Below are 72,089 nucleotides of genomic sequence, written 5' to 3'. Positions count from 1 at the left end.
GTGAACTAGGAAAATGAATATATGCTATTTACATATTTTTTAGGGACACTAATGAGAGCAACAGTTTATTTTTATTTATTCATTAATTGATGCAATTCATAAACTTCCACCATCTGCTACAAAGTTTCAATTAACTAATTGTCATATCTCAGTTTGCAAGTATAATATATTATAGAAGTGCTGAAACGGAAAGGGCGGCTGGATGTGTGAGCAAGGTTGGATTTTTTTCTTGGAAGATTCTGTCACACTTTTGCCTTGCACTTACCTTCAAGCAATTTGGAATTTTGTGACTCTTCTGTGTTATGTAAAGGGAACTGTACCCAGTGGGTGATGACAGACTTTGGTTATTGGCTTAGCTTTAGTGTGTACCATCTGGTGCCTCGGAGGAATTTTCTAGTGTCTTTGAGCCTCAGTTTCTGCATTTACAAAATAAAGTTGAATTGGGTGCTTATCTTGGTGGGAATGTTAATAATACTTTCTACTTATGCAGATTTTTACTATTTAAAAAAGTGATTTCAATTACAATATTTGATTTGATTATTGAAAAAGCCATGGAATGACTGGAAGTTTGGGGGTGGTAGATGCAAACTATGATATTTAGAATGGATAAGCAATGAGATCCTACTGTATAGCACCTATTGGAAATATATCCAATCTCTTAGAATAGAACATGATTGAAGATAATACGAAAAAAAAAACTGTATGTATATGCACAACTGGATCACTTTGCTGAATAGCAAAAATTGGGACAACACTGTGAATCAACTATATTTAATTTTTTTTTAAATATCCAAACAGCATTTTAAAAACCAAAGCTATTTGAAAGGTAGGGATTGAAGGTAGGTCTTGTAAACCCCTCGTTAACAGTATTTGAGGATTACGAGCATCAGGGCTCAGAAGCATCAAGGCACTTATGTGCATTCACAGCACTAATGGGTGATAAGCCAAGGATGGAAATTCAGGCATTCCATTTTTTTAGTTTATTTAGTTTTTTACTTTCAGACAGTATTGTTTTTCTAAATTAGAAAGCATGTTTTAAGTGCATGTTTCCAAGTAGGTGGTTTCTGAAAACTCTTTCAGCTCAAAATTTCTCTATTTCTGCTTGATTCTGTGGTCCTTTGACCATTTCTGTGGCAGAATGTTCACAAAGGCATTCTTCTTTCTATAGGTCATTGAAAAGCTTCCCTTTTCCACTCTAAACATGGCGGCATTCATTGTCAGGGAAGCAATTCAGTTGACAATGGGGGTCCATGAGAAAGACGATGTGGAAAAGGTAGACATATGCAGTGTTAACTTGCCATCAACAATGCTATAGTTGAGAAAGCCTGGCATTATGAGGACCGGAAAATGTGTTTAGCTGCTTCTAAACCTTATTATTTACAATTCATTTCTGAGGAGTTGCGTTCCAGAATTCAACCTGTAATCTGCCAATTGCACTGTATCAAGTTTCATAAAAGAAGGCAGTAAACATACAAATACCTGTTGCACAGGCCCCTAGAAACCAATCATCTGTTTGGTGCTCTATGAAATTCTGTTTTGATTAGGTTGTTACATCTGGGACATAACTGCAAATAGCGTTTGGCGGAGGAAAAATGTGGGTCTGTATAATACTGAGATTAGAGTCTGTTCAATAATACAAGCATGTCAGCCGGGACAGGTCCTGTATTTATAGAGGAAAGGCCACTGAGTGAGGATTCATCACACAGGTTCAAGGGAAGTAGTGTCAATTACTTTGGGACCTTTTGTGATAACACAGGATAGACCCCTGAAAAAGCTCCATATTTAATCTATTTCCTGCTTAAGAGGACAAAGAACTAGGAAATACAAAGGAAATCATCCCATCTGGGCAGAAGGCAGAGAGAAGGAAGATGGGCAAAAATGACCTCCTGCTGCAGATCCTCCGCTTTTCTAATTTTTAGGATCCTGTGACGTGAGTGTCTATTTAATAGGGTGACTTCTCCGAGTATTTCATGTTCCTTGCCTTACGTAACTCTTTCAGATGGCACATTATATAACTTAAACTGCCATGCAGCAGGAGAAGGTAAGAAGTGAGGGAGTAAAAGTAATGGGTCCTCGAATTAACGGGTCTGGGCACCAGCATTTTTTGTGGTATTTGTTGTGTATTTGTTATCCTATAGCAGGATGACTTCCCGATTAATTAGTTTCTCCATCAAGGACTAGGTAGCTGTGAGGGAATGAGAGAATGAGATGAAAAGCCATCACACACTAAAAGGGGAGTCACTAAATTTGGTACCTAGACAGCACGCATGAGGCTCTTTGTAACAGGTTGGATTATGTCTTGGATTTACAGATCTAATAAGCATAATTGACAGATCCTGCATATGACCACAGGTGGGAACAGCTGGTGGGTACTTGCCAAGAGCAACACATTTAACCAGCTGCCAGTGGAGCTTGCCAGAGTGGGGTCACCATGGAGCAGCTGGTCTTGTGGATATGCAGCTAAAAATCTGTCACTAGTACTTCCCGACTGTCACCTGTTAACGAATGTTCCCTACTTAGGTCCTAACTTACCAGGAGGGAGGAAGGTTGTAAAATTCACATGTAAGATCTGAGCATCTTGAGGCCCAGAGAAAGTCTTTGGCCCCCAAGAGGGCTCTGACTCTGACTGTGGCGATGCCCCTGCATGGGGATCGCCATTGGCATCAATCCGATTTTCTTAGCTGTGGCCTCTTTAAGGATACCATCCAATTCCTAAAGAAACTCCAAAGGTCATGCTCTGGTCAAGTAGGAGAAATCTGGAGACCTCGAAAGTGATAATTTGCCTTAGTGGAGGTAACTGTGGTTCTTTCAAAGAAGTTGGAGTAGCTTAAATTTCAATGAAAGAGGGCGTAAGAGGATGATCTGTGTGTGCTGCCAGGTAAAAGAAAATCACTCTATATGGCACCCCCGTTATACATTTCACATCTCATCCTCCTCACCACTTCCCCCGCTTAAGTTTTCCTCTCTTAGAATTTCGTGATATAGTTATTCCATCCAAACGGGGCCAATTTGATGATTAAAATACAACACAGAATTTTCATGACTACAATTCGCAAGAGGTCTTGCTTTCTGTTAATGACCAATACACATTTGAAGCACAATCAAAAATGCATCTCTTGGAGTTCCCTTGTGGCACAGAAGATTAAGGATCCAGCACTGTCACTGCAGTGGCTCTGGGTGCAACTGTGATGTAGGTTCAGTCCCCGGTCCAAAAAAACTCCCAAACAAAAAATGCACTCCTTTGTTTCTTTTTGCCTGAGATAATTCTTCCCTTTACCTCACAGGAATTTATGTAAATCATTCCATCTGACCTCTTTTATGACCAATTACTTTAATAGGGCATAATACAAGAGCAGGAAGTTGGCAATCTCTCTATGCCAATTTCATTTAAAACATTACCCTGGTTTGCTTTGCCCCCACTATGAAAATTTCTTAGATTCTGTAAAGCCATTGTATCAGAAGTTTATACAATACTGACCTGGCAATAATACTAATATATTGTATCCATTTTGTGTACATCGCTTTCTCACTTTTTTTTTTTTTTGCATATTCTGCCCCCTCTGCTTTAATTATCAACTGTGTTTTCATGATCTAAGAGCAGACATTACAGAAAACTTCACTTCCCTCTAATCCTCTATATTCAGGCAACAGTCACATAAGGTTCCTCAACTGCTAAAGCAGATGCTAGGACTTGTCCCTCATTATCCAAGCTTCCCTCCCATCTTGGCATAATAAAATCCCTTGAGTTTTGGCTGGCTGTCAGGGCCCTCTTAGAAACTACATTTCCCAGGCTTCCTTGTAACTTGGTGCTATTGATTTTAGCCAATGGGATGAAGGCAGAAGCGATGTTTACAACATCTAGGTCATGTGCAAAGAGGAAATGGCTCATGTTCCACCTCTGTTCTTCCTTTCCTATGGCTTGGAACCTGGCCCTCCTGTTGGCGATTGCTGGCAAATGCCAAACAAAGCAAGAAGGAATCTGAAACCCTGCTGACCTCATGGAGCAGAGCTGTCTACTGGCTCCAGACTGCCCACCTACATCTGGATAGAGAAATAAATATGTTGCTATCTTGTTCGAGTCACTCTATATTTCAGTCTCTTTATTAACACAGCTTAGCTTGATATCCTAACAAATATATGCCTTCCTTTTTCCAGTCTCCATATCTTTGTTTCCATTATTCTACCTTCCTGAAATGCCCTTAGCTATTATGACCATTGAGTAATAGATCATATAATCCTCCTTCTGACTCCCCTGTGTGAGTGCAGAGTTTTTCACAGCTTCGTTTGTATTCTTATTAAACTCCCATCCCAGTGGATTCTAGAGGGTTTGCTGTGGCATGTCTTTCCAATTAGGCCATTAAGTTTCTCCAGATGAAGGGAGATGTCTTTCTATCCTAGAACATGAGACTTCTCTGCGCAATATAACAACAATGATGAAATAAGTTTCCATAGTCATTTAAGTTGTACTTTTCATAGATTTCATATGTTGCTTCTAAATAACTTTAAAAGTCAGTGTGCTTCCCCTTCTGGGTATATGCACAAAGGAAACAAAATCAATATCCTGAAGAGATACCTGCATTTCCATGTTTGTTGCAGCATTATTCACAATAGCAAAGATATTGAAACAACCTAAGTATCCATCAACAGATAAATGGATAAAGAATTGTGAGGTATACACACACACAGTGGAATATTCTTTAACTTTAAAATAGAAGGAAATCATGTCATTTGCAATAACATGAACGAACCTGGAAAACATTTGACTAAGCAAAATAAGCCAGACATAGAAAGACAAATACCCCATGATCTCACTTATGTGTAGAATCTAAAAAATCAGACTCATAGAGAAGCAAAGAGTAGACTATTGGTTACCAGACTCTTAAGGATGGGAGAAATGTCAGTTAAAGGGTACAAAGTTTTGGGTAGGATGGATAAGTTCTGGAGATCTAATGTACAGCATTTTGACTATAATGAATATTATACTATACACTTGAAATTTGCTAAGAGAGTAGATCTTAAGTATCCTCACTAAAAAGAATGATGACTCTGTGAGGTGATGGATATGTTAATTAGCTTAATTGTGGTGATCATTTCACAAAGTTTATGTATATCAAACATTACGTTGTATATCTTAAATATATACAATTTTTATTGGTCAATTATATCTCAATAGAGCTGGAGAAAATGTTTATTGTATGAATTATCATTTAGAATACTTCAGGGAAGTTCCATAACTTTTTATGCTAATTTGTAGAATGAGGCATTTTGGTTAGATTAGGGGCTAAAGATTGTCAGCTACAGATGGATTTTTGTTTGGGGGATGGTTTGGTTATTTCTTGGTATGGATTTTGGTTTTCAGTAGAGGCTGGTGATAGGTAGAAATATACTCCCTTAGGTGTCATTTCAGAGTAGCCCAGGCTAGTGGTCCTATCTTTATGCTCCTCTCTTGCACATTGAATACTATTAACTAGGTCTTCTTGAAAGGCTTTTGGCCTTACTAGCACAGTCCACCTATATTAGTCCACTGAAATGGCAGTGGACTTAGGGTTTCAAAGAAAGAGTAAAGACAGAGAGAGAGCTGTGAAACAGAGCGTTTTGAGTAGATTACAGCCACCTGCATGGCAAGTCCACCGTGGCTGTATGCATGGACAGGTTCTTCATCCCGGGTGTTTAGAAAGGGAAATTCTCATCCAAGGCTTATGGATATGCTCATTCCTAAAACATTTTCTTCCTGGACAGGGCAGGCAGTACAGGGGTAGATATGGCTGTGAAGAATCTGAAAGTAGTTTCCAGGGGGGAATGTGACACAGAACTGGAGTTACAGGTCTGATCCTGGGGAACTTTAGAGATGCATTGGTAAATAAGCAGAATGATGGCAGTAGAAGACATGGAGTGGTGAAGCTAGGCATAAGGTGAACTGCTAATAACGAATCCCTTCCCCCATGAATGGGGTTGTGGCTGTGGGAGGGAACACATCCATAGAGAGTAATGGTGTCACAGAAGTTACAGGCAGTTATAGCAGTGATCTTTATGACTTCTAGACTAACCTGTGTTCTGGGAGTAGATGCTAAAGGTGACTGGTGAAATTCAGAGTACATGAAGAATCTGACGTACTCCTTGATACTGAATGGACTGCAGTGAGCAGCCTGGATAATTACAATGGCATGCTAGCCTCACTTGCTGGGCAATAAAGTCACTTCAGTACAATGACTATCTCCTGGGAGTTCTGGAAATTAGTCAGACATTGCTGAGAACAGGCATCTGTCAGCTGCTCATTCAAGTTCAGCTTAGTTAGCTCCAGCTATCCTGTGTTGGTATTAATATTGGGGTCACAGAAGATGGCTAAAATGGGGCAGCCTCTGCCAGTCTGTTTCAGGGCTCCCTCCCTCTGGTTATGCTGCCTAAAGTATATATAATGTCGAAGTAGGGATCATGGAAGCAGCAACATTCCAAGTGCATGCTTGCCACCCCTGGTGTAAACTTATCATCTAATTTTGACTCACCTACTCCTGGTGAAGCTTATCTTCTCAGTTGTGTTGGCTTCTGCAAAGTGGTGACTCTAAGGCTAAATTTATTTTTTTTTTAGGGCCACAGGTGTGTCACATGGAAGTTCCCAGGCTAGGGGTCAGAGGTGCAGCTGCTGGCCTATGCCACAGCCACAGCAACATTGGATCCTTAACCCACCAAGGAGAGCCAGGGATCAAACCCGTGTCCTCATGGATACTAGTCAAGTTCATTTCCACTGAGCCACAATGGGAATTCCTAAGCCTTAATTTTTGTTCATTCCAGCTTCACTTTAATTCCAACTATTTGTCAATGACAAATCTTGCCAATGATTTTGGATAGAAACCAGTTCTTAGGGAAAGAAGTACAAGGCTGAGGTGCCCTGTCAAATTTCCTAGTGAAATAATAGTTCATAGCGGTGTTGGAGATGGAGGAGTTGGAGGAGTTGAAGGAGTTGGAGGAGGTCTGGGGTAGATCTAGGCCTTCAAGGGCAAGGATGGCTCCACCATAGCTTCAGATTGGACACAGCCTTGAGAGATTAGTAATTGGAGCAGAGAAACAGAAGTCTGATGGACTTCAAGTATTCCTGGGTAGCTTCAATCATACGCAGGGATTTCCATTCCAGGAATTCCTTGCCTGTACCTGGAAGCTCTGTAGATGTACAAGTCTTCAAAATTCCCCTCTAAGGTTTCAATCTCATCTTTTTGTTTGACCCATCCCATCAAGGGCTTTCTGAATGATGGATTAAGTCAAAGCCTGAGCCGTTGATAAACTCGGAAGTCACAAAATTGGAGGCCTGCTTCAGATTAGAGGTCCCCTTTGACCATGTTTATTAGCATTGGAAGCCAACAGGGAATTTCCTGGCCCAAATAACAATTTTGCATTGCCCAAGATACATCTAGAATACAGGTTTCCATCTGTCTTCCCTTTAAAAAAATCAGAAGTAGCTTGTATTTAGCCTGATTGCTAAGCTTCATGGGAAAAGGGGGCTCTGTGAAGTTTGTCCAGCAGCCTGGGATTTATCAGTAGTGAGAAGTCATCCTGGATAGCTTGTGCATGGGGGTCCAGGGACAGTTTCCTGTTCTAGAGGAAGAGTGCAGAGGCCCCCGCAATGGAGCCAGAGAGCCTCAAGATCTCTTGGAAAATGTTTTCTCAAGCCAAAAGGCCTTGGCTTGGGACTCAGACAGCCACTTTCCTGCTTGGCAAGAAAAGAAGAAGCCCCAGAAATCAGGCCTGTGGTTATCTGGAAAATAATTGCTAACTTTTTCCATTCACCAGCCAGTAGTCTATGTGCTTTATATTTGTTAGTTCATAAAATCCACCCCCATCTTATGAAGTGGGTGCTATTGTTATTATTTTTTAAATCCCCTTTTATAGCTAAGAAAACTGAAACACGGGGAGGTTAAAAAAAGTGCGGAAGTACAAACATGGAAATAGAGGTAGAATTTAAATGCGAGAAGTTTATGTAGACTCTAAAAAGTACAACAAACTAGTGAACTGTTATTACAACAAACAAACAAAAAAGCAAACTCACAGATATAGAGAACAAACTAGTGATTACCAGTAGGGAGAGGGAAGAGGGAAGGGGTAATATAGGGTAGGGTATGAAGAAGTACAAACTACTAGATATACAATAAACTACAATATTTATGGAGAATACAGTTATGATATTTCATCACAACTGTAAATGCAATATAAGCTTTACAACTTGTGACTCCACCTGTAAGTTATACAATATCGTACATCAACTATACTTCAGTTAAAAGAAATGCAAGAAATGTGACCCCAAAACATGAGCTTTTAACCTCTTAACACGGCAGCTGCCTGAGTTCCTTTTCCTCTGGCATCCAGATTGGGTTTGTTGGAACAATGAGGAGTTACACTGGGAGGTAAGCAGTGTGCCGAGGTATGCTTCAAGGATGGTACCCAACTTTATAATTTCCTAGGACGTTGGTGGTCTGGTCTTGGAAGTGGTGAAGGAAGGGCATGAAGGCACACAGACTGTGGGGCTCTCTGTGAATCCTTCCTATAACTGTCCTCTGAGTTTATTTTGTTACTTTCTCTTCCATTGCCTTCTACCTCATTTCCTGGGTGTGATGAAGTGGACCAAACCCATAGGAGCATCACTTTTTCAACTAGACTCCCTCACTCTTCCCTCCCCACCCACTCCCATCCCTATGTGATCTCTGCCACCACCATCTGATTAGATCATCCTACTCCTTAAGACATCCATGGATGTCAAGCCTTTATATTGTATTTCAAACTCTTTGATTTGGCACACCACACCCTCTATGATTAGAACCCACAGACCTGTTTATGTTCAAGTACCATGAGTCCCCTCTTCCTCTCCCACCCCACACCCACCTCCATCTCTGTATCACCAAAGCACTGTCAGTATAACCTGATGGTCCACACCTCTATGAGGCAGCTCATGTTCCTCCCTTTGCTTGCAACTTGCATATCCATCCTCCTCCAACCCCACTCCTGCATCTTTCCTGAAGCTATTACTGATATTTAATATCAAATCCCATATTATTCCTTCTCTTGCTTTAATGCCTTCAGGACTAACAGGTGCCTTCACCCATCCCCCCAAATCCCACATTATCCTATGAAGAGCACAAACTCTGGGATTGGACCGTGAGGTTTCACACCCTAATTAGAGGTCACACCATGAACTCGGAGCCCAAAGTTAGATGACTTAGGTATTGATTTCCATCTGCAGCTTGGGCCTACTAAGATTTTGCACATTCAGTTGTAGGGAAGAGTAAACATTGTAGAACACGAAAAGCACTTGGCTCAATGCCAAGTACAGAGTAAACACCAGAGAAGGGATGGCTGTGATCAGTGTTCTGGTCATCATCCTCTTCATCTCACTCGGGTAACTGTCAACTCCTGCATAATTCTCCCTTTCTAGATGTATACTTCTTGAGGATACTGTCTGTATAATTGGATTTTATATCCCAGCACCTGGCACAGAGCCTGCCATGTAACAGGTGCTCAATAAACACTTATTGGATGAATTATAACTCAATTATCTGCCATCTGCTTTGTCCGAAGCCACATATTATCAGGAACTAGCCTACTGCTTCCCCATTCTATCATTCCATCTGCCTTTACATTTAGGGAAAGGGAAGTTTATCTTGCATCTCCTCATAGAGTTAGTTCACACAGGTCCTGCTGCCCTATTCTCACTGCCTCCTGATGGTTCCTGCCAGGTTACCTTGGGTTTCAGAGAATCTGATTCTGGGAACCCTCTGGAAATGCAGGATTACTGCTTTCCCTAAAAGTGATGCTGTTGGCACCTTGCTAACCTCAAAGCAGGTATGATGTGTGGAAGCCACAATTCTCTTTCCTGTCCCACCCCGGTAGTAAGCACTCCATACACACTAACGTCCCCCACACCCCAGTGTCACTACAAGGTCCACTGTAAGAAACACATTTTCAAGAAAGGGATGAGGGTAACAAGGGGAACATGTTTCATGGCACATAGGACAACAGTAGACATTACTGTTCCTAAAGTTAACCTACTCTTTCCCCATGGCTGGCCATTTCTCTTAGGGACCAGCTGGGTGACACACTACAAAGGTGAGGCTGCTTACCTTTCTTTCCCATCTCTTTACTCTTCCCCAAGACCAAGGTGCCCCACTCAGGTTATCTTGTGGTCCTTAGCATTCTCCAATTCCTATTACTGTGCAGTCTTTCCTAACAGCAGGACGATTAATATGCTTTCCTAAATGAAAGAGCAGTCTTTGCTCAAAATCCTACATTAGTAACACTATCAAGTTATACTTTAGGATTACATTTTTTCCTTAATGATTTTGAATATCTTAGAACAAAGGCTCAATAATCTCTTTGAATGGAAAGGGAAGCAAAAAAAAATGCATCGTATCTTTATGCAGAGCAAACTCTGGGATCAAATTGTTCTTTTTTTCTTTTCTTTTCCTTCCCTTCCCTTTTCTTCCTCATGTCTTCTAAGCCATAGAATCTATAGGAAGCAGGATAGAGATGAATGAATGAAAATGGGTCCACTTTAACTGACCGTTCTGCTCCTCCATGTATGTGGGTGAGATCTATAAGTTTCCAGAAAGCCCCAGGTAGCCAGAATTGCTGATATCAGCAGGGAATAATTCCCTTTGTTTTAGACCATCCCTGCTCACCTGCCATCCTCTGGCTCCCCGGCTCCTCCTAGAGTTTTTTTTTTTTTTTTTTTTTTTTTTTTTTTTTTTTTTCCTTTCTCCCCGTCTTTTTTCCCCCAGGGTCTCTTCTTATCCTAGGTTTCAGGCATTCCATTTCATTTGGTGTTATTCAAACCCAAAGCCAGAGTATTCACAGGACCATCAGACATTTTATCCTAACAAATGATTTTCTGCTGGAAGAGTGTCTGCAGAGCCAACATAATCCTCCACCTACGAGCTGATCAAACTCCCTATTCTGCTACCCTGAGTCGGGTATATGCTCTGGAAGTGGAGAGGTACATGGTAGCAATAAATCAAATCCTGGACTTCCTCAGGAGGAACCCAGAGCACTTCTTTCGAATCTCCCTTCCATCTTCTCTTGCTAGACCTCAGTCAGGTCAAGTGTCTGGATTGTACTCCAGGCATTTTACCCAATGGGATACAAAGGCTTTGATAGGGAAATTGGAAGACCAACTTTCCTGCTGTTTCCATTCCTAGGGCTTCTGTTGAAAGATGGTGACCATGTGGTCCCAACCTAAAGATCAGCCAGGAGGGATTTGTTTTTGGCTATTGTATAATTTAACATGTTTCAAATAATAATAATAATAATAGCTCAAGGAATTGCTTTGATGAAAAGTGATTTAAAAAATCCAAAACTGGAGTTCCCATTGTGGTGCAGCAGAAACGAATCCGACTAGAATCTATGAGGATGCAGGTTCAATCCCTGGCCTCACTCAGTGGGTTAAGGATCCAGTGCTACTGTAAGCTGTGGTGTAGGTAACAGATGCCACTTGGATCAGGTTGTTGTGACTGTGGAATAGGTTGGCAGCTGTAGCTCCAATTTGACCCCTAGCCTGGGAAATTTCATATGCCATGTGTGAAACCCTAAAAAGAAAAAATTAAAGGAAAAAAAAAAGAAAAAAATCCAAGACTTTCCAAGGGATACTGCTGAGCTGGAGAGTGGAGTATGACTGAGCTGAATCTTGCGAGAGGTACCTAGTACCAAAGCAAACGCTCTGGAGGGCTGTTCTCTCTGTGGTGGGTTAAATACACTGCAAAGTTGGTAATCTGAACATCCTTTATTTCAATGTCCCATTATTCAAATGACTCCCTAAACCCAACTTCCTTTACCTTTTATGGCCTGACATGCTGAAATTAAAATTTTCTCTCATTATTCCTTTTTTTTTTTTTTAATCTTCGAACTGTATTAGTCAAACTCACCACATGCCTGAACACTCTTGAGCTCTGATTTGTTTGGATAATTGAGCTCCCAATATTGTTTTGAATCTAATACTTGATGGTAGCCCTGCTTAGAGTTTCCTCACTAGATGGAAAATAGACAGGAACTGGGACATGGGCAGCAAGCAGATCTGCATGAAAAAAGTGAGTTTCTACCCCTGGAATCTCATGCATGATTATGGTCAATCAGTAAGTCCTCTATTTATAGAGCTCACTCAGATAAGCAACTGCTATGTGAAGGAGTAATGTCTAGAGGTTAGCATCCATGTGCTTTTAAGCCCTAGCTGTCTCCCCTACTGTGTGACCTTAAGTAAATTATTTAATATCCTAAAGCTTCAGATTCCCCATTGGTAAATAAAAAATGATCATAACCTGAGCCTGTATCATTTGTGTAGCTTGTGATTCCACAGACGCAAAGACAGTCTTTCTGATTGGCTAGGCCTGCGTCACAAATGTCCCACCTTGAGTTGAAGTTCTAGGTCCATTCCTACTCAAACCAAATGAGCATTGAGCAAGGTTCTCTTTTTTTCCTTTTTTTTAGAGTGGGTGCAGATGTGGAGGGTGAAAGGGGGGTAAATATGATTTCCCAATGAAACAGACAAACTCTATATGTCCACACCACCTCTTAGCACACATACGTTTTTTTTCAGCCTTTATGATGAAATAGCTACATGAGAAACTTCCAGGTATTCAGGCACCAAGAAGAAGGCTTATATGAATGAAAATTATTTAAGACAGAGGTTCATGACCCAGTGAACCAAGGTGGCAGAAACTTCCCAAACTGGCATTTTGATAAGAATCTCAGCAAAAGGACCAGCTACAATTTTGAGCCTGGATTTGATTCTCTTCTTTCCTAATTTCAGTGTGTCTACATCTTTGGGATCATGGCCCCAGAATTTTCCCACAGACTTAGCAATAACAGATTGCTAAGATTCCTTATTATGAAGATCCAGATCTCTTAAGACAGCTATAGATGAAAGTTTTCTGTCCCGAAGCCACTTTGAAGTTCACTAGCCTAGGTCAGACCATAGGAACCAACTGGGGTGGTGTTGGAAGTAAGAGCCCTACAGAAAAGGAAATCTTTTTTTTGTTTGTTTTTGTTTTCATTTAGCTCACTATGGTCTTCAGAGGTTCTAGAAACTCCAGACACACCTCCCCATCCCCTCTGTGGGAGTTAGCGAGCAGAAGCAGAAACTGTCTGCCATGTAAATTGATGAGAGCAGGGGTGAATCTCCCATAGACAAATACATCGAATGATGTTAAACTGAGAGGTAAGGAGGGAGGAGGAATGATCATTTGTAAAGAGAACGGTGTTGAAGGGCTCTTTTGCCTGGCAAACATAAATACCCCGAAGAATAGAAAACTGTGGGTGGATGTGGGGCCCACTTAATGTGAATCCTACATCAGGCGTTTGTAGGTGATATAAAACTCTGATGTGCTGTAAAATTTATATCGCTCCCCCAAATGATCTACTGGTAGGACATATAAATTTTGCAGAAACTGTTAAAGTTGTCATAAAACCTCATTGCTCCAGATACAGTAGGTGTTTCAGAAATGCACACCAAAGCAGAGATGTGTAATCATTTCAGTGTGGTTCATAAAAAGAAGCACATTGTGTTTCAACATCTGAGAAACTACAAAGGTCCCCTTCTTCCCAAGGTCTGTTTTATCTTATTTTGCATACTTAAAGAAGAGACCAGCAGAGACAAATAAACAGTCTAAATATTTAAATGGCAGCATTTTCTTATATGCCCTGGTTGTTGGAGAGGTGAGAACCAATGACTATTTCTTTCCCAAGTTCACATAGAGTTGTCGACTCTGTTTAATAATGGTAGATCGTGTTCAGGCTGAACAAACTGGTCCCTGTGGGGCCGGAGGGGGGTGGGGGGAGGGGGAGACAGCAATAAATCAATACCCTAGATGTAATCTTAGTGTCTAGAATGCAGAGGGAGATTTGGGTGCATAATGGTGCTGGTTTGTCTATTGTCATTCAGACATGAGCTGCATCAGAAAGGGGCTTGTGGGAACCTGATAAGAAGTGGTCAAATGTGGACCATAAATCATGGAGAGGCAGGATTCTGCTGATTTTATACACACGCACTTGCTGGGGTGAAAAATAAAGGGGTAGACCTGCAATTTACTGCTTATCACAGCTGCTAGAAGTTTCATAATACAAAAGCCTGACCTCCAGTGAATAAACACCCTGGTTGACTACCCATTCCTGTCAAGGAAATATGGCACCCAGCCACCACCAAGAGTTCGAAGCCCTTTGATGACCTATTTAACAAGTCGGTCTTTGATTGTGAGCCACGCAGGACTGAGTTTTACTCATGAGCATCTCAGACAAGGAGCTGTTGGTACTTATCGAAAGAAACTGGATATTTAACTCTAGGGGAGCAAATGGACCGAAGGATCATATGGATTCCACACTTGTTCAACACTTGTTAACTGTCTGCAGCTCACTGGACCACAACATCTTCTCTAAGAATGAAGGAGGAGGAAGAGACAAGAGGAGCATTGGGGCCAGGAAGGCAGGGAGTTCCTGCAGCCTAGAGAAGGCAATGCAAACTTCCTGGACAAAGAAAGAACCACTGGAGAAACACAGCAAAAATTAGTGCAAGTTTTGAGTCCACCAGGATTTAACCTAAGAGCTGGGATATTTTTGTCTCATATGTCTTCCTGGGAAAATCTGAAAGCATTGACTATTTTTAAAAAATTACAGCACTTTCAGAATTAATTTATGTGTGATCCTCATCTCAATATTGGATGGTTTACCTCAAGTTAAAAGTGTCTTCGTAATTTTAACGTATATAAAGTCAGTCAGTTCTCCAAATGTCTTCACCTTCTCTCCTGGCTCCCTGTTGAATAAATCTACATTTTCCTTAGTATACTCTTCCCTGAGTTAAATATGTCTTGAGTGGCTCCAAGTTTTAAAAGAAGTAAATTCGTGTTTAAACATTGTTTGTTGGCAAAAAGAAGACACGAGAGAAAGTCTTTTCAAGCTGGGATTTGTAATTTCAAACTGAGTTTATAAAATATCTCAATTGTTTTATGCTGTGCAAATGAAAAATCCATTCATTCTTTTAACAAATATGACTATTTAGCTACTATGTAGCTGATCTGCTTAGATGTCAGCAATTAGAGATGAACTGGATAAAGCAACCCCTGCCTTCCTGGAGCCTACATTTTAGTGGAAGGATATAAACAATAAAACAATATAAACAATAACAACTAAGTAACGACAATATATAGTATGTCAGGACAATAAATGCTATGGAGAAAATAAGCACAGTCTTTTTTATTTATTTATTTATTTGTTTTGGTCTTTTTAGGGCTGAACCTGTGGCATATGGAGGTTCCCAGGCTAGGGGTGGAATCGGATTTGTAGCTTCTTGCCTACGCCACAGCCATAGCAATACAGGATCCGAGCCACATCTGCAACCTACCCCACAGCTCATGGCAATGCCGGATCTTTAACCCACTGAGCAAGGACAGGACTGAACCTGCGTCCTCATAAGTGCTAGTCAGATTCATTTCTGTTGAGCCATGATGGGAACTCCAGCACAGTCCTGAGAGTGCTGGGATGCGTGTGGGAGATGGGAGAGGTGTATATATTATTTAAATTTGAAATACTTCCCAGGGGCCAACAGTTTTAAATTTCTCCCTTACATCTATTAGCCATGATAACAACTAGAGGTGAAAGTGCCCCATTTGATACTTATCTCTTTGCTGTGCTCTTTTCTAACTGTGTGGACAGGACTTCGGAATGGCCAGCAGACCAAGAAAACCAAGATGATGTTGGGTGATCAAGTCAACCTGTTTCTCTACCCATCATACCTCTTAAAGATGAAATTGGCAGGTGGTATAGATGAAATCAATAGGTGGGTAGAGGTGTACATCAGTTACTAAGCATCTAAAAGGACATAGGATATCCCTATTCTTTTTTTCTGTACATAGTTCTTTTTTTTCTTCTCCTGGCTTCTTGGCAAAAGTAGCAAGATTTAAGTTCTTTTCTTAATTTGATCAATCTGGGCTTTGTTACTGTCATCCTTTATCTGAGGAAGCGTTAGATAATGCTTCTTGGTGTAGAAAATGTTGAAAGATTATGAAAGACTACTTGGTCGGTTCCTGATGACCACATCTATTTTTTTTATTCAGTTCTCTGGAAGGAACTTTAACAGGTGGTATCAATTGTGATGCTTTGGCTAACATAACAAAAAACAGCTCCCAGTGGCTTACACAATGACTCTCAAGGACTCACAGAACTGCGAGTCCAAAGATGGATTGCGTATCAAGTGATGTGCCTAGCAGCTTCATTTCTCTCCCACTCTTTCAGCTCTATCCTGGTCTCTGTGTTGCTAGTTTTGTCTTGGGGTCTCAAGATGACTGCAGTCACCAAGGGCTAAGATAGCAAAAAGGAGTGGAGGGTGGAGGAGAGAGAGACAGTGACAGGAGAGAGAGAGTGAGAGAGAGAGAGGGAGGGAGGGAGGGGCAGAAAATAAAACAGAAGCTTGGATTTCTCCTAAGAGCCTAGGATTTTCTCCCTCAAAACTTTTGGAAGACTGTTTCCTTTGTTTTCCTGGCCAATATTGCCTTAAGTCAACCCATCCCTAAGTCAATTCTAAGCAAAAACATTGCACAATGGGCTTAGACCCAACAGAGCCCATCTCTTGAGGGCAGGGACCTATCTTAAGCATATTTTGCAGGCATCTCAGACCAGAACACTATGATTTGTCATGGTGGATACCCAGTTATTTATTTAAAATGTATATCAAGCACCTATACTTCTCCAGATCTCAACACTAGGGATTTATCAGTGAAAAAAATTTATCAATGGAAAAAAAATGTTCCTGTCCTCAAAGAGCTTACATCCTAGTGGGAGAGATGATACACAATAAAAAAGTCAACTAAGTGATTGTGTTTCGCCAAATCTAATGTCAGTTCACAAGACCTATTGATCACTGGCAAATTCATGAATGTCCTTCTAAACCAGAGGTGATCTGAACACCTCTCTTGTCCTACAGACATAGCTGATATATAAATGCCCATAGTACAGAATTTTGTTCAAATCATCTCTCTTCTAATTTCTCATTCCTACTTACTTAGACCCTCACTTACTCTTGAGGGTTTGGAGTCTTTATTTTGTCTCTTATGCACCTACCTTAATAATTTGCTGCTTTTAAAGCCTTTCCTTGTCTATGAGGATGCCTCACCACTGCTGACCTAAATCACTGATAACTGTGAGCTGTTTTCTTGTTTTCTCAGGACTGGTGTTAGGATTATAGGAAGTGATTTACTCCTTCATCTGACATACATGTTTGCAGGAAGCATCATAATTGTCATGCAGATGGGCAAACTGAGCCCCTATGGGTCAAATTATTTGTTCAGTCTTATACAGCTAGAAGGTACCAGGAACATGATTCAAATCCTCACTCCTCTTGAGCAAATCTAATATGAAATTCTATCCCTGTCTGCCAAAGTTTCTTATCATGGTAAGTGTGTCCCTCCTAAGACTGAAACCATGTCACACATCTCATCTTTCTTCCCCACACTTCTGGTACCCAACACTGTCCTGAAGTGAAGTAAAATCTGCTAAGTGATAAACGATTGATGGCATAAGGCCTCTCACCTCCCACCAGAGTGAAAACTGCCCAATGGCAAACTTGGAATCATAATTTTCAAAAAGAAAAGTAAATAATTATTTTTGAACAGGTGGTAGCTAAGATAGTCAAATAATAAAGGTATTTACTCTGATGCTTATGCAGATAGATATTAATGTGCCCTCCAAGCGTTTCCATCAGTTACATGAGCATGCTCTAACAAAGATGTTATAGAAGCATAAAGGCCTTTAAAAATAGTGATTAAGGAACCATATGGATCATCACCTTAACCCATGAATATCATGCTTTAAAGTACAATTGTTACCAACAATCATAACAACTCAAGTTTATGGCCATAGAGCAAGTGCACTGAGCAGTTGCTGTGCTGCCTGACACTTACACGGGATCCAGAGGTCATCAATCTGCCTCTGCCATTCAAATAATGACACACTCGCTGTAAATACCTCTTGGAATTTATGCCATGAATAGTCATTCATTTGGATGACCAGCACCCTGCTCAACCAAAATTAAAAAACAAAATATTTAATATACTTCCTTATGATTTAGTATGTATAAACACGGTGATCATAAATCAAGAGGATTTTCCTAATAGGAAAAGCATAAATTTTCCAAATCCATTTTAGAAATCTACACATTTGTGGGATTATAAAACTGTGGTGTCACAGGAATCTGGAAAAGTGTGTGCACCCATCCCTCTCCCCTTGGCAAGACCTCCTCTCGACATGTCCAGACACAGGAAAGAAAAGTGAGAGACCCCCAGAAAAGGGACTTTTGGCAGTTTATTTGTTTTCGGTTATAAAATGTAATTATCTATTACCCAAATTATCTCCTGTGAAGTTGTGTTTAATGACTAGTAGGGAAGCAGATGCTGAAGCAAATAGAAACTGAGATGTAAATGACTGAAATACACGAGAAGATTCTTTCTTGCTCTTGTAGCAGACGAAACAGGTGTTCTTTGTTCATGGTGGTGATGTTCCTTCATCCTCAGAACCACTTGGCAGTTCAATCATCCAGGCTGATTGAGGCTCTCGCATTTTCATTTTGTTTTGTTTGCTTTTTAGGGCCGCACCCACAGCATGTGGAGGTTCCCAGGCTAAGAGGCTCTAGTATTTTCAATACAAGGTCTCCAAAGCTCCTGTGATCTTTTCCATCCGAATCATCCAGAAGAGCTTCGTGAGGCATGTGTAGAAGTTTCAACAAACTCTGTCTGAAAGTGGGTTCCATCACTTCTGCTGGCATGGCATTGCCTAGAACTCTGTCCCATGGTGAACCTAGCTGCGAGGGAGGTGGGAGAGCAAGACTGTGGCTATGTGAATAGAAAGAAGGGAAGAATGTGCATTTTGGTGAACAGTGGCCCTCCCTGTCTCAGTGATAAATACTCTTTGCTCTACAGATACCCTTTTTTATCCTACCTCTTGCTTTTCAGGGCCTCCCAGTTCCCACCTAGTGCTGTTCTGGATTCAGTATTCCTTTTGGCACAAAGAAAGACTCAGAAGAAGGTAGTCAAAAGGTGCAAAATTTCAGTTATAAGATAATTAGGTCCTAGGATGTAAAGTAGAACCTGATGGGTACAGTTAACCTTGCTGTATAATATATATGACTGTTCTTTGAGAGTAAATCCTAAGGGTTCTAATCACAAGGGAAAATTTTTTTTCTTTTTCTATTCTTTTGTATCCAGATGAGATGATGGATGATAACTAAAATAACTGTGGTAATCGTGTCACATTCTTAAAAACCAAATCATTATGCTGTACACCTTGAACGTGTACAGTGCTGTATGTCAATTGTGTCTCAATAAAACCGAGGGAAGAGATTAAGAAGAAAGGAAAAGACAGAGAAGGAACTGATTGACACACTTCTCTACTGATACCTAAAACTGTGCTCCAGACTTTATTAACACGATACTGAGGACAGCTTTAATTGAACTGAAACGAAAAAACAGTATCTTCATGATGACCACCCCTCATTTACAGGAAACTATTAAATTGTTCTTCAGTCTTCTCATCTCCTCACTAGCTCTTTTCTCATAAATGTCTCATGTGCAAACCAATCACGGTCTCCACAGTTTACCTCTGAATTCCCCACACCCAGTCTAAAAGGTGCTAACAAATTGAAGTTCCTACTATGGTGCAGTGGGTTAAGAATCCTACTACAGAGGCTCAGGTTGCTGCAGAGGCACAGGTTCAACCCCCGGCCAAGCACAGTTAAAGGATCCAGCATTGCTACAGCTGTGGCTTAGATTGAGTCCCTGTCCTGGGAACTTCCATATGCTACGGGTGCAGCCATAAAATGAAATGAAATAAAATAAATAAAATAAAATAAAATAAAATAAAATAAAATAAAATAAAATAAAATGCTAATAAATTTGTTCTTCCTCAGCAATGTTCATCCTCATGATAGAGATGAGTGAGCAACAGTTCTGGAAACTCACTCCTGTAGTTTGCTGAATACTATGTAATATTTAATACATAAATGTGTCAAATTACCATGTTGTACGCCTTAAATATATTCAATATTATATGCCAAATACATTTCATAAAGGTTTTTAAAATATATATGTATCTTTAAAGTGTTGATGTCAGCACACCATAAAACTATGGAATACTCTGTTGATTCCCAGTGACCGCAGAGACCACTGTAAGTGTGGCGTATTGACTCACTGAAGATCCTCCCTTATGTACTTTTGTGCCTATGTTACTTATCTTAGGGAAGAAATTAACCCCATCCAGGACTCTGAAATTTATTGAAGAAAGACGAAATTGTATTCCTGATATTTTTGAGGGCTTTGTTTCATTTCCTTATTTCTAAGTGCATAGCAAATATTTTCTTAGTTTCCCTACCCTATTTCTCACTTATACCACTTCCTTCTCTTTCCCTCTGTCTGCTGAATTTCTTTATTTTCTCTCTTCCAATGTATGGGGGCTAGACTTGCCTAGTGTGAGAAAAAAGGAGCAGGAGAGCCCCTTGAATTGCTTCATTCCCACACCCACCTCACCTGCATTCTGAGATTTGCTCCAAGGAGATTTTAGGCTGGCCACCTCCATCCCATCTTCCCTGTCCTCTCCAAATTTCTACAGACAGGAGCAACATGATGGATCCCATGACAGTAAAGTTCATCCCGTAAAACTAAGGTCAAGAGGATGGGCAATTGTCAGTAGGCATGTTTTCCACAGGTTACTAACTGCTGGAAGTTGATTTTCAATACTGCAGCTCTTCTTCTCCTCTATAGAACAGTTGCCTCCCAGAGTTCTAAACTTAAGGATTTCTTGAATGAAAACACATCTTCATGCTGGGAAGAGCATACAGTAATGGTTACAAAATTTAGGAATCCCATTTCATCATTATAATTGGATGATCTCCTTCTGCTAAACATTCTTAAGTGACAGGGTATGGTGGTGGAAATTGCATGAGGTTTTACATCAAAGAACCTCAAGTTTCACTCTAGACTCTGTCACTTAATACGAGCATAACGGTGGGCAAATTAATACCCCTTCTGAACCTCAGTTTACGTGTTTCTAAAATGGGAATAATAATTCCTAAATTTTCAGGAGTGGCAATTAAATGGCAGAGTGTACATCCCGGGCTCACCGTCTTAGAGATCTTTCCTAGCACCATGGGCATCTTTAGGGCGGTGACTTTGTATCTGATCTTACATTAAAGAATACATCAATGAACAGATGAATAAATCTATCTAGTTGGTGTTCAAAATTTCTCTAAACTCGAAAAAATGCCACTTGCTATGCTAACAGCCCCAGATGAGTAAAACACTATCAGTTAAATGAAGCAACGTGGACGTGAGTCCAAAACAATCACCAAAAGTACACACAGCCATTGCCGTAGCAAAGCCACAAAGCGATTTGCTAAAATACCTATTTATGCAAACACAAAAACAGACCTCCCCAGTGAAAACAAGAAATGCACACTTTGGAAACGGTACTTTACACTGTCTCCTCTTTGTTTGCCTAGTATAAGGATACAGATAAAGATATCTGGAGAGATGGACATAGAAGCCTAGCAAAAGTGTCCTCCACCTCACTGCCACCACCCGCCCCCCTGTAAAAAAATAAAATAAAATAAAAATTAAAAAATTTTAAAAATTCCTAGTTACCTAGAATATAAAGTCGGAAATTTTAAGGTAATTGAAGCATATCAAAACAAAATAAAACAAATGTTTTTATCACTGGGAATTGTTTTCTTCACATTAGTTGAAATGTAGAAGTCAAATTGAGGCAGATGAGAAAGCTTCCAGAATTTCTCATCCCCATATATTTATTTCTTATGTTATTATTTGAGTGCAGGATACTTTTAAACCTATCTTGAATTATAATATTTTTCAACAGATATGATTTGTTCCTTTACATAAGTGTTTGGGGGACATTTTCCACATTCTGACTGATGATTTCATTCTATTCGGGGCCAGCTGCTTTCCCATAGACTGAAGCTCTGACATTTATAATGGAATTGAACAGCATAATAGGATTCACTTAACAAAAATGCTGCTGTGACATGAACTTTATGGGACCTTCCATTGAACAAGGGAGGCCTGTTTTAACATTGTCTTGATGCTATTTCATGACAGGGATGGAAGCAACAAAAACACAATAGCTGGATCTCTGCATGAATGGAGCCACTCCATTTTTCTATAGTGGAGACAGTTATAAAATGGTGGTGAAATTAAAACAACACTTTACCTTTTATTCTTTGGTAGGATTCTCCACATACTTACCAAAGAGAATATCTTAATATTCTGCCAAAACATATAACATCCAGTTGCATGCTCATTAAACCCTCTCAAGGTTGTCCAGGATACTGGAATCAGTGGCGTTCTGCTACTGGTTCCAAGTAGCTAATGCGCTGTTATTTTACAACACTCTGCCAGAGTTGCTTTCCTTCAAACAAGAATCTTACTAGCTTTACTGTTTGGCAGCCTGTAGCACGTTAAAAAAAATCTATAAACCAGATGGTGGAAATACAGAGTAATCTGTTTGGGAAACCCAGGTTATAAATATGTGCATGTTGGGAAAAGGGCAAAGAGTTGAGGTAAAGCAGCTGATGCAGCTTTCAGGCGAGGCTCTCATCATGACATTTTTAGATGGGTGCCCTGAGAGCTGTTCTATATGCTTATTTTCTATTGCACTTTTCCTCCCATGCTCAGGAAGAACCCACAAGAGTTCACTCATTTTCCAGCACTGGAAACCAAATTGAATTCTATCTTGCAAGGTTTAGTTAAGGTTTTATCTGTAAGAAATTCTGTTGGGGTGAGAGAGGGTAGGGGTGAGGTGTTAGGACTGGGGCACAAAATCATGTGACCTAACTTCCTCCTTCCTTGACCCTTCTCCATATACGTGAGAATTTCTCCTTACCCTAGTGTAAACTTCTGTGTGAATTAAGTCTGACGTGAAAGTTACAGTTAACCTTGAAAGAACCAAGGTGATTTACATTCACAGTGTGTACGCATGTTGGCTGGGATTGAGTTGGTAGGGGAGAGATGCGGTTGGAAAAAGAAGTGGACAGGGGTTCCCTGGTAGCCTAGTAGTTGAGGATTTGGTGTTGTCACTACTGTGGCTCGGGTTTGATCACTGGCCAGGGAACTTCTGCATGTCCTGGGTGTGGCCAACAAAAAGAGAAGGGAATAGTTTTACACATGTGTATGTGTTTATGTATATGTACAGGGAGTGACTTACATAAGATCATTGCGTTCATATGAATAGCAAGATCTTTTCATAATTCAGCTGCTAAACCACACCCTTCTCTCCTCCTGTGGCCTTCAAGAGTCACAGCCAAGTCACTACTGATTAGCTTGGGCCACCCAAGGGTTATCTCCACTAATCTTCCTGCTGTGTCCAGGTAGTGGACTTTTTGGGCGCTGTGAATGGATCATTAAACAGACGTAGCCTGCCTCCTTGAGACTTATGCTCTTCAATAGCAATGGCGTTGCAGCCAGATTCTCAAAGACACACAAGCAACTGCATTTCCCACATCCCTGCTCTCATCACCTTAAGGCAGTTGAAACCTCTGCACCATATTGGCAGTAGTTGCAGGTGTATAGCCCACTGTATATGTATATATATATGTATACTTGTGTGTGTGAACATAAATTCCTTTTCTTATATTATCTTCCATCATGGTCTATCCCAAGAGACTGGATATAGTTCCTGTGCTATACAACAGGACCTCATTGCTTATCCATTCTAAATGTAATAATTTGCATTTACTAACCCTAAACTCCATGTCCATCCCACTTCCTCCCCCTCCCGTTGGCAACCACAAGTCTCTATGTGGTTCAACCACAAGTTCTCTATGTCCATGAGACTGTTTCTGTTTGGTAGATGGGGTCATTTGTGTCATATTTTAGATTAGACATAGAAGTAATATCATACGATACTAGTCCTCCTCTTTCTGACTTACTTTACTTAGTATAAGAATCTCTAGTTGCATCCATATTGCTGTGAATGGCATCACTGTGGCTGTATTTGGAGATAGGATTTTGGGGAGGTAAGTAAATTAAATGAGATCATAGGGTGGAGCCCTGATCTAATGGGATTAGTATCCTTCTAAGAAGAGACACCAAAGAGCTCGCTTTCCCTCTATCACTCTTCTTTACACGTGCCTCAGAAGAAAAGCCATGTGAGGACATAGCTAGAAGTCAGCTGTCTTTAAGCCAAGAAAAGCATTCTCACCAGAAACCACCTTGGCTTGATTATGGACTTCTAGCCCCTAGAACTGTGAGAAAATTAATGTAAATTAATTTCTGATATTAAACCATCTAGTCTAGGGTATTTTGTTATAGCCGCCCAAGCAAAAGAATATAAGCCCACCAAAATGGATCCCTTATCTAAATGGATCTGGTATTCAACTAAGCCTCAGTTTCCTCCATTAGAGGAGAAGAACCAAAAAAGTCAAGTTCCAAGTTCCAATCTGTTTTTACCAAGAGCAGAGCAGAGATGACCTAAAGGCACAAGATTGGTAGTCGAGGTGAAGAAAGCTATAAAAGACATTTAATGTAATGCTCTACTCAGAGGTTACATGCAAAACTAGAGAAAGCCAGATATCTTGGAGCAGAAAAAAAAAAGTTAATTTATCAAACATGAATTTTAATTTTAGAGCCAATTGCAAGGTTTTTTTTTTTTTTGGACTGACTGGTTTCTTGTTGTTTACAAAATGCAAGTCTGGCCCCATCTTACAGTTCATTTATAGCCACGGACCCTGGATCTGTAGGAGGACATTCCAGCCAGAGTTTTTCCACTTTCCTTGCAAAAATTTCCATCCTGGTTTGAAAGAAGACAGAAGATTTCAGGCCTTTATCTGTATAAGGACAGAAGTATCTCTTTCATGAGGAACTGGATTCTTTAATTTCTGTACAAGATCTTCTTCACTGGCTCCCTTACCATCATATTTCATGCCTGGATTTTCTAGCCTTTCTGCTGTCATCTCTTCTGTTTTAGCTCTAAGGGTTTTCCTGGGTAGAGAGCCCTCTGTACTATTTTAGTCATATAACTTTATCTTTCTATGTGTATATAAGTCACAAATCTATATTTTCATCTCTTTGTCATAAGTTCAAGATGCATAAATCCAAGTGCCTTCTCTTAGATATTTCTAAGAGAATGTGATACATCAGTTATCTCATACCTCCCCTTATCCAAATGGAATTCATTGTATTTCCCCCCAAAGCCATTCTACCTCACCTATTCAAGACTCAGTATATGCCTCATCTATCCCCATCTCACAACTAGATAGAAGCCTCAAAGATATGTTTCAACTTGTCTCGCTCCTCGGCCCCCTCTAGCCTCACACCCTGCAGTCTTGTCACTTATCAAAACCTTTTGTTCCTATCTTATATATAAATCTCACAACTTGACAATCCATGCTCTCCCACTGTCACTGCCATGGCTTCAATGCAGATTTTCTTAAGGTAGTGCATGTATTCCCATAGTGTCTTGGTTCATTTCCCAGCCTCAACGCAACTAGAGCTAGGGTTTCCCTAATCCAGACTCATAGGCTCATAGCCTTCCCAAAGGCTTTTATCCTGAGCCTTCTCCTAAGACCATTTTTACCAAAGTTGACAATTATGCCTTAGATGTAAAATCTGATGGATCTTTCTCAGTCTTCATTATCTCGGCCTCTCTTTAGCATCTGATGCTGATGACTACTCTTTTCATTAAAGTCTCTGCTCCCAGGTTTTGGGCTCAATTTCCCAGGTTAGATTCCTTCCTTGTTATTTCTGCCCATCTCCATTGTTGACCTTCTTCCTCTGCTCACCCTTGAAACTTTGGTGTTCTAGAGAGCTCTGGTCTTCCTCTTTATTCTGTGTTTCCCCTGATGTTCTCACCTTTTCCAATAGCATCAGCTACCACTGATACTTATCTTGATCCATGCTTTTCCCCTGAGCTACAAATAGTATTTTCTTTTTTGTTTCATTGGGCTTTTTTTTACTTCATTCATTTTTATTAAATTATAGTTGGTATACAATATTATATTAGATTCAGGCATATAATGTAGTGATTCAATATTTTTATAGCTTATACTTTTTAAATTATTTTTATATATTGGCTATATTCCCTGTGCTGTACTATACATCCTTATAGCTTATTTATTTTATACACAGTAGTTTGAATGTCCTCAGCAGATAAATGGATAAAGGAAATATTGTACACACATATACACCCTCATACATTCACAATGGAATATTACTCAGCCATTCAAAAGAATAAAAATTTTGCCATTCGTAACAACACAGATAGACTCAGAGGTTATTATGTTTATTGAAATAAGCCAGAGAGAGAAAGGTAAATACTATATGTTATCACTTACAGGTGGAATCTAAAATAATGAAACAAATTAATCTAACGAAACAGAAGTAGACTTACAGTAAAACATGTGACCACCAGTGGGAAGAGAAAAGGGGGAGGGGAAAAATAGGGGTAGTGAATTAAGTGGTGCCAACAGTATTTTCAGCTTCCAAATGAATATCACAGTTTGATGATGTCTCACAGAAATCTTGTCACGATATTCCAAAAACTGAACTTATCTATTTCCCTAATTTCTTATTCCTTATTTCTTACCAACTATCCCTGTTATCTACCCAATTATACAAGCAGACCTTCACTCCCCTAAATGTTTTAATAGAATCTATGGCCAATGAAAGGAAAGTTAGAGTTCTTTAGTTTGAGTGTATCAGGCACCTTTGATGTCCAGCATCACATTCCCTCAGCCCAACTCTGATTTTGGCTGCAACTGCAGTGGATGGCTCCATGTGAGCTGATTTATTTGGAATTGGCAACATCCTTTCCCAGAATACACCACTGATATTTCTGCCTCTGTGTTTTCTGAATTTGGTTGCATGCTTGTCCAAATCAAAAGCACAGGCGAACAATGGGGTTACAGTTTATATTCCCAGGGAAAAGCCTGAACCAATGGAAGATGGACACCAGTAGACAAATTATCCAGCCTCTCACCCCTCCAATTCTGGACAATTCTGGAGCATTCTCAGTGTTTCCCAGAAGTCCGGGTCTGAATCACGTTCCTATTGCTCACAGATGTCGCCTTAATAATACAAATTTTTCTGTCTCATGCTCCTTACTCTTCCATGCCAAATCTTTATCCCTGGCTCTGTTTGGGGGAAACCCTAAAAAAAAGAGTTGATTCAGAAGTAGTGGTGTATAAAGTATCCCTCAAGTTGGTTTCGGGGACTCAGTGTTGACAGAGAATCAAGAATCGTATTAATAACTGCAAACTCCTGGAGTGCTGTTAAGCCACAATTGTGAGAACTCTTACTTGTCAGTGGCCTGGAATGCAATAGGGGTGGAGGAATAGATCTGGCACTATTTCTACCACTTGGGCAGTATAAACATTGGTAATTACAAGGATGATATATGAAGCTAGTTTGTGCAAGCTACTTTGAAAGTCTTGAGACAAGAATATTGTTAAGTAACCTATAGGCTGCTCACTCCATAAATAATAGGCATATTTTAAATTATTTTTTGTAAATTTTTAAATTGATATCAATAAAGGCTTTTATATAATATTCAGTCATCAAAAAGCATAATAGAGGTATGCATCCTCACTAGATTGAACACTGGAGAAAATACCTGTGCTTAGGAGAATAGTGTTGAAAAACAATTAAATGCTGACTGTGGCTACCTCAGGATGGCAGAATCAAGAGTGATTTTTTTTTTTAGTTTTATCTGTCTATCTTTATGGTGGCCATATTACTAGGTAGATAGGTAGATCGAATGAAAATAATTTTTTTGTTTTATTTTTTTCATTTTTTTTTATTACTCAAATGAATTTATCACATCTGTAGTTGTATAATGATCATCACAATCTGATTTCACAGGATTTCCGTCCCACAGCCCAAGCCATCCCCCCCGCCAAACTGTCTCCTCCGGAGACCATAAGTTTTTCAATATCTATGAATCAGCATCTGTTCTGCAAAGAAGTTCAGTCTGTCCTTTTTTTCAGATTCCACATGTCAGTGAAAGCATTTGATGTAGGTGTCTCATTGTATGGCTGACTTCACTTAACATGATAGTTTCTAGGTCCATCCATGTTGCTAAAAATGCTGGTATTTCGTTCTTTTTGATGGCTGAGTAATATTCCATTGTGTATATGTACCACATCTGGATCCACTCCTCTGTCTATGGACATTTAGGTTGTTTCCATGTCTTGGCTATTATAAATAGTGCTGCAATGAACATCGGAGTACATGTGTCTTTGCGAGTCGTGGTTTTCTCTGGATATATGCCCAGGAGTGGGATTGCTGGATCAAATGGTAGTCCTATCTTTAGTTTTCTGAGGAATCTCCATCCTGCTTTGCACGTGGTTGCACCAATGTACAATCCCACCAACAGTGTACTAGGGTTCCTTTTTCTCCACACCCTCTCTAGCACTTATTGTTTGTAGACTTTTTGATGATGGCCATTCTGGCTGGTGTAAGGTGGTACCTCACCATGGTTTTGATTTGCATTTCTCTAATAATGAGTGAAGCTGAACATCTTTTCATGTGTTTCTCGGCCATCTGTATGTCTTCTTTGGAGAATTGTCTGTTTAGATCTTCTGCCCATTTTTGGATGGGGTTGTTTGTTTTTTTGATATGGAGCTGCAGAAGTTGTTTATAAATTTTGGAGATTAATCTTAAAATACTTTTTAAAAAGCAATGAATTTTTAAAAACTGGCCTTAGATATGTAAGTAAAATCTCTGGGATTTTTCTTTCTTTAGTAAAATATAATACTCTTTGAAAGTTCTTTTCATGCACTAATATTTGTTTATTTTTTTCGCCTTGCCCTTGGAAGTTCCAGAGCCAGAAATCAAACCCACATTTGAGCCACAGCAGTGACAATGCCAGTTCCTTCACCCACTATGTCACCAGGGAACTCTGGCACTGATATTTCTGTATTTGTATCTGCTGATGGAAAAAGTCATTGCAGAATTCTTCAGCCAGGAAATTGAGTAGGTAGTCATCACTAGGACAACCGTTTGATGTGCAATCAACTAGATCCTAAAGTTTCTGAGCTGACTAGCCTTGTCCACTAATGCAGTTATTTTAAAAAGAGTGTCTCATTCCATAAATGTTTTCAAATTTATCACACATGTATGGCATGTTCGTTGTTGGCACAATGAGAAAATTCAAATAAACAAAATGGAAAATTCTTAAAATCACCCGTAAACTCCCATTAGGTCTCAGAAGTTTTTCCAAATTAAAACATTTCAGAAGAAATCATGCATGCATTGGAGTAAGCACAGTTCGAAAAATATTTGCCTAATTCCACAAAAATTTACCTGCTTTGTCAAAGCCCCAAGTGCTCCTTTCTGACTATACTCTGAGAATTCCATCTGCTAAGTTCTGCATTCATCACTCACTTGCCTCTCTTTATACCTTATCATATATGCGTATGTCCCTAAGCAACTCATTGTTTAAATTTTGCCTGCTTTATCTTTCTTTGGATAGAGGTACTCTTTGTGGATTCTTTTATGACTTGCCCTTTTCTGCTCAATATTTTGATTTTGAGAACTACTACATTGTGCTGTGTATCTAGGCGACCTTCACTTTCACTCTGCAGGGTGTTTCTTTTTATATGAGTATATCAGAATTCATTTGCTTATTTTACAGCTGCTGAACACTTGGATCATTTTTAATTTGTATAATTATAAACAGTGCTACTTAATGTTTGTTATTTTACATGTCTCCAGATACCATGCCGTAACTCACTGGGATGAAAGTGGAATTGCTTAGACCTTCAGGCTTTGAGAGTTCCTACATTTTCATGTTTTCCCCAATGCTTAGTATTATCAAACTTGTACATTTTTACTTATCTAAGAAGTGTGAAATGTTACCCTAATATTTTCTTTTAATTGGCTTTTCCACGTTTAATAAGGAGATTGAGTATTTTTTAATTGTTGGGTTTCCTTTTTTTGGTGTGTGAAATGTCCACTCATGACTTTTGACCATTTATCTTTTAGTTGTTTTTTCTTCTCCTTTTCCTCCTCTTCTTCAAAGAGCACCTTACAAATCCTAGAGAGTAAGCCTTTGACAGTTATAGGTGTAGTAAATAAGTAACTAGGAATAGCTGAATCTTTTATGTACATACAAATATATATATACAATATATATACATACAGGTATGTACACATACACACATACTTTTCTCACTTGTCTGAAGTGCTGCTTTATTTGAAATTGAATTATGTAGAATCTTCACTTGTTGCTAGATTATTCTTATCTCTTTCGCTTATTTTTTTATACTATTTCATTGACTGCCTATTTATTCCATGATTAGTGCCATACTCTTTTAAATATCATTGCTTTATGATATGCTTTATTATCTAACACTTCACATGCATGTGATTTTCTTTATGTTACAATGTATATGGGATGTTTTTGACCAGTGATTTATTCAGAAAAACTTAAAAAAAAATGTGATGTCTTTTTCCCCAAACCCTGTTTTGGAAATTGATTTGGCATATCAATTTTATAAATTAACTCAGGAATTAAGTTTCTCCAATACAGTTTTAATTCTAGTTAATGGAAAAGTATAAATGCTATCTAGTTGGTGCCCTATTTAGGAGAAGTAGGTAAATAGTACAAATGTTTCTAAGAGATGGTTCCCTTTCTTTTTGTCCTGCATCTCAAGGAAATAACGCATGGAGAAGGGGTTTTCTTTTGGCGACTTCCCTGCTTTTTTCCCCATGTAAAACATTCACAGCTTGTCTCATTACAGCATTTGTAAAAACACAGTCTGAAAGCAGTGGTGCATAAATGAATTATTTAAGTTTTGCAGCAAATCGCCCTCATCTTGCTGGCTGCCTCTTAATGCACTTTAAGTGAGCCCAGGGAGGCGAATCATAGAAGGCACGGGGTGGAATATAAACCAAGTTTTATTAGCCACAAAAAGCCACACTATAACATTTATTAAGTATCAGAGACAGTGTGTTTAAATAAGTTTGATTTGCTGAATAATCACCGATGTTGCAGCCATCTTCCCCGGATAGGAGCACTCCCTTGTCAAAAACATTTATTTTCTTGTCACTTCTGTTAATATAATGGGCTCTTGGGGTTTTGTGAGAGTTTCTTAGCAAATCGTGATTTTCAACAAATTACTATGTGTCTCCTACTGAATACAGCTTTAATAGCTGGGGGAGGAGAGGAAAACCACACACATCATTGACTGCAAGTATATCATCCTATTAACGTTGCCACTTTTAGGGGCTTCAGCTGCCCTTGGAAAATGAGGAGCCAGACAGCCTCTTAAGTCCTTCCCAGTCCTTCCTGTGATGAGCAGTGTCAATAAACTTGATGTTACCCTGTCAGACTGGCCTGAGGCTGAATTCCTTTTCTCTTTAGGGGTAAATCAGCCCTTAAGACCAAATAACTTATACTATAGTTACCAACTCTTCCTTTCCTATCTTTTTCATTTCCCTGATGCAAAATGAAACAGACAGATGCTCAGACTGTTTCTGAGCCTTGGAGCTCCTTCCTAACCTTGCATCAATAGGGTGAGTTGAGGAGAGGCATTCTAGGATGCTTTGCTGTGTACATCTGTGTTATAAATCCTTTTTGAACATTGGCTAAGGTCACTATTCTAATTCCAGACAGAAAATAATGCTAAAAAATTAAATATATGTAAGTACTCAATGGACAGACACTGGCTGATAAATAATGCAACTGAGAGCTCAACTTAAGTATTGCACAACACTGCCTGTTCATGTACTTGCCTTACTCTTCTATGACCAGAGGCTGCAGATGTGCAAGTGGTAATCTGTAAGTGTAGATGTGTGTGTGTGTCTGGACCCTAACTCCCTGAGGAAAGGAAGGAAGGCAAGAAGACAAGAGGGAAGGAAGGAAATAAGGAAGGAGAGAAAAACCCATTCATCCTTTCTTATATTCGCTGGAAACAGTGCTTCAGATGGGGAGACCCACTGGTTGCCTTCTGTTCATTACACACTGACCTGTGGTAGTGCATTTCAAGGATATGGAGCAAAGATCTAGTGTGAGGCTTCAGAGTCACCAGATTTCACTGCTCACCAATACCCTTGGCATCAGTGAACAGATATTTTCTTTGGTAAGATTGCTGGTCAAGACTGTGTTCCTCAGTGAGAAGATTTTTATTCTCCTGGGTTTCTAACTCCCCGAGGAATTCTGGTCTTTTCTTGGGACATGAACTTGTCCTGGGGTATTGATTTCAGCTTGAGGGTCTACGGCATTGAGATAAATTCATTTACTCATTCACTCAACCATTCAATAAATGTTTCTTGAATGTCTACAATAAGCTAAGAATTCTGCTGGGTTTGTGGCTATTTTCTAAGTTGTTCATTTCTAACTGAGTGATTCAGAGTAAGAAAGAGGAAATTTGCAGTACAGGTAATAGCTCATATGACATGGGTAAACAGGTGATTACAAGAGCATAGAGGTGGGACCTTGACCCATTGGGACCCAATGGGACCTTGACCCATTGATTCAGTCTTGGAAGAGGTGTGAGGCTGGGGAGGGTCTGGAAAAGCCATTGGAAGATATAAAATCCAAGCTGAGACTCGAAAATTGAGTAATAATCAAACAGGAGTAACTATATGTGCAAAGGATTAGAGGCAGAAGAGCATATTTGGACTTTTGAGAGGGACTTAAAGTAGCTTTTATTAACAACAATACAAAAACTAAAACTAAAATAAAACAACAAAAATTTCCAATAATGAAGACATACCAGTTAAATAAATTATGGCAAATTCATATGATATAAAACTATCTAAGTGTAAACAAGAATGAGTTAATTATATGCACTGAAATGGAAGGATTTCCTAGATAGAATATTAGGTGTAAAAAAAAAGTACAAAAATTTAAGATATTTATCTGTTGGGTAAAAAATACATAATATTAGAGGAAAGCATATGAGTATATGTTGGCAGAAAATATATGAAAGATAGATAAGAAACTGGTATGAGTGCTTGCCACTGGGAAGGGGAACCTAGAAACTTGCTTTTTATTGTTTTGAGTTTTGGGAATTAGGTACCATCTACATGTTTTATCTATTTATTAACATAATTCTTTATCAAACTTACCATCCATGAGACAGAACAGTGAGTCATAGTTGTCAAAGAATCAATCTGTTCATGCCATTCTTACTTCAGTTGAGTTATTTTGTATTGGGAACATTTAACTGTTGCTTCAGATATACTTAAAATATTATACTATAATCCAATATTGAAAAGAAAGATGATTATATTAAAAAATGAAAGTAGGCACAAGATATTCAAGAAAATTAAAATCAGTAGAAGTTGCCAAATCCTTGGCCATGGAACATAGGATTTCCCAAGGTGGAGAGTTTTGTGTGACTGACACAAATTTCACAAAAGGTAATCACTTCAGTACTCAACCACCTGCCAAAATCTTCTGATAGCTATTCAAGAAAGCTATTTCAGAGTTCCCATCATGACTCAGTGGTTAATGAATCTGAAGAGAATCCATGAGGACACGGGTTCGATCCCTGGCCTTACTCAGTGTGTTAAGGATCCAGCATTGTGGTGAGCTCTGGTATAAGTCACAGATGCGGCTTGGATCCCACATTGCTGTGGCTGTGGTGTAGGTCAGCAGCTGCAGCTCCGATTCAGCCCCTAGCCTGGGAATCTCCATATGTCATGGATGCGGCCCTGAAAGAGAGAGAGAGAGAGAAAGAAAGAGAGAAAGAAAGTGAGAGAGAGAGAGAAAGAAAGAAAAGAAAACTATTTCACTTCTGCCTAAACAAGGGTAGTTTCAGAATGCCTTGAAATCACACTGCCTTAAATGTTCTAAAGAGGTCAAGACTTTCAGCCTGAGGTATGAAGAGCAGACAGTCACTCCATGCATACAAACACTGATGATAGAAAGTGATATTGAGTGTTCCATGGTAGCCTAGCAGTTAAGGATCCAGCATTGTCATTACTGTGGCTTGGGTCACTTCTGTGGCAAGGGTTTGATCCCTGACCCAGAACTTGCCCATGCTGTAGGCACAGCCAAAAAAAAAAAAAAAAAAAAAAGAGATATTGAAGATTATGAAGAAGGTTTATACACCAATTTAAGCCATGCTTCTGAAGAATAAGTATGTAACTTTTTGGGAACAGTGCATGTTTTGTAAGCCTTTGGGCCAACTGGAGACAGGTCTCCGGACTCCTTGGTCTCCTGCACGTTTTGGAAAGAACTGTGGTCTCTAACTCTCTCTTTAAGCATTTGCCTTGTGCACTATTTCATCATTGCATGAATCCTTCTCTTCCTTCTTATTTTTTTTTATCAGTTCTTTGACTTGCTTCATCCTCAGAGGTAGGGAATACAAAACCTTATTAAAACAAGTTTCCAGAAAACCAGATCACCTTGTATAACACTGAATACAATGAAAAGGCACCTGTGATCACCGTGTTATAGATACAGTCAGACCAAGCCTGGGCCAACCAGGAGCAAAAATAGACTCAGAGACAAAGAAAAACTGTGACACACACAAGAACACCCCGGTAAGGTCTTCCACTCTTTAGAAGATCATTATTTACCACCAAAAATAACTTACTAATGGATATCAGTTTTTGTTTTAACTCTTTCAGAGGGCTTTAAACCCATTCTTACTTCCTAACAAAATGCCCTAGGAAAAAGATGTGAACTCAAATGAGATTTCAATCACTTCCTGAATTTCTTCATTGTTCTACCACATCAAATAAGTCCAAGTGTTTCCAACAAGATTGTTTCTGCACCCTTTAACCCCACAGACTTCAAATTTCCTATAGAGATGGTTTCCTGTTTAACTGTGCCTTAGTTCCTAGGATAGCAAATCCTCCTTCAGGTAAATACCTTAAGGCACAAGTGTCTTACGTTACTGTGAATTAAGAATCTTAAATATTATGTGACATTTATCTTCACTAGGTCCTAAGAAACATTGATTTCCTATTTACAATGCCATACATAAGAGGAAAAAAAAATCTTAAAAAAAAATAGTCCTCAGAAATAGACTCACAGAAATAGAATACTTTGGGAAAGTAAAGGACTGCACATGGAGGGTCTATAAGATCCAATATTTTTAAATGGTTTTTCAGTAACCTTGACATAAAGTATTGAATAAATCTATCTTTTCCATTTATTAAACTTTTATTTTCCTTCTCATTGTTATTATTATTATTATTTTGTCTTTCTGACTTTTCTGGGGCTTCACCCACAGCATGTGGAGATTCCCAGGCTAGGGGTCTAATCAGAGATGTAGCCACCGACCTATGCCAGAGCCACAGCAATGCCAGATCTAAGCCGCGTCTGTGACCTACACCACAGCTCATGGCAACACTGGATCATTAACCCACTGAGCGAGGCCAAGGATCAAACCCACAACCATATGTTTCCTAGTCAGATTTGTTTCCACTGCACCAGGATGGGAACTCCTCACTGTTATTTTTAATGTTTTCTTTTTATAGATTATAAGATTACAGATTCTATTTATCTTATTTATTCCTTATACCTTTTACTGTTACTATTTTGCTATTGTAATTGAGATCTTTTCTTCCATGTTATCTTTTAGGTCGTTTCTTTTTCTATATAGGAAGGTCCTGTATTTGGTATATTGGGTTTTCACTCATCCACGTTTATATATTCATATTGTTGGCTATGTATCATTCAGTTATGTCTTTGGGATTTCCATGTGAAGAATCATAGGATCAAAGAAAATAATAATTTTACCTTCTATTTTCCAATTTAAATAAATTTACCTGTTTTCCTTCCTCATTACAACGGCTAGCACCTCCAGAACACTGGAAGGCATTGTTGTGATACTTTTAAGAATTTAAAAATCTAATTTGAATTCCATTTTAAGAATTTTGTGTTGCTGTCTTGAGGTGCTGAACATTTCTCTCAACATACACACTCACAAACACACACCCTAAACCTCTACTTTTAGTAAAAATCTGTTTTGATATTGAGGTACTTTGGGGAAGTAAAGAACTGAATATGGAGCAGGGTCTACAGGGTGCCATGTGACAATACAGGGGACAGGCTATGCAGGAGGTGAGAAGAAGCAGGAAATCTGAGACAGAGAAGATGAGGGAACATGAGACCTCTCTAAAGAATCTTCGGAGACTTATTTCACTTAGTTGCATCCATGTTCTTGCAATGATCCTATCTACAAAAGAGAAACAGATCACAGACATGAAGAGCAGACTTGTAGTTGCTGTGGGAGGTCGGGGGAGGGAGTAGGATAGACGGGGAGTTTGGGGTTAGTAGATGCAAACGGTTACATTTAGAGTGGATAAGCAATGAGGTCCTACTGTATAGCACAGGGAACTATGTCCAACCTCATGGGAGAGAACATGATGGAAGATTATGAGAAAAAGAACATATATATATATATGTACGACTGGGTCACAGTGCTGTACCACAGAATTGACAAAACACTGTAAACTGACTATATTCTAATATAAAACACACACACACACACATACAAAGAATCCTCAGAGATATTGGTAGGCTGGTGTTAGACTTCCCATGAAATCTAGATGAAGACACAAGTAAATTGCAGCAAAAAAGATTTAAAGGAGTTCCCGTCTTGGCACAGCAGAAACGAATCTGACTAGGAACCACGAGGTCGCAGGTTTGATCCCTGGCCTTACTCAGTGGGTTAAGGATCCAGCGTTGCTGTGAGCTGTGGTGTAGGTCGCAGACGCGGCTTAGATCTGGCGTTGCTGTGGCTGTGGTGTAGGCTGGCAGCTACAGCTCCAATTAGACTCCTAGCCTGAGAACCCCCATATGCCGTGGGTGCGGACCTAAAAAAACAAACAAACAAACAAAAAATTTAGACTACATGATTTGCAAGGTCTTATTCTTAGGATTTTGGCCTTAACAAAACCATTGTTCTCTTATTGTCTGAAACATTTTGCTAGTCTTTTCTTCCCACATAATATGCTTTGGTTTAACTTCGTATTTATCATTTAATAAGCACTTAATACTAACTGAGGATGATGATGAAGATGATGGTGGTGGTGTCAGCTGTAACAGAAATGGGGATAAAACATCTAATTAAGGAACAGTATTGCTGTCCTTACATGTAAGGAACACTTAAACAGTAATGATTCCTATTGCACGTAAGGAAGTGTTAAAAACAAGACAACAAAATGGAATCACTTATTCTAAGCCCCAGGTCACCAGGGAGGTTTAACCTAATTACAGTTTTGGTCTCTCCCAGAAATGGAATATTAAACCTGTTCAGCCCTAGTGAGGTCATCTGCATAATAGAGCCTTGACTTCTCCTAAAGGAAAGTAAGCTTGCCATAATCAATCCATTGCTTTTAATTGAAGTATAGTTGATTTATAATGTTGTGTTAGTTTCCGGTGCCCAGCAAAGTGATTCAGTTATACATACATATATATATACATACATATATACACACATATACATACATATATGTGTGAGTGTATGTATAACTTCCTTTTCAATTATAGGTTATTAAAAGACAGTAAGTATTGCTTCCTGTGCTGTATAGTAGGCCCTTGTTGGTTATCTAATTTATATATAGTAGTGTGTATATGTTAATCCCAAACTCTTAGTTTATCCCTCCACTTCCTTTCCCCTTTGATGATCATACATTTGTTTCTGTCTTTGAGTCTGTTTCTATTTTGTAAATAAGTTAATTTGTATTATATTTTTAGATTCCCTATATAAGTGATAGCATGATACTGTCTTTCTTTGTCTGACGTATTTCACTTGGTCCATCCGTGTTGTCACAAATGGCATTATTTTGTTCTCTTTTTATGGCTGAAATGTCTATTGACAGATGAGTGGATAAGGAAGATGTGGTGTATATATATGCATGTGTATGTGTGTGTGTGTGTACACACACACACACACACACTCAGTGGAATATTACTCAGCCAATCTACTCTTTGCTAGTGGAATTTCCTTGCTCCTACTCCCTTCTGCCTATAAAAGTCATTTTGTACAGTTCCTTGGGGCTCCTTTCTATTTGCTACATAGGATAATGCCCCATTCATAAATGGTACAATAAAGCAATAAGATCTTCAAAATATACTCAGTTGAATTTTGTTTTTTAACAAAAGCATCCTCTCAGAAGGAACTAGAACTAGAAATCATCATCCAGCTCTCTTATTTACAAGCTGCCCAGCAGGTGGGACTTTATTCCACCTGTGTAAAATGTAAAGTGTAAAATATCACTTTAATTTATAAGTCACACTTATTGAAGGCAGCTACTTTCTAGTATCCAAGTTCAGATGAAAGGCCTAAGGTTTCTATTTAACCCATAAAGAAACTTTATAGTCTAAGGTATAGATCACTTATGTTCATATTGGTCCTTCCATGGAAGCAGTATATTTGATTTGTGATTTATACTTTATTTACATTGTAGTTATTTTGGTTTTACACTGTGAATGATTAATACGTTCTTCTTTTAAAATTAGTCTATTATGGAGTTGACAAGAGGGATGCAGGAAGGGTAAACTGGCAAATGCCTAAGTGCCCAACACCCCGCAGGTTCTTATTCCAGCCCTGGTGGGTTTTGACTAAGAACTCTTCCTTGTAACATTATAAAACTAGGCTATATGATACTGTATCATTAGTGTTATGCACCAAGACCTATAATTGTGATTATGAACATTCGCTGATTTACTTTGAACATACGAAGTCAAAAAGGAACAAAATCCATGACCAATTCTCTCACGTATTTGGCTTAGAATTTCAATATTTCAGAGCATGAAATACCAGCTACTGCCAAGTTGTGGCATAGAGAAGGGCATGAGGCTGTGTATCAGTCGGTGGTTTTAAGGATCATGTGATCAAACTAAAAGACCTTTTCTTAAATCTCAATGCTATTGTGCTGTGTGGGAGCCAAGTCTTAGCTAGCCAGCCCGTTAAATGGTATTAAAAAACCCAGACTACATCTAATTTGCCCTATTTCCAGAATGAACCTGTTTTGAACAAGTCTAATTTTATTTTTAATATTTCTATGCCTGCAAACCTTTTACTGTAATTAGAAAGGAAAGTTCTGGGCTCACGGGAGACTTGAGGAGAGGTTGTCTTTGGCTGGCATCTGATGTCTTACACAAAGCTTGCTGAGGGTCTCTTAAAAAATACTGTCTGCCGTCTGAGTTGCTGGCTGGTTCTACTCTTTTGGAGCTAAGGGAGAGTAGGGTGTGAATTTGGTCTCAGCTAACTGAGTTCTAAAAAAAAAAAGAAAGAAAAGAAAAAAGAAAAAAAAAAGGTTTTCTTTAGCTGAGCTCTTAAAAAAGAAATCACACATTAACAGTAATTCTAGCTCCAAAAAAAAATCTGAACCTGGAAAATGCTGTGGGTATGGATGTTCAGTTGTAGCATTTGGGTCAGAAGTCGGGGAAGGTAGTACCAAGAGGAAGTAGTACCAAGGAGGATTTCAGGAAAAGACGAAAAGAAGAGTTAGTTTATAACGATGGCTATTGGACCCTCAGTTCCATTATGTGACCACAACTACTAGACTGGTGGCCAAACTATCAGAGAAAGCCAGCAATTGGGCCAGGAGGTCTAGATTGCTTTGAAAATAATAAGACCAGAAATAAAAAACTAAATGTACTGGTTACAAACTTGGACTTTGCAGTCAGATGGATTTGAGTTTAGGCCTGTATTATGACACTTACTAGTTCTGTGACAATGAAAAAGTTGATTAACCTCTCCAAGCTTCAGATTAGTTTAATTTCCTTGGCAGTAAAATTGAAATCTTAGTATTGGTCTCATATATTAGTTGACATTTTATTGTAAGGTGAAGATAATTTATTTGTTCATATCAGTGTAAACTTGAAGATTCTATTTTATTCCAATTATCATTATCCATTATTATAAATATTTATTGTAAGGCTGAAATTCTCCCAGATTTGGCCAGTGAGAATGCTTTGATGATATCTGTTCTTCTGACATGATTCTATCATTTCTTAATATAATATTATGTCAACTATACTTCAATAAAAAATTATTCCGAAGTTTTGAGAAAGAGCAACATGATTTTGAAGTAGATCTTGGAAGGAAGGGCAAAAGAAAATAGGCTGAATAATGATAGTGATGTGAAAGAGTATGACAGGTTTTTTTTTTTTTTTGGTCTTTTTTTGTTATTTCCCCAATACGATTTTTTTTTCTACTGTACAGCAAGGTGACCCAGTTACACACACATGTATACATTATTTTTGCTCACATTATCATGCTTCATCATGAGTGATTAGACAGTTTCTCAGTGCTACACAGAAGGATCTCATTGCTAATCCATTCCAAAAGCAATAATTTGCATCTATTAACCCTAAGCTCCCAATCCACCCCACTCCTTCCTCTTCCCCCTTGGCAACCACAAGTCTAATCTCAAAGTCCATGATTTTCTTTTCTGTAGAAAGTTTCATTTGTGCCATGTATTAGATTCCAGATAGTCTTTTAAAGTAAATGCGTTCACTTCCAGAAGACCAAGTCCGCATTCCCTTATGACCCCACTATTCAAAGGTTCTATTCTGATTTTCCTTCAGTAATTTCTGCTTTTGATATACACACTTCTAGTAAGGTTGAGGCTAAAAATGGTGGCCCTGGGTAACATTTCATGTTATGTTTCTTTGTTTCTCTGGTGTGTTTTCCTCCATGTTGAGCTGATACATAAAAAAGATGAACTGTAAATAATCCATTCCTGTACAGACTTTATTCTTGCTTTTATTCATCTAGACAGTCAAATCCTGAACTTGAATTAAAGTGATTCTGGATTCCTAGGGCTCTCAAATACCTGAAAAGAGCACTAGAAAATCATTATGAGAAAAAATAGCATCATGCTAGTTTTCAGATTATTTATACATATAGTTTTACCAAATGCCCAGCACAAATTCAAATACTATAACGCATATGAGATACATGTTTACATGTAAACATACATATATTAAACAACATGGACAATTTGAAAATTGAACACATTTTAAAACTAAAACAGGAGAGAGTAGAAACTTTATTAAATGATTAGTAGAATCAGATGGATGAAAAGAAAATATCAAGAAGGAAATGCAGAGGTACAGATAAATGGAAAATATAAGAGATTAGGCAGAGGTATAGAAGATACACATAAAAAGCCATTTAGCAATGTGATGAATCCCATAAGAGAATAAGAGAATGAAGCAGAAGACTATTGAAAATACTGTAGCTAAAAAAATTTACAGAATTGATTGAATAATAAATTCATGATTTCAAGAATCTCAATGGATTTCAAGCAGGGCAAATAAAGAAAAAGGTTCAGAGAAAAATATATCATAGTTAAATTGAAAAATAATAAAGACAAAAAATTATTAAATTCAAACCTGGGGAGAAAAATATATCTGCAAATGTTTACAGATCACATTGACAGATGATAATTTAACAACAGCAAAGAAAATTAGATGACAACAGCAGAATAACATCTCCAATGCACTGAGGCACACTTGCAACAGTAACACGATTACACACTTGTAATGGTCTTCAAAAAGGAAGATAAAACACACACACATACACAAACAATTCAATGTGTTAATTACTGCTGATCTGTAATAAAGGAAATCCCAAAGGATATTTCTCACATAAAATTACAATTAGGCTAGAGGAAAATGTAAAAAAGAACATAATAAATACAGGAAAAATTGAAGATAAAATAAAATTGCAAATGTATTTGTAGACCTAAATAAATTTTCACTTTACAAGGTAGTGATATCTTTTGACATGCATAGACATAAATGTAGATATATAACTAGCTACCAATAGAGAGAAAGAAAGACAGACAAACAGGTAAGTGAAATACATAATCAAGTTAGCAGAGGTGTCAAAATTATTTTAAGTTCCTTGACTGGTGTGGAGAAAAAGTAAAGCTATGGATTAATACTAGACTAGAAAAAGTCTAATGTTATTAATGCATATACAATTTCTGGGAAAATTACAAAAATGAATAGTAAAATAGTATATAACTTGAAAAGAAATAGGGGAGAGGAAGATAAAAACTAATCTACTACAAGAAATAAAAGAATACCAACAGTAGGAAAATGCAAAATACAAGATAAGATATTAAACATATATATGTATAACTATACATATATGCTTATGTTTGTGTATATACACACATGTAATTATATTAAGTATAAAAGGAGTATTATATCCTTTAGTTAAAATATAAGGAGTATTAGATTGTACTAACACAGTTCTTTACTGTTAAGAGAAATCACTTATAAAACATACAGAAAACATAAACATAACCTATATATGCCCAAACATATATGTATACCAACCAAAGAATACTTTATAGGCATATTAACAACCAGCAATTAGACTTAAGGTAATAGTATAAATATAGACAAAGAAATTCACTATATAATGATAAAAATTTCTTTCTCCAGGAAGACAAGTGATTTTAAACATACACATACCTAATAACAGTTGGAACTTGTATAATGCAAGACCTGACAGAATAGGAAGAGGATACGGACACACCTATAATCAGAGTATGAGATTTTAAAATGCCTCTTTGGGAGGGGGGTTGACAGAATATAACAAACTACCAATAAGAATGTAGCAGATATGAATAACACAATGACCACCTTAGACCGAATAAACATGTAAGACAGTGCTAATCAAAAAGTGGTCCATATACCGGATTAGGACAGATTCAAAAATTAAATTTTCCACAAGATAAATACAGAAATTAAAAATAAGATTTTAGTAATCATTACAGACATTCAACAGGAGAAATATTGTCTCTTTACTTGTTATTAGATGTGTAAAAATCTGAGCTTGTAATTTATGTCTTTTTCCATTTATTTCTTCTAATAATCATCTATTTCTATTTCACAAAATTATTCATTTATATAGATTTGAAATGTAAAAGTCTGATCCTCCACTGCAGGTAATCCAGTCCTTTACTACAGGTAGTTTAAGAAACATTGATATATAAAAAACTGCTCCCTTTAATAACTGAGAAATCAACCATTTTTTTTGGAGTACACATGAAACATTTACTAAAACCCATAAATTGGATAATAAGGTAAAAATCAATATACTTCAGAAGATTGACACCATATGTGATAGGAAGCTGGAAATCAATACTAAAATGACAGTTTGAAATTCCCATATATTTGGAAGTTAAGATATATACTTCTAATCCATGGGCCTGAAAGCAAGTTATATTGAACATTTTTAAGGATATATTTTCATTTGAAGTATAATAAAAAGAATGCATGTCATATCTTTCAAGATAAAACAATACCTGAAGGAATTTTTACATCCTTTAATGAATATAAGGACAAATAAAGGCTGAAATTGATTATTTAATCATCCATCTCAGTAAGTCATGAGGCTAAACCAAAAGGGCACAGAAGGAAAGAAATAATGCATGTAAAAGAAAAAACATAAGGAAACAAAAATACAATAGAGAGGATCAATGACGCCATGTTTTTAATTTGAAAACTATAATTTTTTGTTTGAAAGTTAACAAATATCAACTAAGACTAATGGAGATTAAAAAGACAGAAAGTACAATTACCCCCTGTATTAATGAAAAGGGCAACATCACAACATATACTATAGATCTTAAACATTAATGAATAGATACAAATTATGCCAAAAATATGGCAATCAGACGAAATAAAATCTTGGAAGTTTACAACTTACTAAAAGTGACATCAGAAGAAACAGAATATATTATTAGTCCTATCAGAATTAAATAAGTAGAATTGTTAATTAAAACCTGAGTAACAAGAAAAATCCAGATACAGATGGTTTCATCAGCGATTCCTACCTAACACATATGGAAAAACATCTCCAATATTGCACAAACCTTTCCAAAGAATAGAAAAAGAGTGTATATATTCCCCATCACATTTTATGAGGTTACAATAACCTTGATAACAAAATCTAATCGTGATACCAAAAAAAAGTAAAAGAGGTCCCTCTCACTAATAAACTGCATCTTAGCAAATTGATTCTAGCAACATCCAAAAGGGATAGCATCACTCAACATTTTTTCCTCCTAGAAATGCCAGCTTTTTAACATTAAAATCAATAACAAACAAAGTAATTTAAGATAACTAATTAAAGCTAAAATACCATGAACTCTTAAAGGCTGACAAAGCAACTGGTAAAATTCAATACATACTAAAAATAAAAAGCCTTAGCAAAGAAAAAACATCCTAATCTGAGATGATTAACTATAAAACTACAACAGTTTCATAGCAAATGTTGAAAGCTGTCCTTTTGAAATTTGGAATAGGGAAAGGATCCATTTTATTACAACTCAATGCAAAATTGCACTGGAGATTCTAATCAGTACAGTGAGACATATATACATAAATACCTAAGGATGAAAAGAACAAGGAAAACTGTCACCAAAGATATTAGCTGTAAATAGAAAATTCGAAAGAATTTTAAAGTAAAATTTAACAAGTTTTTGGATACACTAGTATATGTGAAGCAATTTTCTTTTTATATACCAGCAACAATCATAAGACTTCAAATAAGAGAATACTAGTTAGGATAGCATCATAACTATAAAGTGCCTCGCAATAAGCCCAGCATAAGATTTACAAAATGTCTACAGGGGAAATTCCAAGAATTTACTAAGAGATAGAAAAATATACCAGATTTATGGGCTTGAATGATATCAATTTTCCTCAAATTGCACTATAGATTTAACGTAATCTTCTACCTAGTTATCAAAATGGTAAATTTTAAATCTCTGATAATAGTAAGGCAAAAATAATTCTATTAGATAGGAATTTTTACTCATGAAATGAGGTCATAAAAATCAGGAAACTAATTAACTCAAGGAGTAAAGGGATTGTGGTATACAGGGAACTTCTGGGAGGCTAGCAATGATCTATTTCTTGACCTAAGTGTTCTCAAAGGAGTTTGCTTTACAATAATTTGTTAAGATGAATATTTATCTTCTAAGCACAGTTCTTTCTCTGTTATATTTCACAACAACACAAAATTAAAGAAAAGCATTCAAACTAAACTATTTGGGGGAAAAATCTATCATTGTTTTAACTTTGCCAAAATAGAAAAAGCCAGACAGTAAACGCCATAAAGATTATTTCATTAGATACCTGGCATCTTGCCTTCATCTGTCTTGGACAAAATTCTAGTAACTATTGGCTGATAAATTTTAGATACATAAACAGTAATTAAACCTGAGCATGTTCAACAAATGCTTCTAAAATAAATGTTTATATTACCTTTACTATTCATCTTCAGATTATGTCAACATGTAGCATCCACGCCTTTGTGGATGGTTTCAGAGGATTATAACTAAACATTAAATAAATACAATAAGATAATACTTTTCCATCTAGCTTGTCCTGATTTATTTTCCATCACTACATACCATTTATTTGTTGGTTTATTTTTTGTTAAAGCACAAACTCCATGAAGGCAGAGGCTTTTAATTTGTCTACCACTGTATCCACAACACCTAGAATAATTCCTGAAACATAGCAGACATCAATAAATAGCATTTAAAGAATAAATGAATAGGAGTTCCTGTCATGGCGCAGTGGTTAACGAATCTGACTAGGAACCATGAGGTTGTGGGTTCGATCCGTGGCCTTGCTCAGTGGGTTAAGGATCCGGCGTTGCCATGAGCTGTGGTGTAGGTCGCAGACACGGCTCGGATCCTGCGTTGCTGTGCCTCTGGCATAGGCCAGGTAGCTACAGCTCCGATTAGACCCCTAGCCTGGGAATCTCCATATGCCGTGAGAGTGGCCCTAGAAAAAAAGACAAAAAAAAAAAAAAGAATAAATGAATAAATTAATCCATTTTAATGGCATTTCTAAATAAAGTATTTTTATAACTTTGAGAGGAAGGCTTTTATTTATTTACTGAAAGAAGTTTTGTTTGTTTTTCTTCTCAAAAGATGTTCTATATTTGGCCTTAAGAGAAGTATTTTGACTGGTTTATACTTTAGATGTACACCAGACCCATTACCAAAAGGAATACAGAACAGATAGGTTTTAAGGCAAATTGGAGAAGTCTTGGCTATTTGCTATCCAAAGATGGTTCAGTAGTTAACACCTCACCAGTATCCTCATTTTATTGGATGTCTATCAATTTCCATTGAGACGCTGTGAATAATGAAATCTAATATTAGCACAAAGTGAGCCTGTTTGAACTTTGGAGGCAGCTGAGCAGAACACTTAGCTGCAATGTATCCTTAGAAAAAAAAATTTCCAACTCAATGATAACCATAAGACATTGCCTAAGTTTTGATAGTTTGCTTATTCTAATTCCAAATAGTGATTAAGCACTGGTTATAGCAATTTCCAGAAACATCCTACTGCTTTACTAGCAACCTTCAAAAAATCTTCTACCTGCTTTTTCTTGAAAAAATAATCATGTCATGAGCCACATTAGGATATACTTTAAGTCTTCAGTTATAAATAATTTCTTTCAAGCTGACCTCCATTTGTCAGAGAATTATTTGTTCTTTTGGCAAGTCAAAAGAGTGACCTGCACATGTTAGAATCTGTCTCCACCAGAACTTTTCTATGTGTGTGACTTGAACTATAAAGTTTACATTGTGGAGAAAAAAGAATTTGATCATAAGCCTCCTCAGTGTTATTTGATTTTCCTCACATCTTTTGCTTTGAATTGGGAGGACTGAGAATATTAAATTATTTGTGTAGATTATTGATTTTTCCCCCTCTATTAAAAGCTGAAGATATAGCTTCCAAATATTGCCTTGAGAAAAAAAAAATCTACTTTCAATAGGAGACATTATTAAATAATGCATAGCATGCAAATAAGTTTTAACCAAGATAAAGTCCACCTCTGCAAACCTTTGTTTGCATGGTAATTCTGTTCAGACTTCAACAAAAGTTGAGATCCCAGCTACTTCACATATACTGAAAAATTAAGTACATAAATACTATTCCAAGGAAGAATGATCAAGATTTGTCTTAAAAAAAATGTAAATACTTCCCATATTGGTGAATTTTCTTTTCTTCCAATTTGTGTCAATATAGTAAGTTCTGGATGTTGACAATATTATTTTCTTCTATCCCCTCTACTCTCACTTAAAGGCTTTTTCTATCTTTGGTGTGATTAGATGCTTTTATATATAGTCCCCACCCCCATATCCTTTAATCTTAAAATGTCCAATAACTTTTTAGAAGCATAGTGATTAGAATAAATATTTAGTTCTTTTTTACTGTATCTTCAATATCATGATATGGAACTGATACAGTATACTTATGGGGAAGAAAATATGTTTTATGATTAGTCTTTCAAAAACACATAACTCTCATATGTACATATAACTGGCCATAAGCACATTAAAAATTGCCAGCATCATTAGTCATCAAGAAAATGCAAATCAAGGAATTCCTCATGGCTCAGCAGTTAATGAACCCAACTAGTATCCATGAGGACATGGGTTTGATCTCTGGCCTTGCTCAGTGGGTTAAGGATCCAGCCTTATTCTGAGCTGTGGTGTAGGTCACAGACGCAGCTTGGATCTGGCGTTGCTGTGGCTTTGGCCTATGCCTGTGGCTACAGCTCCAATTCGACCCCTAGCCTGGGAACCTCCATAGGCCGCGGGTGCGATCCTAAAAAAAAAAAGTACAAATCAAAAACCCAGTGAGACACTACTTCACATTGATTAGGTAGGCTATAATCAAAAAGTCAGATAATAATCAGTGTTGATCAGGATGTGGAGAAATCAGAAACTTCATAGACTGCTGGTGGGAACATAAAATGGTGGAGTCAGTTGGAAAAGAGTAGGCAAGTTCTGTGGGTTTGATAAATGTATAACATTTTATCCACCACCATAATGATATATAAAACAGTTCCATTACTCCCCAAATTTTATCCAAATACTTCTTTGTAATTGACTTGTTATGCAATACCCAATTCCTAACCACCTCTGCTCTGTAATTTCTCTATAGTTTTGGTTTTTTCCAGAATGCTAATCAAGTCAAATTATATAATATGTAAACTTTTGGTTCTCAGTTCTTTCACTAAACAAAGTAAAGTTGATATTCATCCACTGTTGTGTGAATTTAGTTCCATTTAATTGCTAAATAGTTAGTATTCAATTGTTTGGATGCACCACAATATTCCAGTTGAAAGACACCTGAGTTGTTTTCCAGTTTTTGGCAGTTACACATAGGCATTCACATTCAGGTATGTTTGTTTTTGTTTGTTTTGTTTTGTTTTGTCTTTTTGCCATTTCTTGGGCCGCTCTCATGGCATATGGAGGTTCCCAGGCTAGGGGTTGAATCAGAGCTGCAGGCCTACGCCAGAGCCATAGCAATGTGGGATCCGAGCTGCGTCTGCAACCTACACCACAGCTCACGGCAACGCCGGATCCTTAACCCACTGAGCAAGGCCAGGGATCAAACCCTCAAACTTCATGGTTCCTAGTCGGATTCGTTAACCACTGCACCACGATGGGAACTCCCAACATTCAGGTATATTGTGAACTTAAGTTATTTTTTTTCCCCTGGATAATCAACTATGAGTGGAAATTCTGGGTAGTATGATAAGTGTATGTTTAACTTCATTTCAAAAGTTGCCATTTTTTTCATAGTGTATTTTACACTGTACACTTGTACACAGTGGACATTTTTCTCTGCACATATTATGCTCCCATCTGCTATGTCTGAAAGTCCCCCCAGCTTCACATCCTCGTCAGCATTCAGAGTTGCATTTTTTTTTTCTCTTTGGCAATACTACTATGTGTGTAGTGTTGTGGTTTTTATTTGTGACGACCTAATAATTCTGGGTTCTCTATTCTATTCCGTGGGTCTATATGTATGTATCACTTTGTTTTGATTACAGCAGCTTTGTAGTTTTGAAATCAGAAAGTATGAGTTCCAGATTTGTTCTTTTCTTAAGATTATTTAGGCTACTCACTGTAACTCTATGTGAATTTTAGGATAGGTTTCTCTATTTCTGCCTGAAACATTGAGATGTGGATAGGGACTGCACTGAATCCGTCGATCATTTTGAGTACTACTGACATCTTCACAATATTAATTTTTCCAATTCATGACCACAGGATGCATTTTTATTTATGTCTTTCTTTTTTGCAGGTTTCTTTTCTCCAGTATTCTTTTCTGAAATCTAGCTGCCTTGGTCTCCCTACACTCTCAGCTCCAACTGTTCAGCTCAAGGAATCTACTAGGGAGTTGTCTGTTTCTCTTTCCTGTACCATAGCCTGGAGAGTCAAGGCAGAAAGCTGAGCACTTGTAGGGCTCACCTTGCATGTTTCTCATTACTCAGAGATTACTGATATTTTTGCCTGGTATTCAGTGTCTTGAAAATCACTGTACAGTATATTTTCATAGGTTCTGATCATTTTAGGTGGATAGATAAGTCCATAATAATTAGAAACGTGGGCATTAAATCAAAGTTCCTTCCCAGTCATAAAAAACTCAGAAATTGACTCTCTCCTGGATGTTAGTAAGTCTGTCTTACATTATATCCCTCTGATTCCCTCAACTATATATTTTTTTAGTATTTTTCCAGCATTTTTATTGTGATAAGCAATTCTGGTCTAAAATGAACTAGTAATCATCATTGGAAGCAGAACTTCTACTGTTCAATGAATTTTTCATTTTCATAATGCATTTTACCATCTGCTGAATTGTTGTTGTAGTCTCTAAATCATTGACTGGACTTTCCAGCCATGGTTGGAGAAGTTCAACAATGTGAGAGTTATAAAATGATAGAAGGCTTGGTCCCATTTCATGTAGGTTTATAAGGGCTAATTATAAAAATAATCATAATTAATTGGGGATAGGGATATGTATGTTACAATACTGTGTATCTTAACGTTAAAAGTACTTAAATACCACAAACTATATAGGGTTAAAATATTTATAATAGTGCTTGCACTTGAGCTATCAAGGCAAACTTTTGTTATTTGTAAGTGTAAAGGGAGCCATTAATAAATGAAGTCAAATCAAATGTTGCCATAACTTGAATCTCCTCCAGCAAAATTAAAGATTTGTAAGATGCAAATAATCTTAAAAGGTATAGCTTTCATTTTTCCAACTTAATTAATTTCTTTACATAACATGAAAATGTTGAATGCCTATAATGTTGTTCTAGGCCCTAAGGTAGCAAAGATCACTGACACAAATAAAACACACAAACCTAGAATAAATTAATGCACAAATGTGTACAGTAGCTATGCCAAAAATAAAACTTTAAAGGGGAAAACAAAATGGGATTGTTCTAATTTTATTTCAATCCATTTGACATAAATTAACATGCATGAAAATAATCATTTTATGAACTCACACAAATGTGTTCACACACACATATAAACAGATACTTATAAATACATTCATTTAGAGTTAAACAGAGGAACAAGGGTACACAAATAGAAGTCATAAAGAGAAGTAGTTATTGGGTCTCTTGTTATCACGTGGGATACTGAAGTAAATAACTATGAAGATTTAGGAATAGAGAGTTTAGGGGTTTTGAGGTACCTCAGAATATTAAATATAGAACTACCATATGATCCAGCAATCCCAATCTTGGGCATATATCAGAACAAAATATACATTCAAAGAGATGCATGCACCTCTACATTCACTGCAGCACTATTCACAATATCCAAGACATGGAAACAATCTACACATCCATCAACATACAACTGAATTAAGAAGATGAGGTACGCATATACAATGGAATACTATTTGGTCATGAAAAATGACAGAATAATGCCATATGCAGCAACATAGATGCAACTAGATATTCTCATACTAAGTGAAGTTAAGTCAGAAAGAGAAAGACAAGTACCATATGATATCACTTATTTTTGGAATCTAACATATGGCATAAACGATCCTATCTACCAAAAAGAAACAGATGATGGACACGGAGAGCAGACTTGTGGCTGACAGAGTGGAGGGGAGAGGAAGAGGGATGGACCGGGAGTTTGGGGTTGGAAGATGCAAACTGTTACATTTGGAATGGATAAGCAATGTGGTCCTACTGTACAGCAGAGGGTACTATGTCCAATCTCTTGGGTTAGAACAAGGTGGAAGATAGTATTAAAAAAAAAAAGAAAAATGTACATATATGTAAAAAAAAAGAAAAAGATCATAATAAATGTTAAAGAAGTTAAAAAATAAATCACAGTTTTAAGATACATATCTTAGGACTATTTCAATTATTTTTCAAAAGTGGGTAAAAGTAATACAAATAAATTTGACATGACTCTCAAGAAATAACCTATTGGAGTTCCCACTGTGGCACAATGAGATCAGCAGCATCTCTGCAGTGCCAAGGATGTAGGTTCCATCCCTAGCCCAGCAAGGTATGTTAAGATCTGGTGTTGCTGCCACTATAGTATAGTCACAACTGCGGTTCAGATCTGATACCTGGCCCAGGAACTCCTTATGATGTGAGTTGGTCAAAAAAAGAAAAAGAAAGAAAAAACAAAAAAAATCTATTGATGTGGAAGGATGATTTTGAGAGCTGAGTATCTGGACCTTTGTATACCACTCTTGCATGACCACAGTAGGTACTTCTCTGGCCCAACATCAGCCCATGGCTGGTTAATAAGTGAACTTCCCCATGACTCAAAAGTCGTATGTAGGGAAAGTGCATCAAAGACCATGGGAACCAAATGCACTGAAGTTCTGAGGCCTCTGATGGTGCAAATTTCAGTCAGGATACAGTCAGGGTTGCCAATTGTTTCTCTGCACAAGGCATTGTGATTAATTTAGAGGCTAGGAAGACAGTTTACAAGAACTTTCAGTTATCTTTGATAAATCAGATTGAGAAAGATCAAGAAAATAATTTGGTCAAAGCTGCCTGCCCCAAATTTCCTAGGAACATAATAGTTCTTTATCTTTTCACCCATATTTGTCCCAAATTGCTCTGCAGAGGGCTTCCCTCGCAATTATGTTTTTTTAAGTTGAAAAAAATGGTGAATTGTCTTTCAAAAGCATTTTGGGTAACAGATATATGAGAATATTTTTCTTATAAGAAAATTATTCAGTTACACAACTTTGATTTCAAGTTGTACATTCCACTCAGAGAACACAAAATTCTTAACAACCAAGGTTTTGTGAAAATATTACTTCCAAGTTGTACTCATATGCCATTCTTTCAGTCTATGCTTACATTTTAGAAAAATGAATACTGTGGCCTTAATGTGTTAGAGATTGCCCTGAGAAAAGGCCATATCTCTCCTGATATATATACATACACATATGGCTATGTAGCTCTATGGCTGTATACTCATGCCTATGTCTATATGTATAGAGAGGTTTTGGTTCACTACATCAATTTCAAAGCCAGATAAAATGTGACAAGGAATTCATAATGTTCGGACATTCATTTAAACAAATTCTTCATTCCATAAACACTGCCTCAGCTTTCAAACATAAATAAGGAAAGAGGAACTATTCCTATCATCTCTCCAGATGTTTTGTGTTTTGAGACGGTATATCACAGCTGGGCCAGTGGTCTCTGAATCCTGGGAAACAGAGAACTCTGTAGTTCAACTTTAATAGAGAGAGGTTCTCTGGCTATGAGGTGGGAGCAGGTGGACTCCACGTTCTGCAATTTTTACTTTTAGAGCCAAATTCTTCATCAAGCTCTATGAAGGGTGTGGGGAGAATTGCCATAGTTATTATTGCCTAAATGCATAAAAATCCTAAATACAGAGCTTAGATTTCTGATATTACCCAATTATGTCTTGGATTAAATAATGGCAAAAATGTCTACCATGCAAATGATGTGACCAACAAAGGCTTAATCTCCAATATATACAAATAACTTGTACAACTCAATAACAAAGATACAAACAACCCAATCAAAAAATGAGCAGAAGACCCGAACAGACATTTCTCCAAAGAAGACATACAGATTGCCAATAGGCATGTGAAAAACTGCTCAAAATCACTCATTACTATAGAAATGCAACTCAAAACTACAATGAGGTACCACCTCACACCAGTTAGAGTGGCCATCATTAACAAGTCAACAAAGAGCAAATGCTGGAGAGGATGCAGAGAAAAGGGAACCCTCCTTCAACTATTGGTGGGAATGTAAATTGGTATAACCACTATGGAAAACAGTATGGAGATTCCTCAGAAAATTAAACATAGTACTACCATATGATTCAGCAATCCCACTCCTGGGCATCTGTCTGGACAAAACTTTCATTTAAAAAGATACACACTGGAGTTCCCGTCGTGGTGCAGTGGTTAACGAATCCGACTAGGAACCATGAGGTTGTGGGTTCGGTCCCTGCCCTTGCTCAGTGGGTTAATGATCCGGCGTTGCCGTGAGCTGTGGTGTAGTTTGCAGACGCAGCTCGGATGCCGCGTTGCTGTGGTTCTGGTGTAGGCTGGTGGCTACAGCTCCGATTCGACCCCTAGCCTGGGAATCTCCATATGCCGCGGGAGCGTCCCAAGAAATAGCAACAACAACAACAACAACAAAAAGACAAAAAAAAAAAATTTTTTTTTAAAAATTAAAAAGATACACACACCCCTATGTTCATTGCAGCACTGTTCGCAGTAGCCAAGACATGGAAACAACCTAAATGTCCATTGACAGATGAATGACTTAAGAAGATGTGGTACGTATACACAATGGAATACTACTCAGCCATAAAAAAGAACAAAATAATGTCATTTGCAGCAACATGGATGGAACTAGAGATTCTGATACTAAGTGAAGTAAGTCAGAAAAAGAAAGACAAATACAATATGATAGCACTTATATCTGGAATCTAATAGATGGCACAAATTAGCATATCTACAGAAAAGAAACAAACTCATGGACATGGAGAACAGACTTGTGTTTTCCATGAGGGAGTGGAGAGAGAGGGGGATGGATGGGGAGTTTGGGGTAAGTAGATGCAGACTGTTACATTTAGAATGGATGTGTGATGAGGTCTTGCTGTACATCACAGGGAAATGTGTCTGTTCTCCTGGGCTAGAACAGAATGGAAAATGAAAGAAAAAAAGAATGTGTGTGTATGAGTAGCTGGCACTTTGCTGCATAGCAGAAATTGAAGGAACATTGTAAATCAACTATACTTTAATTTAAAAATTAAATATATATGCCAAATCTCTGAAACTAATCCTTGGTTTCTAAGACCTAGAGGTAGTCACAGCTATTGGTGAGCCTTGCTAAAATTAGCTTTGAGGTTAAAAATCCAAATACATCAATTACTCATTGAGTTAGAATATCTGTTAATTATCTGATTAAGGAAGGTTTTAACTTCATATAAGAAGCTAAAACATTCCTTGGGAAAGGATTTTCCCCTTAAAGTTCTTGGGACAGTTGCTAAGAAAACGCTGAGATGGCCCAAGGTGATCATGAAATTGCCCTTTATAATAAAAAGAAAGGAGTTAATATTGGGGGTGTAGAAGGTTATCCAAAGTTCTAAAGGAACATGAAGTCTATAAAGGTTGGATGCTTGGAGGAATTGTGAAGAGGGCAAAAAATCTCATTGGGACATTTGGTAAAGCTAAGACTGCTCTTTTCCCATTTTGACGAGGCATCAAAATCTCTGAGGTACCTGATGAAAATGCAGGTTATTCAATCTATGCTAGCCCTATTGGATCAAAATCTCAAGACATGAAGCTTCTATTCTTCATTTACAACAAATTTCACAAGTGATTACTAGACTTAAAAAAAAAAAAAAAAAAAAAAAAAAAAAAAAAGCTGGAGAACTACCAACATCAGAAAAACAGATGTCAGGTAAAAATTTGGGAAAAGAAATACATACACAGATACAATGTGAATATATCTTCAACAAAGTTGACTCAAATTATGAAATGATAGTTGGGTAAGGGTTTCTCGTAGAAATCAGCAAAATAATTGAGTTCTGCTGGCTATTTTTTTCACCTCTGAAAAAATTTTATTGTCATTTTGATTTGTATCAAAATAGTTTTTCCAGTTTGAGAAATAAATGACATACATCACTATATTGGTTTAAGACATACAGCATAATGGTCTGATTTACATATACTGTGAAATTATTATTGCAGTAGGTTCAGCTAATATCCATCATTTTAAACAGATAAAATATAAAGAAAGAAAAAAATGTTCTCCTTTAGATGAAAACTCTTAGGATTTACTCTCTTGACAACTTTCCTATATATCATACAGCAGAGTTAGCTATAGTCATCTTGTTGTACCTTACATCCCTAGTACTCAATTAACTTATAACTAGATACTTGTACCTACTGAGCACCTTCCTACCACGTTCCATTCCCTCACCCTCCACCTTTATTTATTTATTTATCTATTTTTCTTTTTAGGGCCGCACCAGCAGCATGTGGAGGTTCCCAGGCTAGGGGTCGAATTGCAGCTATAGCTGTCAGCCACGGCCACAGCAACTCAGGATCCCAGCCAAGTCTGCGACCTACACCACAGCTCATGGCAACACCAGATCCTTAACCCACTGAACGAGGCCAGGGATTGAACCCACAACCTCATGGTTCTAGTCGGATTTGTTTCTGCTGTGCCATGACAGGAAGTCCAGCCTTCACCTTTAATAACTACATGTCTGATATTTTTTCATGAGTTTAGTTGTCATTTTCTTTTTTAATTTGTCCTTTTTTTTCAGATTCCACATAGATGGAAGAGCATACAGTATTTGTCTTTCTGTGTCTGACCTGTTTCACTTAGCATTATGCCTCCAAAGTCCATCCATACAAAATCACTGTCCATCAGAGAAACACAGATCAAAACCACAGGGAGATACCACCTCGAACAGATTAGATTACCTGAATGGCTATCATCAAATAGACAAGAAATAGCAAGTGTTGGGAAGGATGCAAAGGAAAGGTAACTTTGTATACTGTTGATTGAAATTTAAATTGGTGCAGCCTCTGTGGAAAGCTATATGGAGGTTCCTCAAAAAATTAAAAAGAAAACTACCATATGATCCAGCAATTCCACTTCTGTCTATTTATCCAAAAGAAGTGAAATTATTCTCTCAAAAAGTTATCTGCACCCTATGTTCACTGCAGCATTATTTACAATAGCCAAGACGTGGGGACAACCTAAATGTCCATCAATGGATGAATGGATAAAGAAAATGTACATAAACACACACACACACCAAGGAATATTATTCAGCCAATAAAAAGAGAGAAATCCTGGAGTTCCCGTCGTGGCTCAGTGGTTAACGAATCCGACTAGGAACCACAAGGTCTCGGGTTCGATCCCTGGCCTTGCTCAGTGGGTTAAGGACCCGGCGTTGCCATGAGCTGTGGTGTAGGTTGCAGACGCGGCTTGGATACCCAGTTGCTGTGGCTCTGGCATAGGCCAGTGGCTACAGCTCTGATTCGACCTCTAGCCTGGGAACCTCTATATGACACAGGAGCAGCCCTAGAAAAGGCAAAAAGACAAAAAAAATTAAAAAAAAATGAGAGAGAGAGAAATCCTGCTATTTATGACTATATGTATGAACTTGGAATGCATAACACTAAATGAAACAAGGCAGACACAGAAAGACAAATAATGTATGTTAATGTATGTTCTACCTTATATGTGGAATCTAAAAAGAGTTCTGCTGACAAATTTTTATGGGACCCAAATAATCAGTCTATGTTGTTGAAAGGTAACTGTCACCAAAATTACAATAAAAATTATTTTGGTTCATGTTTTAAGAAAAAAAATTATCTAACATGGATCTACTTCTTTGATAGGAAGACTAGTCAAGTGAAAATAAAATTTTTCTTTGCTGATTGAAGATTTGGTAGTTTGTTTGTTTGTTTGTTTGTTTTGCTTTTTAGGGCCACACCCATGGCATATGGAAGTTCCCAGGCTAGGGGTCAAATCAGAGCTACAGATGCCGGCCTACACCACAGCCATAGCAACACAGGATCCGAGCTGTATCTGAGACCTACACCACAGCTCATGGCAACACTGGATCCTTAACCCCCTGAGCAAAGCAAGGGATTGAACCTGCATCCTCAAGGATGTTAGTTAGATTCATTTCCACTGAGCCTCGATGGGAACTCCCGATTTTTACTTTCTTGAGGCCATAATTGTGATCATCATTTTACATTTGTGAGCCATCATAACAGTAGGTATAAATACAATAGGAATTGGGCTAAACATATATTTATGTCCATTCTATTCTCAGAGAGCAAATAGCCTCAGGAGCTAAGAGTAGATATTGAAAGTGTACAGTGGGTTGGAGTCTATAGATTTCCACAACCTCAGACGATGTGGATGGGATTAGACTGAACTTCTGCCAAGATGTCCAACCCCCAAAGCAGTCAGGTCACAGAACTAGGTTGAAGGAAAGGTAAGAAGAAGGAGTGCCATGGCACTTAGACACTGAATCCAGTTTAGCGCTAATTTAGAATACAAAGAGGTTATATTTTGCCTTCGCTTTGTTGTTCCTAACAAACACCCAGCACTTGTGGGCACCATATCAACTAGCAACTATCTAATAATAACTCAAAGCACTAAACTCCTATGTGGTATAAAAAATAGAAGTTGGGCTCTATTCCATTAAATTATTGTGTGGCAATGTTCATTTTGTCAGTTTATTAGACAAAGTATCAGAAAAGATACATTTTTTCTACCAGGGTAACATTATAGAGAAACATGATATAATGGGAAACCTGCATTCCAGGTCAATTGCTTGTCTCATTAATGATGTAATAAATCATTTATTATTTTCAATCTTAAAATAACTCAAAGCAAACCCTCTGGAGTTCCCATCGTGGTGCAGCAGAAACAAATCCGACTAGGAACCATGAGGTTGCAGGTTCAGTCCTTGGCCTCGCTCAGTATGTTAAGGATCTGGCATTGCCATGAGCTGTGGTGTGGGTTGCAGATGTGGCTTGGATCTGGCATTGCTGCAGCTGTGGTGTAGCCAGCAGTTGAAGCTCCGATTCGACCCCTAGCCTGGGAACCTCCATATGCCATGAGTGTGACCCTAAAAGGCAAAAAAAAAAAAGTATACTCTCAATCAGTCAGTGTGTGTGTGTGTGTGTGTGTGTGTGTGTACCAAATTCTTGATATTGCTTGGGAAGAGAATATTTTGTTCAATGAATGTAGCAGTCAGTTAACTGGCCTCACACTATGCATTCTTTTCTCTTTGCTCACATTTTGCTATTTTTTAGAACATCTCTGCTAGGATGAAGGATATGTCGTTTTACTATCGTAAAAAAAAGAGGAATCAAGGCTGAACAAAAGATAATAGCAGAAAAAGCAATCACTCGAAAAAAATACAAATTTGTGGCATCAGATTCTTCCTTTCTAAACTTTTTCAAAATGGAGTGTATTTTTGATCCAGTAATCCCACTCCTGGGCATCTACCCAGAGAAAACCATGACTCGAAAAGTCAGATGTACTCCAGTGTTCATCGCAGCATTATTTTCAATAGCCAAGAAATGGAAACAACTTAAATGTCCATCAACAGAGGAGTGGATCCAGAAGATGTGTTACATATACACAATGGAATATTACTCAGCCATTAAAATGAATGAAATACCAGCATTTTTAGCAACATGGATGGACCTAGAAATTATCATGCTAAGTGAAGTCAGTCAGACAGTGAGAAACCAACATCAAATGTTACCACTGACATGTGGAATCTGAAAAAAGGATAGACTTAACTTTGCAGAACAGATACTGACTCACAGACTTTGAAAAACTTACGGTTTCCAAAGGAGACAGGTCGGGGGTGGGGGGATGTGCTGGGGTTGTGGGATGGAAATCCTATAAAATTGGATGATCACTGTACAACTATACATGTAATAAATTCATTGGGTAATTTAAAAAAAACCAAAATGGAGTGTATTTCATTGTTTTTTTCTTATTAGATTATTCCTGTTAAAGAAGGGTCTTTAGAAAAAAATGGAAGAGCAAAATATTATAATAATTGTAATAAAATTAATAATAATTATAAACCTCTTAAGCCTATTATCTTGAAGGTAACTATTGTAATAGTTGGCAAATATATTTTCAGAAACTTTATGTGCACAGAAACACATAAATTCAATAGCTGTATTTTTCATTTACAAAAACGGGACCATTTTTTAGTTTGATAACAAATTACTAATGTCAACTACTTTTGACCCACAAATACAAGAGTGTCATATGGTTCAACCTAGACATCCTATATTTCAATCTGTTTCATTTCACTTTAAAATATATTATGCATATATTTCCATAATAAATTACTATAATTTCTGCATAATTTTTCATTATGTGGTTTATTGGACATTTATATTTTCATTTTTTCCCATTGCTAATATTGCTTCCATAAACCTTCTTATAGCTAAACTTTCCCCACATACTTCCACCTTCCCCTGCCGAGGGATATATTTCCATCAATAGAATTCTTAGATGAAAAGATATACACTACAAACATATTTTTCTTTTAGCTTTCTATTTTTCTATAAGTGTTCTGGGATGTCGTTTTCTTTCCATGGCTGCATCTACACACAGAAATGGATTTGGTTATTCATTACTTACACTAGCTACTAACATGTTGAATGCAATAAAGTGTTTTGGAAAAAAGCTTTGAAAAAATGACTTCTTTTCTAAGCTGCTTTTGTTGTTGTTGTTGTGCATTGGCAAAATTATGGGCCCTAAATATACCAATATCATAATATTTTTATTTTCTTGGTTCAGAATAATTAACACTATGATATTTAGAGACGATGAACCAAATCTGTACTAACCAGATAAAACCTTCTCTCATTCTTCAAGTGAACCCCTCAGGTGAAAAAGGTATTGAGTGAGAAGGATTTAAGTAAATTTCTTTTCCACATTGGGCCTGTAGAAAACTTGTCTATACGCCTGTTCATTCTCCAGCATTCATGTTTCAGCTGCCCATCATAAACATCAACTAAATCTTTAGGAGTCTTTCCTCACCTGTCCTTGACTGTTTAGTCAGAAAGCAAAGACAATAAAACTTGCAACAGAAACTTGTGTCATAACCCAGAGCCAGGCTTCCTGTTAAAGGACAAACAGAATTATAAAGTATTCTTATCAGTTGTGTTGAAAATAATAATTGAGTAACTGTAGCCATAGGTCACTCGGTGGTTCAAGAAAGCTAGGGCAGCAATTATGTGACTGATTGGGAATTAAGTTAAATACCGATGAATGCTGCATCTTCCCATAAACTGGAAAGATTAGGTGGGCTCTAATAACAATAATAATGAAGTCTGGGTAGATAGCCAGACGTGGAAATGTCTGAGAGGCTGCAGGCTTGTCACCTACTCTGGCTACTTTGGTTCAGCCTTCTAACTTGCCTTGCCAGTTCTCCAGGGATGATGGAAACTTGACTTGACTTGAATTTCAGCTGCCTTAAAGTTGCACACATGCCTCCTTGTGCTGCCATGGGGTCACTTTCTGTGTGTCTGTCCCCTGCATGTGGTGGGAGCCGTGAGGGCAAAGACCACGTTGTGTTCATCACTCTTCATGCAGCTCAGCGACTGCAACTCTGAAGGCTCCAGTGAGAGGATGAATACTGCAATGCTAATTTTTTTAAAAAAATCACAAGCCTTTGTCAATTTTAGCGAAAGAGTGGGTCAATGGGAACAGCCCAAGTATTCCCAAATTAGGAACCAAAACTAATGTTAGAGACCTCAGTGGAAAATAAGTATGTTTTTATTAATTCAATCATTTTATATCAGTAGACAACATTTATAATACGTATAATGAGCAGTACTGAACAGGAAAGAAGGTACCAAATTACCACAAAAAGACAAATTACTAGAAGGTAAGGAGACAGGGATTGGGATGGAAAGGATTGAAAGAAACACTGCTACCGGGAAACTAGCTCCTGTCTTCTGACTACATAGCTGTCCTTTGCTACTTTTGCTATAGGAGATAAATGAATAAATGAGCCATTTACTTCTTCTTCTTCTTTTTTTTTTTTTTTTTTTTTTTTTTTTCTTTTCAGGGCCACCCCCAAGGCACATGGAAGTTCCCAGACTAGGGGTCAAATAGGAGCTAGAGCCACAGGCCTATACCATAGCTACAGCAATACGGGATCCAAGTCACATCTGTGACCTACACCACAGCTCAGTGCAATGCCAGATCCTTAACCCACAGAGCAAGGCCAGGGATCAAACCTGCATCCTCACAGTCAGATACCTTTCTGCTGAGCCACAATGGGAACTCTGAGCCATTTACTTCTGACTTATAGATTGTATCTTGGAGAAGCTGTTTTGATTTTAGTTTTCTGGATGATCTGGTCCTGGGTGAAATGCAGGAGATGTAATCAGAGAAAGCCAATAGCTAAGACCGTGACCACCCTGAGAGTTGCAGTTAGAGGTCCCAGGGTCCAGGGGTTGGCTCCAAATCACGGGTATGCTCACAAGTCCCCCATCAAAAGTTTCCCTAACAGAAATGCCAAAGCTGCCATCCAGAGAGTGTGTGTCCACAGTGCAAAAGCCACACTGGCTCTCCTACCATTTTCTTTACTATTCCAATTTCCTGACACCAGGCCTCTGTACTTGCTGTTCCCTCTGGCTACAATGTCCCCATCCCTCATACACCTAACTCTTTCTTATCACTCAACTCAAAGTCACATTCTCAGAGTGGTCTTCAGCAATCATTCTACCTAATATGAAAATGCCACTCACCAAACCCCTTTATCTCAATGGTCACACTATTTGATTCTCTCCATATCAGATACATAACCTAGTTGCTGGTATTCTCACCAATCTCAGAAACTATATTATGTGTATTTGCATCTATTCCCTATCATTCCCCACTAGAATATAAATTCCAAGACAGCAAGTACTCTGTCTTAGTCACCACTGCATCCACACTGGCACATGGTAGGGACCTAATTGTTTGACCTATATTTGTTGAATGAATGAATGTGTGTAGAACCTCAAGTCTGTTTCCATCTGGCTTGTTATTCTCAGTATTTTATCACCTAGAGTGAATTTTGTTGAAACAAGGAAAGACAGCCCATGTGGAACAAGCAAGCTAGTTCTTCTCCTCAGGAATTCAAGACACAGGAACTAGCCAAAGAGTGACACACGGGCTGGCCTGGGACACACTTCCTGGATGAGGGCCATGAAACGGCCCTAGAAGCAAAACCCCCGGGGCAGGTAACAGTAATTACACCCCAGTTACAAGAAGGAGATGCAGTTGAAATGCCAAGCTGGTGCGGCGCTGGACCCTTCAAGAGTCACAGAAGACATCAGAGCCCTAAAGTCGTCCTCTAGCAGGTCCTCATTCCATCTCGGTTTTACAGGCTTGTAAAGGAAATGTCTGGATAAAAGCAGCTTTCACACAAAAACACAAAGAATCTGTGTTTCTGGGGTCTGAGTGATGTTTGGTTAAAGTTTGAGTAGTTTAGTGTCAAGACAGAGAAGCACAATGAGATTAATAGCTGAAAAGAGTGGGTGGGGCGGGCAGCACTTCAAACTGGAGCATGAAGCTGAATCATGTTTAGCTGGGAGTGAGGGGGGCTAGAGGATTGATGGGCATTCCCAAGTTCCTGAGACTGACATTTCTTTCAGAAGCTTCTTAGGTTTCCCTCATGTCTCAATATTGCATTTATTAAAAAGGAAAAGCCACACGAGAGTTATTTTGACTGTCACTCAAACAATTAAATATCCTAATTCCAAACTAGTTTCTATTCTGAAACTTGCTCACAGAAAACTTCTTCTAATGTCAATTGATGGTAGTCACCAAAGGCCTGGTTCATGAAAGCAGAACCGTGGCACTGGCAGAGAGAGGATGTTGATCTGTAATTAGGGCACAAATGATCTTTCACTCTTCTGGCTGCAGATTATTTACTTTGGCCGTATGGAGAATAACCTGATGTATGACAAGATTTATGAAACTTGAACAAAACTTCCAAAGCATACACATGAGCGTTGCTGACCAGATGGAATCTCTCAATCCAGTCTGCAACGAAACCAAGCCACACATTTCCACGGGGCAACCAAAGCGTCATGTTGTTAAAATTTGACTGTAAGAGCAAGATTTTCTCATGTTAGCCCCCTTCTTAAATCACTTTCTGTTGCTGCTCAGTATTAGCAAGCGTTACAGTTTACTCTGACGGTATGAATGTATAGACTGAAACAGCAGCTCTGCTTACACAGGCCCGTGTATGCGTGTATACAGTCAGATGTACACATATATACACAATATGTAAATACATACTTGTGAGTATACGCAGATGTACCTAATATACAAAATAAGTCTGACAAGGACAAAGTTTGTTCACACTAGCTTTTGGCAGTATATAAATAATCAAAGCTTATTTTTTTAATTAAATTGATTTTCATACTAAAGGCAGATTTTTGTCTTTGAAAATGGAACTGTTTTGTACAATATGTCCTTCAGTGTTTAAATTCTCAGTTTTCTCAGCCTATTTTTATATACATCTAAGTTCTTGCACTTTTGGCTGCTGCGGGGACTGACCTAATTTCCGATTCATGGTGACGTGCAGCCTTTGTGTCTGTGTACATTTGCGTTCTTTGCCTGAAAACAGAAAGCGTGTTTTTTTCTACATTAAATATTATTTTCATAGTTTTTAGTGTATCTTTTAGAAACACACACAATGTTAGTTAAGTATAGTAATGTCACTTTTCATTTTAACTGCTTCTATATTTTATTAAAAAATAAAGTAATGGATCACCACTACTTGTTACCATTATCCATTACACAGTGTGAAGACGCTGTTTCCATGTTAAATGTGAAGTTATCATTTGCTGTGACAGCTTATTCTCATTTATACCAATCAATTTGCATTGAAAAACAATGTTAAGTTTACTCAGACCATGCCTCACTGGAAGTAAAAATAATGACCTTTTTCTGGTGATGTTACATTAGCTTTTTATTTATTTTGAGGTTCGCAGCATACGGAAGTTCCCAGGCTAGGGGTCGAATCAAAGCTGCAGCTGTCACCCTACGCCACAACCACTGCAACACCAGATCCAAGTCATGACTGTGACCTGCACCACAGCTCAGGGCAATGCCAGATCCTTAACTCACTGAGTGAGGCCAAGGATCGAACCCACATCCTCATGGATACTAGTTGGGCTAGTAACCTGCTGAGCCATGATGGGAACTGCATATCAGCTTTTTAAAAATTAAATTTTTAAAACCAGGATTGAGACTCTGAAATGGAATTTTCTAGCCTGAATAAAGATTTCAGAGAGGCATTGAAATGACTCCTCAATTCCTACTTTTTCCATAGAGTCTTCTAGGATTGAATGGGGAAATCCATTTTAATCTGTTGGAGAAATCAATTGTTGGATATAATGGTCAGCTCAAATTCTGAACATGACTCTTGTCAGCAATCCTACTGTTTACCCTGTATGTAAAAATAATACACAATCACCAAGAATGTAAGTCTAGATTTAATATTTTTCTTCTTTGTCTATGTTCTATCTAAACATATGTATTCATTTGAGGATTATCTGAGGGTAGAGTTAATATTTACCTAACATCAGTACAGATTTAATAGCTCCATACACAGATGATACAATGGAGGCTTAGAAAAGTTAAAATAATCTGCTGAAGTCATGCATCTAGAAAGTGGCATAACCAGAATTCAAATCTCTAATTAAAAAAAAAAAAATCAGCCTTAAAATCTTATAAATACCCTACCTAGAAAATGACTTCCATAGATATGTTTGCAATATCAAGAGTAAACACAGGAGTTCCTGTCGTGGCGCAGTGGTTAACGAATCTGACTAGGAACCATGAGGTTGCGGGTTCGGTCCCTGCCCTTGCTCAGTGGGTTAACGATCCAGCATTGCCGTGAGCTGTGGTGTAGGTTGCAGATGCTGCTCGGATCCCAAGTTGCTGTGGCTCTGGCGTAGGCCGGTGGCTACAGCTCCAATTAGACCCCTAGCCTGGGAACCTCCATATGCCGTGGGAGCGGCCGAAGAAATAGCAGAAAAAAAAAAAAAAAGAGTAAACACAAAATAAGCAATATCTAATAAGAAGTGTGCTTTTGACATGATCACTTCTTTATTCATTTACTGACCTTAGCACTTTTACACTTACCACAGTTTTTTGTTTTTTTTTTTTTTTAGTGGTCCCCCCATTGGCATAAGGAAGTTGCCAGGCTAGGGGTTGAATCAGAGCTATAGCCTCTGGCCTACGCCACAGCACAGCAATGCAGGATCTGAGAACTACACCACAGCTCAGGGCAACGCCGGATCCTTAACCCACTGAGCAAGGCCAGAGAACGAACCCACATCCTCATGGATACTAGTAGGGTTCTTTGCTGCTGCACCACAATGGGAACGCCCTACCAAGGGGTTTTAAGCCTGTAGGGAGTGAAACCAGGCAATGGTGAAATTAATCAATAAAGTTTGGGGTCAGGAGGCCCTCCAGGGCAGAGAAGCCGCTGTAATGACATTTCTAGCTGGAACAGGAGCCACCACCTAAAAGCTCCTGTAGTGCTACATGGCCACCCAGGCCCAAGATGGGTGGAAGAAGCAGAGGGGGAATCAAAACAAAGGTGAACAAAGGTGGAGCCTCTAGGGCCATTCCTCTTATGAGACTAGCTCATTGTCCTGGCTAAGACCTTGGCCTGCCAACTGGCACCCCAAGGCCAGGGCTCCATTCAATATGTTCCCTTGCAGTGGGCAAGCTGTTTCATAGTATTTAGGGATGAGGTCTCTGGAACCAGGCTGCTTGGATCTGAATTCCAATCTGTCACTTATTATCTGCATTACCTGTGCAAGGAATTTTAATGAGTACCTCGGTTTCCTTATCTGTGAAATGGGCATGAGACAGTGAAATGAACTAATGCATACGGAATATGAAAAATGAGGTATAGCACAGAAGAAAATTCCATAATTGATACCTATTTTTATTAAAAAGCCTTTCCACCGCCTCTAAGAGTAGCACCTTTGCTCCTTTTCCAGTTTATCTTTGAAGGAAAAAAAAAGCAACACACAAAAGACCCTCCCTCCTTCTCCTTCTCTTGCACCTCAAGAACGTTATTCTTATTTAGCCAAACATATTACATCTTTAAGAAGAAAGAAAGGGTAGGCTAGTTAGATTTTATTTGTATAAGGTACTTACCTTTTAATCCTAACCTTAGTGATAAGCTCAGAAATAGCCATTTATAAATACAGTGGTTACAAAGCAAAACATAGATCCTTTCTCCAAAATGCTGAACAAGTTTCTGACAACCAAGCAGAGCTGTGTTACGACAAAATCATGTTAACAGAACCTCTAAAAGAAAATAAAACAACTCAAACATCTCAACAAACAATAAAACAGTAAGCATTCAAATATAATACACAGGCACACATACCAAGTGATACTAAAAGTCCCTATGACACACTTAACCTAAGTCTTCAGGATAAGGTTAAAATATTGTTCTGGTCAGCATCTAGGTAGTATTACATATGGTAAGAAAAGAGTCAAGAATTTGGTTTGAAAAATACCCAGGTGCTAATGTGCTCGCTCAGTCAAGCATGCCCTAGAGACCTGCCCCCTCCCCCAACGGATGCAATATTTTTCTGGTCTAGTGGGTACCATCATCAATGTGACCTTTACAGAGGTGGCCTGAATAAGTTATCACCATAAAGCTCTTGGAATGAAAAGCACCCCATCAGTACTTATTGTGCTTTGCATTTTTTATGACTCAAATCTTTTACAAGAGATGAGCAGCTTCTAAAGATATTAGAAGAGTGGTTTATAAATAGGAAGTAGCTATACTTGCAATTCATTGGCTTCGGAAAAATTGTCATTGCAACATGAATATTTTTGTAGCAGAAATGTTAATTGAAACATTCACTAAATAACAGAAAAATGGCAGGCCTATAAATAACAATGCTATTTAAAGATGGCAGAGGCTTGCTTTTAGAAATCCTGAAGGTATGGTTTTTGGTTCCTTCCTCCAGGAAGACTAATAAAAATAAAGCCCTCTCTGAGGATAGACAGCTATCCTTCATGGGACCTCTTTGTGTGCTGCAAAACCAGCAGTCATCACCGATGCCTCGATGCCTCCCTCTCGGGGTGGTCCCTCCCAATATGGCTTCCATTTTGTGTTTCTGCTTATTTCAGAAAAGGCCATTTGTCCACATACAGCTGTCTTTATCAGCTGTAAAAAAAAAATTTTGCTCCATAAATTTGATAGAGCCAGCAAGGCACCCACAACGTGTTGGCTAAATTTTTCATTCTAACAATAATTGCCGGCCAGTTGAAATGAACAAGATCAAAAACAAACATTTCTGTTCTATACCGTGATCCATGACAAATGGACAGCTCGGGAGGCCCCAGGCAGGGACGTCCTGGCCCCTTTTCCAATTCACCCCATAGCAGTCAAAGTATGAACACCAGGGAAAGGGTCTGATGAGAAAGGAGCCCAAGGGAAATTGATCCACCCAACAGTCCTCTACTTTTAAATTCACAATTGGCGGAAGGTCTGATTTAAGAGGAGGCATGTTTTTAGATCTTTACACAGGGTTGTGTTATTTCCCAGTTGCCTTCCTCAGCTTTAAACAGCTCCCTGAGAAATTCTCATCTATTTATTTCTCTCCACCCCCACTTTCTATCATTAAATGCCGAAGAAAGTAAATAATTCGATTACTCACTTGTTTGTATAGATTTTGTTTTGTTTGGTTTTTTTTTTTGGTTGACAACTTAAAAGTGTTCCTCTTAAAGTGCCAGAACAAATCTACATTTAAGTGAAAATAAGCTCATGCAAGTTTGTGCCAACAAGCTACTCAGGCTTTATGTAGTTATTGATTTATCTACTTAATGAAAGTGAATATCAGCAAATTGTTTTTCATTTTTTATAAGGGAGATCCCTTTTTGGAAGGAAAATTTAGTCAATTCAAGTGCAAATTTCCTATTTTTTGGAATACAATGGTTTTATTTTCATCCAGAAACTGTTTTCATTTATGGTGATCTTTCCAATATATCTTTTTTGGCAAAAGATTTTGACTCTTCTTCCAAAAAATATGCAAAACATTTAAAATTTTTTTTTCGTGACATCATTATTCAATGATCTTCCTTTCTATTTTATATACTTTTCTACGTTTTTCAAGGTTTTTAGTCCATTTTTTTTCACCACTGAGCCACGGCTCCATGTTTCCAAGGTTTCTAAGAGAATATATTTCACTTCTACATTGGAGGGATGCTTACGAAAACAACTTTTTAAAAATACCTTTCATACTGGTTAACAATTTAATGCTATACTTGTGGAAATTTACAAAAGAAAGCCTCAACATTAGTAATGAGTGAATTATGTGCACCCCCATAAGTAGAAGATAATAAAGGATCATGTTTAGAGCCACTGTTTTGAAACACTCAAATGGCAGTAGAAGCAATGTTTTTCTTTTGATTTTGCTTTTGTAAACTTTATGCCTCTCTTCATCCAAATGTTAATCTTTACTTCACCATCAATAGCAATACTACGAAAATATTGCCCGAGTGAAGGTTCACATGCAATTTATTTTCTATGTTGTTTTCTTTATAGTTTTTCTTCAAAATAACTTCAAACTCACAGAAAAATTATGAGTTGTATAAAGAATTCTGAATATTCTTATCCAGATTTTCCAAGTTTTAACACTTTGCCACAATGGCTTTATCATTCTCTCTGTAATATTTCATATTTTCTGAACTTAATATACAGAAATAGCTGCAGACATTGTGCGCTTCAACCCCTGATATGTTAGTGTTCATTTTCTAAAAGTAAGTTTTGAATCCAGGAAGTTTAATACTAATATAATGCTGTTAGCTAACAGACAGCCCGTAATTCGGTTTCTTCAATTGTTCCAATAATGTCCTTTCTACCAATTTTTCCCAGTACAGGATGCAACCTGGCATCTCTTTAGCATCTTTTAATCCAGAATGGTCCATCCAACTTTCTTTGTCTTTCATGCTTTTGACATTAAAAATATGGAAACAATAGAGTCCGATTGTTTTATAGAAACTCTCATTATTTGGGTTTTTCTGATGTTTCCTTTTAGGTTCAAGTTACGCAGTTTGGCTGGAATACTACACCAGCAATGTTTCCATTCAGGTGATCATATCTGGAAGGACATGATGGTTGTGAGTCCTTCATTAATGATTTAATTTGATTCCTTGGTTAAGGTATCCCTGTAATAAATATCTCTATTATAAGAGTTCAAGTTTTTTTTCTTTTTCCTTTTTCCTTTTTTTTTCTCTACGACTAAGGAAGTATTGTCAAAATGATGCATTCAACAGTTACCTGCATTAATTCTTTTCTCCCTAGATGTAGCTTTTTAAAAAAAAATAAATTGAATTCTTTTATTTCTCCTTGCATTCACTTCTAAGGGGTTATCTCCTTAGTTTCATTTTTTTTTGAATATGCAGAATATTTAGTTGATTCCGAATTTGTTTTGAATGATTTTTGCCAAGTCTACTCAGAAAAAATTGCTTACTGTCCTGTAAATTTCTCTGATAAGAAATCAGTCCCATAAATTTCTAGTTTATCCTTTCCTATGTTTCTTTTAACATAAATAAGTATGTTTTCTTATTTCTCCTTTCTTACATAAAAAGCAGCATGCTGTAGAAACTTTTGCACTTTGCTTTTCTGCTGTTAACAATATGTATCTGAAATGTCTCTCTCAGTTCATTGAGAGTTTCCTCTTCCTTTTTTAGAGTTGTGTTGCACTCCACCATGTGGATATACTGTAGCTTTTTTCAATCCGTCTTCCTTTCTAGGGCAAGTTAGAATTGCCCATAGCTTAATTAAAATAGATGCTTGTTAGAGGCGTATTTCAGGCTAAATTCCTAAAAGTGAGGTTTCTGGGCCAAAGCCATTTGTAGTTTTGTTAGATACTGTCAGATTCCCCTTCAAAAGAGTTACCTCATTTTGCATTGCCACCAGGAAGAATGACAAAGACTGTTTCCAACAGTATATTATCAACCTTTTGAATTTGTGCCTAACTACTTAAAAATAACATTCAGTATAGTTTTAAATTTGTATTTTTCAGTTTATGAGTGAAATGAAACATCTTTTAATAGATTTGAGGACCATTTTAATGCCTTTTTAAAAATTATTTGTTAGGTGTTTTGCTCATATTGAACTTTTAGTCTTTATTTGCCCTCCTTTTAAAAAATTATGTATATATAATTTATAAGAATATATATATATATTCTTTTTCAGAGTCCTTTCCCTTCTAGGTTATTACAAAATATTGAATATAGCTAGTTCTCTGTGCTATACAGTAGTTGGTTATCTATTTTATATATAGTAGTGTGCATATGTTAATCCCAAATTCCTAATTTATCCCCCCCTTTCTCCTTTGGTAGCCAGGTATCCATTAATCTGTTTCTGGTTCACAAATAATTTCATTTTTGTCATAGTTTTGATTCCACATATAAGTGATATCATATATTTGTCTCTCCTTCTGACTTACTTCACCTGGTACGTTAATTTCTAGGTCTATCCATGTTACTGCAAATGGCATTATTTCATTCTTTTCTATGACTAAGTAATACTCCACTGTATGTGTATGTATGTATGTGTGTATATATATCACATACCACATCTTTTTTATCTATTCTTCTGTCAATAGACATTTCATTCTTAAAACATTCTTTGTACAGTAAGCCATTAGCCCTTTAACTAAGACATGTCTTACAATGTTATTTCTGAACATACCACTTTTCTTCAGACAAATGCATACAAATACTTTATTTTTAATCTTTAATTGCTTCTGGATTTTTGAATTATAGTTCTAAAATTTCCCCTCAATCTAGGTTATATAAGGACACTAACCTATGCTTTATTCTAGTATTTGTACAATTTCATTTTTTTTTCTTTTTTGACTGCACCCACAGCATGTAGAATTTCCTGGGCCAGCAATCAAACCTGAGCCACAGCTGCAACCTATGCCACAGCCATAGCAATGCTGGATCGTTAACACTTTGCATTGGGCTGGGGATTGAATCCATGCTGCCTCAGTCACAATACTAGATTCTTAACCCGCTGTGCCACAGCAGAAACTCCCACAATTTCATTTTTCATTAAGTATCCAATTCATTTAGAGTTTGTTATTTGTATAGGTTGAGGAATGGGTTTATTTTTATTTTTTTTTTCAAATTGTCCATCCAGTTGTCCCAATGTCATTTATCAAAAAACCCACTTTTGTCCCTGAATTGAGATACCACTTTTATTATATATAAAACTTCCATGTGAACTTGAGTCTATTTCTGGATGCCCTCTTCTAGTCTATTGGTCTGTCTATTCAAGTACCAGTACCACACTGCTTTAATTACAGAGGTCTTGTAGTACATTTTAATGCTTGTCAGGGATAGCTCCCAGCTACCTCTGGGAAGCTTTACTTTTTGGTGTTCTTCTTGCTGTTCTTACATGGTCACCTTTTCATAAAAATTTCAGCATCATTTTCCTAGCTCTAGAAACAAAGCCTGTTGGTTTGAGAATACATTGAATTCATAAACTGGAAGGAAATGAAATCTTATTGATGCTATCCAAGTGAAAGTTTTTATTTCTTAAGATGTGTTTAATAGGTTTCTTCATATGTTTTTCAGATTATCTTAAGTTTATGCTTCAGTATTTTTATTGTTATTGTCATGGTTGTCAATGTATGCAATAGGTTTCCTCTCTTCTGTTATATTTTTTACTGGTTACTTTTGGTATATGTGAAGACGAGTGAATTTTACCTGTTAATTTTGTAGCCTGCCACAGTAATGAATCACCTTATTGTTTAAGTTTGTTTTATCAATGATTATTTAGAATTTTCCAGCAAGTATATTCTCATTTCATCTACAAATAAAACCCATATCTTTTCTTTACCATTTGGATGCTTTTAATTGTTTTCTCTTATTTAGCATCAATGGTTAAGTCTTCCAGAGTAATTACATAATACAGCAGAGATGGTGGACGTATTGGCTTAGTTCCAGCCTTAGTATGAATTCTTCTGTTTTCCTATTAACATATTGACTTTATAATTGATGTTTTATTTCTTATCATGTAATCATTTATTCTTACATTCTCAAGGCTTTTGATTAAGAATTGCTATGAAATTTTTGTCAGACTTTTTCAGCATCTATGAAGACAATCAAATAATTTTTCTCCTTTGACTTATTAAAACAGTGATTTATATTAAGAAATTTCCTGTTATTAAATCTTGCATTCCTTGCATTTCTGATATAAATA

Source organism: Sus scrofa, chromosome 3 (assembly GCF_000003025.6).
Source record: "Sus scrofa isolate TJ Tabasco breed Duroc chromosome 3, Sscrofa11.1, whole genome shotgun sequence".
NCBI lineage: Eukaryota > Metazoa > Chordata > Mammalia > Artiodactyla > Suidae > Sus > Sus scrofa.
Note: the sequence above shows the minus strand (reverse complement) of the source record.